General features: G+C 37.2%; 4 protein-coding genes across 4 annotated transcripts; 2 read left to right on the forward strand and 2 right to left on the reverse strand.

Moving 5' to 3' along the window:
* Window positions 1-6,924: 6,924 nt before the first annotated feature.
* On the reverse strand, window positions 6,925-8,262 carry LOC149011911 (F-box protein At5g03970-like). The gene has a single exon (XM_089162796.1). It carries the CDS (start codon window positions 8,260-8,262, stop codon window positions 6,925-6,927), a length of 1,338 nt encoding a protein of 445 aa, XP_089018922.1.
* A 6,514-nt stretch (window positions 8,263-14,776) lies between these two features.
* LOC149011912 (protein STRICTOSIDINE SYNTHASE-LIKE 4-like) lies at window positions 14,777-17,292 on the forward strand. The gene is made up of 6 exons (XM_089163233.1): window positions 14,777-14,981; window positions 15,135-15,347; window positions 15,441-15,511; window positions 15,673-15,909; window positions 16,033-16,165; window positions 16,496-17,292. The coding sequence occupies exons 1-6, from the start codon at window positions 14,829-14,831 to the stop codon at window positions 16,778-16,780; spliced, it is 1,092 nt and encodes a 363-aa protein (XP_089019359.1). The 5' UTR covers window positions 14,777-14,828; the 3' UTR covers window positions 16,781-17,292.
* Window positions 17,293-36,880: 19,588 nt separating this feature from the next.
* LOC149011913 (protein STRICTOSIDINE SYNTHASE-LIKE 4-like) lies at window positions 36,881-38,996 on the forward strand. Its single transcript, XM_089163789.1, has 6 exons — window positions 36,881-37,092; window positions 37,248-37,460; window positions 37,553-37,620; window positions 37,781-38,017; window positions 38,141-38,273; window positions 38,529-38,996. Exons 1-6 carry the CDS (start codon window positions 36,940-36,942, stop codon window positions 38,811-38,813), a joined length of 1,089 nt encoding a protein of 362 aa, XP_089019915.1. The 5' UTR covers window positions 36,881-36,939; the 3' UTR covers window positions 38,814-38,996.
* Window positions 38,997-39,011: 15 nt separating this feature from the next.
* Window positions 39,012-49,039, reverse strand: LOC149011914 (uncharacterized). The gene is made up of 8 exons (XM_089163788.1): window positions 48,926-49,039; window positions 48,248-48,623; window positions 47,586-47,783; window positions 46,931-47,203; window positions 42,543-42,645; window positions 42,202-42,320; window positions 41,275-41,418; window positions 39,012-40,126 (listed from the first exon to the last, which is right to left on the reverse strand). Exons 2-8 carry the CDS (start codon window positions 48,557-48,559, stop codon window positions 39,308-39,310), a joined length of 1,968 nt encoding a protein of 655 aa, XP_089019914.1. The 5' UTR covers window positions 48,560-48,623; window positions 48,926-49,039; the 3' UTR covers window positions 39,012-39,307.
* Window positions 49,040-72,089: the final 23,050 nt, after the last annotated feature.

Genomic DNA, 72,089 nt, shown 5'->3' on the forward strand with positions numbered 1-72,089 from the left:
ATAGATCACATTGCAGATATTCGTTAGAGGCCATTTATTGGTAGAGTTGCAAATATCTAGACTTGGGCTCATGGGCGCTCAAGACTGGTAACCAACCCGTGAGAGGACGTGAGAGCCTCCTGTCTATTGTTTGTGGATGACCAATAGGGTTAATGAGTCCGTAGTCCGAGTTGGTTGTAGCCATAGGATACGTGACTCTAGTGTGAAGGATACCGAACCAAGTTGGTTGTAGCCATAGGGGAAGTATCCAGATCTGACTTGATACGACTGAGTAGCTAGATGACTTGCATTGGGCTAGGCTTTACCGTGACATGCGCCAATACTTATACCAAATGGTGATGTGAGAGAGTGGTGACTTAAACCCCAGCCATGGATTGTCCCGAGGGATGTAGGACCCATTGCCTACCGGAGCCGAGTGACCGGACCTACCCAAGAAAGTATGGTGCTATGACTTAAAGCATGTCTACCATAGAGACTAGCATACATAGAGTTAGATTCATACATGCATTGTCTGTCTTATATCATCTTGCATCATGTTATTTATGCATTATGGAATAACTGCCTTGCTGAGTTCTTTTGAACTCATTGCTTCTGTGCAATGTTTTGTTAGACTATCTTACAGTTGTTGAAGGACTTGATGGCCCCCACTATGACGAGACCCCCGATGAATCATTCTACCCTCCGAGTGCTGGCTACTACAAAGATTACTGTGAGGATCCTGCGGGTGATTATGCTATGTTCCAGGATTAGCTCTACCTTGGCGTGGGAGAGGCCGTGCCTAGTGTCTTTTACTTGCACCTATGAGGACATTTTGTATAAAACCGAGGAAACCTTAGTTTAGATGTTTGACTATTTATGTTATCTTTTGAGACTTGGTCTGTAACCCTTATGATTCTCGAACTACTTTCCGCTGCAACTTAGGGAGTGACTTCCGCTCACTCTCTATACTCTGATTACATTATGATTTGGATATCTTTTACTTCCACACTCTAATATATTATCTCTTTTAAGCTTGTCTTGATCTTATTGATCGCATGACATTACTTTGATTATATTGTTCATGATTGTGTTATCGCGTATGTGGGAGACATGGTTGCTCGATACTTGATCTTCGGGGCTGTGGATCACATACCCGGGTATGCCAGGTAGGGTAACGGATCAGTGGATGTGACAAGTTGGATCTCTGGTAGAAGGCATGAGGTGTCTGGAGATGTCCGGAATGAAGGTAAGACCTCCCTCATGTGTTGACTAGGGTTAGGTTGTGTTTGGGTTTCAACCCCTAGAGCAAAGCACCTTTGTACATCAATGTACTAGTGGGCGGTTGCTTGAACCAAGCGACCGCCAGGTTCTGCTTGCGGGAAAATACCCTAATTTGCCCCCTATTCGTTATAAATAGCAACCCTTGCCCTATTAACGCATTATTATATTCGGGATTGCTCTTTTGGGTGATTAGGTGGCAATGGAGACGTGCTGGAAGGTGGGCGAAGTGCTGACAGTGATCTGGAACCTTTTCCTTTCTATTCTTGCTGATCTGGTTGAGGTAAGTGAATCCCCATTCACTCAATCTCTTTCTTGAGTATAGTTTTGTTCCCTTTTTGGTCGTTTGTGATCCTTCTTGTTACAGTATCCCCTTTCTAATGTTCTTGATAGGATCTTGTCCAAAAACGAATCCCTGTATTCGAATAAAGGATGGATCCAATCAAGGGAGGATTTTGGGTGACAGATCTGTGTTAATTTTAGGGTTTCGTTCTACACCTTGATTATGGACTTGTTTGGTTCAAAATTCAGATTGAGATCATCCCAAAACCGATTGAAATCGAATGATCAAAAGCCTGAGTTTCGGATTTGAACATTTTGTTTTTGGGGCGGTTGCTAGTGGCTGTCACTTGACCCAATCGACTAATTGGGTTACAGTGAGTAAGTGGCTTTTGGCTTTTATCCGATTTGACTCATTTCTCTTATATGATCATGTAATGTTGTATTTAGGAGGACTCTGTCTTTGCTGAAAGTCTTATAATTATTTTTGGTTTGCGTTCTAGAGGACTTCTACTTATTTACAGGTAAAGATATACATTCTTGTTTTAACATGCTAGATCAATGTCTTTCTTTACTATTCTTTAATTGTATATCTTGCTGTAACTGTATAAAGCATGTTGATCTTATTGTATACTTGCCGTTTGTGATGTTCTTTTATGTACTTTATCATTTATAATATTGAACAACTGGTTGTGGTATGATGATGATTGGTGTATTGTAGTTGAGATGGAAAGGGTATATTGTTATTTACGAAGATGTTCGGTTGATCCCCCCCTCCACCGTCCTAGAAACCAAGAAAATATTGCAGCTGAAGTTGTCGACCATCAGGTTGCTTCTAATGATGCTGCATTGGATCACCACAAAGTTGATGGAATTGATGTACCTCACCATGCTGATCTTGGTCAATTGGAAGATACCCAGAGTGTTGCCAACTCCGGTGATCACTTTGTTCCTCTTAGGAACCTAAAGGAGAACCATAGTTCCATTTGGAACTGGCAAAATGCTCATGAATGGGGTACAAAAGGCTAAATTCCTCGGGATAAAAGAGAAACAGCCAGAATGAGTGATGCCGGTCTCTACACTCACGCTTGGGGGTAAGAAATGAATTTGCACCTTGCTGAACTCCTTAACTCTTATCGCAGATGCTTTGGCGCTGCCTTCAATGCTTTTTCAGAAATTATTAAAAGAGAGAAGATTTTGTCTTTGGAAAATCAGGATTTTATCAACAATCTCTTGACTTCAGTGGTCTCCTCCCCCTCAAGGATGGATTGTTCTAACTCTGATGGCTCTCTCAAGAATGGGAGGAGTGTTGGCATTCTGTGTCGTGATCACACGGGTGTGGTTGTCTTCGCTATCGCAGGTGGCATAGATCATAGTGGTGTGCCCACTTGTGAGCTTAAGGGGATTCAGTGTGGTCTTGAGAAGGTAGTCTCTAGAGGGCATCAACGTGTGGTGCTTTGTTTGGAATCCAAGAATGCTATTGACATGGTAATGGGTATTACAGAGAGTCATTGGCATGTTCTAGGGCTTCCTGATGATAGTTGAATGGTCATTAAGAAGTTCCAGCACTGGTCATATTTGATCTGGGGGGACTCCCAGTGCAGCTCCAGTCCATTGTGGTGGAGGAGGCTAGCAGGAGGTTGTTCATGAGATTGTAACTTTTCTATTCTCTATATATCTTCTGGTTTTAAAAAGAAAAAAAAAAAAAAAATACAAACTTTATCTTTTCACATTCAAGTATTTAATATTTTACAAATTTACAAAATGAAATTCCTAGCTCTACCCTCTCATACGATGACGACAACCACCACAATCTTTTCACTCAGAATCATGGCGGTGCCACCGGAAGAGATGTAGCTGCCAACGTCTCAACCAAGATTGGTGGTGCAGGTGTGAAAGGCATGGGGGTTGGCACTGTTGATTTCATATTCGATAACCTAGAAGATTGGGGGGGGGGGGGAATCAATTTTTTGAGGGTATCAAATTGAGGATTTACCCTTCTTGTGAAACCAACGAGATTTCTCCAAGGAGTAGATCGAAATCCACTTTTTGGGAGATTTTTCCTAACTTCTTACTCTTTTGGGGTATTTCTCAATTGCTTGCGTACTCTCTTTGAATAACCTTTTTCCTAGAGTAAACCTATGGTCTAATGTTGCCCATGATCTTATTCTCCCAATCTAGCTAGCTATTTCTAAAATTTAATCTAAATTTAAACATCAGAATGATACCTTTAAGGGTAATTACTTTTGCCCTTATATACTATAACTTAATCACTAATCAAACCTTACTCTTTATTAAATTGCTATTACCCCCTCACTTCAATCGGAGTTAAAGAGGTTGTTGAGTGTGAATGTGTAATGTCCATTCTGCCATTTGTCAGAATTATTGATGTCTATCTATATTATAGCTTAGTTACAACACTTTGCATAGTACTTTTTGAAATTCCTAAACTTAGACTTTGCCTCAACTATTAATGCCTTTGTCTTTAAGCTCTGATAGTTAATGATGTAACATCATTGTATTTTTCAAACATCCAAAAAATAAGTTTGAGGTTTGTAATTTACATTTTATGTAATCTCATTAGGATCCAACTCTTCAAAATCCAAAACCACTAGAAATTAAGGGCAAAATTAGTATTTCATATAGTTATTCGAAATGAATGTAGTATCACCTTATGTATGTAATTCCATTTTTCAAAATCGAAACTATATATCCATTGCACGGAAGCTACCTTGTATATCTACTTGCTCAATACTCACATACGCTTCAATTGTTATTTGGGTTGTCTCATGTCTTATGATTGGTCTTATCCCTAAAATCTCTGTAGCAACTCTATAAAAATATTGATGCTATATTTTAGATTTGAAATTGGATTTATATCCTCGTCGTCATAAAATTGAGTTGTGAAGCTTCTTTTACAACTCCCCCCCCCCTCCCACACCCAAAAAAAACAAAAAAGAGTTCTGAAGCTTCTTTATACCAGAAGGGGGGGGGGGGGAAATGAGTTGTGAAGCTTCTTATTAATTAGTGCTCCCAATGCCACAAACTTAGAAATTTATAAAGGAAAAAGAAAATTATATTTACACCACATGTGATTGCAAATAATTAGGTTTAAGTTCACCATAATTTATTCTATTACGTTTAAACCCCTAATGTTTTGAATTATATAACAACAATTCCGTTACAAATTGAATAACAGGGTTATGTGATGAGTTACCATATAATATATTTTCAAAATTGTCAATATTACCCTTCTTTATTTGAAACCACTAGGAAAAAGAAAAGAAAAAGAAGAAAAAAAAATGACACAATTTTTATATTATTTTATTAAATTTAGGGATAATTATTGTTGTCTCCTTGTATCATAGCTTAATTAAGGCTTGCACCCTATTCTTTATTAAATTACGATTGCATCCTCCCTTCTAAAGAAGTTACGAGGATGGTAATTTTAGAATTATAATGTTCATTTTGCCCTTAATTAGAATTACAAATGCCACCTTGTACCTGAACTTAATTACCACCTTATCCTCTGTAATTTTTGAATTTACAATTCTAACCTCAGATTTTGTAGATGGCCCTTGCCATTAAGCTACGCTAGTTAATTGACGACATAACATCATTATACTTTTCCAAAACCCCCAAAAGTAATGCTAAGGTCTGTTATTACTTATTTATCCCTTACATTATCTCATCAAGATTCGACTCTTTGAAATCCAAAATGACTATAATACAAAGACAAAATTGTTATTCTATATGATTTTCTATGAATATAATATCATCTTTTGACTTATTAATTTTAGCAAAGGGCATAATGGACATTGCACACCTAATCATTTCAACATTTGGAAATTGTTAGAATTAGAGGCAATAGTGATTTCATGAATGACATAATTCAATCAATAATCAAGCTACTGTATAAGTGGGCACTAGTAACTCTCCCTAAATATTAATAAACGTTAGGGTTATTTTGGAGTTTTAGAAAAGTAAAAAAATGTTACATCACTAGTTAATTAAGGAGCTTAACGGCAGGGGATTGTAATTTCAAGTAAAGTCTAAGATTATATTAATTTAACAAAATATAACGAATAAAGTAGTAATTAAGCTATAGTACAAAGGAGATTTTGCGTAACTATCCCTCAGATCTTTTATCATCACACATCTACCAAAAAAAAAAAGAAGTATATATTATATATCTTTTTCAAAACAATTTCCTAAGAATTCGATTCACCCTAAAAATTGATCAGACTTTTATATATTTAATTTGTTTAAAATTCACAAGGGTAAATATACATTTTTATACTTAAAACTAACGGTGTTAGGCACAAGTAAACGTTGTAATAGAATGAATTCCAAGAGGTGTGATTGTAATTTTTTATCCACACAGGGAATATAAATGTAATTAGAACGGAAATATAATAAATATCTCTAGCTCGGTGAGGATTGGATCATGTACAAGTTGATTTGCAAATCTTGTATTTGAGGAATTGAGATCCTTTGCGCCTAGCCACTAGATACCATACCACACCACACCACAGGAATGGCATCTAGCTTCTGGATGCCAGGCGTTCCTAAGTACCACAGGTAAGGCAACCAGTGGTCGGACTCCCGGATGCTGAGAATTTGGATCCATATTTGAGATGGCTTTTTTCTTACCTTTGAAACCAATAGGAGTTGTATATTCATAAAAACTTTAGAAAGTAGTTACAACCTCAGTGTAAGATTGAGTTGGTTTGGATATTTTCCTATTATGCAGGAATGAGGATTGAAAACTGGATTCACCCTTATAAACTGTTTTGAAATTAGGAGTTGAATACTTATAAAAATTGTAAACAATATTTATAACCGGAGTATAAGATAGAGTTGGCTTGGATTTCGTCCTCTTATGTAGGAACGAGATTGCAGTTAGGAATAATTGCAAACTGAATTCAACCTTCTAAATTATGATTTGGAATTTGAATGAAGATGATCCATTACAGCAATCAATCTGAAATTAAAGAAAGAAAAATGGCAAGGGGAAGAAGCTTGATCACTGTGTTGCAAATCAAATATTTCTCATCCACGAAGCCAAAATATAACTACAAAGCAAACAAAGTATAACTACAAGGACACGGCAATTTTAACCTGAAAAATCCTTCAAATCGGACATAAATTCCACGAAGCCAAAATTTCCACTATATGATGAATAATGGGATTACAGAATATCACAACTTCCCAAGTTTTGAATCAAGCTTAAGGATATCACTAACATAAAAAAAAAAAAAAAAACCCTCTTCTAGAAAATAATTAAAAATATATATATATATATATATATATATATATATATCCAAACAAACAATGGTTCTTTCTCGCCTTTAGAATGTGCAAACACAACTTCTAACAGCTTAGGTATTATCTCTGACAGCAACAAGAGTGTGAAAAACTGCAGGAACCAACCTCAAAAAAACCACTGGACCTAAACCTAGGGCGGATCCACATAATACAGGGTCGAAGTGTGTCTATATGTAGCTCTCCAGTAGTTTCAGGCAATGGTAAAGGAGAGACGTACCAAGGTGGGAGGACAAATGGTTGTAGACAATTCAACTGCAATGGTAGTAGATGATTCATGCAGTTGAAGTTAATCTCAGGGATATGACCCACTAGCTCTATTTTTGTGGGAGTGGTAGGGTCAGTGTTGAGGTGATAAACATGGATGAAACCCCCAGATTCGACGAATAGAGCGTCTGGAATATAAGGATGGAAGCCAAAGAGAGTAGCAGAATTATTCTTGGCCGTAAGTATTTTCATGCTACTTCTCTTTGACCATTCGCAAGAGTTGGAATGAAAAACCCATATATTGATCTGCAATGAATGTTTATCCAACACTGCCATATGAAGTTGACCGTCAGAAGACTCTCCTAAGCGCCCAGAGAAGGTGGTGGCACGCATATGAGATGGAACTTTAATCATCTTGAATCCACCATTGCAGACATTATATGTGATGATGCACTCCATTGGATCTGGATTGCTATGCATCCAGTAGATAATCCCTTTTATGACGATGACCTTTATAAACGACAGCTGAAAATCTAACAATTTTCTATAGATCTCAACGCTCACGGTCACAAAGGATAAATCCCATTCTCCGGTTTCAGAAGAAAAGGTCTCAATCTCAACGATATTAAGAAGAAAACGCCCATCACTGATTGCAGGCTCCACACGAACCACTTTGTAGGTATCAGTGGTTACCAGTCCTATGCAGGGTTGCAAAGGTCTGTGTTGCTTTTGCTTCAGGAAACGTGGAAGTGGGTAATAAGACATGGAAAGAGGATTGAAGATGTAATAGGCTGTGTAAAAGTCGGTTCTCCCGGTGCGTTTGACACAGAGAAAAAGACCATTCGAAAAACAGACGAACCAATTGGGGAAGTCGTAAAAAATTTCTCTCATAGACAAAGATGGCGTACCGTTGTTGGCATCCTCCTCCTTTGGTGATGATAAAGGCATGAATCTCCAGAAACGTCCATTATTGACTGGGGTTTCAAATAAACCAAATAAATTGGTGTTAGGGTTAGGGCGCCTGCTTTTGACGAGTGCGCGAAAATGCGGGGCTGAGATAATTTTGTGCCACCTCTTTGATAAACACTTGCATCTGAAAATTGATTTCACTGGCAAGCGAATCAGAATCTCTAGAAGAATATCATCATCGCAATCTTCATATCCTAAATTTGCTGCTGAGACATCACCGTCCATGTTCATCTGTCTGGAACGAGAGGATTGAATCGAACTCGAAATCAAAGTTTATTCGTGATGGTTTGAGGTGAAAACATCTAGCAATATTACTGCATGCCGTGCAAATCTGTCTGTCTGGAACGGGAAGATTGAGATGGAAACAGAAGGAATCGAGATCGAAGGCTACCAAAATTGTGAAGAACAGTTGGGATGGAGTCTCGAAAATTGAGTACAGTGGGTCTCTTGAATGGATCAGACCGGCACGAAAACAGAAAAAATCTATTCGATGGTGTTCGGGTTAAGATAATATCTGAAGGTCTATATTAACTTGTAATTTGAACTAAACATCCCTTTAAGGAATCCTAACTTCTCTCAAATACTTATTTCGTGACAGAATGAATATCTAATATGTTTTATTAAGAGTGAGTATATATATATATATATATATATATATATATATATATATATATATATATATATATATATATATATATATATATATATATATATATATATATATATATATATATATATGGATGTATGTATGTATTTATAGTATAGAGTGTTGGATTTTTGTTTTAAAATAAAATAATAATATAATATAATATACTATTTAGATAAGTTTCAAAACATTAAAACTCTATCTCCCTAGTTTTGTTTTAGGACTCTTTTCTTTTTATTCTTACTCTATAGGATTCTTCTGGATATATATTAGGTAAAATAGATTACCATATGTGTTTAGTTCCACATCGGATGGAGCTAATGATTATATGATTTATATATACATATATAGCTTCTAAGTGGGGTGTATGCCGGTAGAGAGTTACATGTGGATCACGCGAATATACCGAGCTGGACCGAGTCGGGCGTGGTTGCGGTAGTGGTCCGTAGATCCTAGTCTAACCAGGCCATGGGGCACTATAATATTATATTAAGTGTCTATGATGGAACTTGGACTTGGAGACGTGGATCTAGAAAACCTGGTTTTGGGTTTTGTAGTAGGGAGGTGACTGATCATACAGTTCAGGCTCTCTAAAGGTGACCTTACGTACATATGTAGCTCTCAAAAGGTGTCCATACGAGCCTATAAATAGAGGTGAAGCTCTGAACAAAGGACTTACTCTGATTTTGGTGACAAAAAAAAAGAAATTCATATTCTAGAGTTTAGAAAATTTCTTGCGTTTTTGTTTTCTTCATTACTGTGCTGTGTACTACTTTCGTATCTCCTTAGCAAGTAGTATCTGTTGGAGTGCTAGCCTTCAGATCTAGGAGTTGTTGTATCTTGGAAGTGAAAACGTCAAGGTCAAACCCAGTCTGCACTGAAAGGGGCGTTCAAATACCTTAAGGAAAAGTACTGTTCGTACACCTCAACTCACCCTGTTCGAGTTCGTGCTGGTTTTCCTTTCGCTTCTTCTACTACATTTGGGTAAGTGATTCTGACATAAGGTATCCTTTATATATTCGTTTCTCCTTGATTTTGTTATTGGTCTGTCTATACTGTGCCTCTGGTCTTCTGGTTCTAACACAGAGAGATAGAAGTACAAAAATATATGCTACTGAGTCACTGGTGGGACTAAGTAGAGTCACTGGTGGGACTAAGTAGAGGACTCTCTAACAGACCCCCCCCCTCAAGTGTAACGGGACAAATACTGTAAGCTTGTCTCTCAAATCACAGAATCGAGCGAGAGAAAGACCTTGGTAAGTAGATCGGCCAACTGATCCTAAGTAGAAATATATCGAACAACAAGTTGACGAGTGGCAACCAAATCTCGAACAAAATGAAAATCAATCTCAATATGTTTTGTGCGAGCATGAAAGATCAGATTGGCAGTCATATAGGTAGCACCAATATTGTCACACCAAATTTGAGGAGCAACAGGTGGAAAAGCCCCAATTTCTCCAAGTAAGGAATGTATCCAAAGCAACTCGGTAGCAGCTACAGCAATAGCACGATACTCGCCCTTAGTAGAAGAGCAAGAAATAGTACGTTGCTTTCTAGATCCCCAAGAAATAAGATGTGAATCAAGAAAAATGGAAAACCAGTAGTCGATCGACAATCATCGGGACAACCGGCCCAATCAGCATCCAAAAAGGCAAACAAAGTCATAGTGGATGTCAAGGAGAAGAAAAGACCCATAGTTAATGTCCATGTAAGTAGCGTAAGATACGCTTGACAACACTCCAATGAACATCCGTAGAAGCATGCATAAACTGAGTAGCCCGATTAACAGCAAATCCAATATAAGGTCGAGTATTAGCAAGATATTGAAGAGAGCCAACTGTATGCCTATATTCAGTTCCATCAGATAATAATATCCCATCAGAAAGCGATAGACTAGCCCTAGAAGCAATAGGTGTTGAAACCGGTTTAGCAAAACTCATTTTTGTATGGGCCAACAAATCTGTGATATATTTCCGCTGTGACTGAAATAAACCCTCAAAAGACCGTGTTACGTCTATACCAAGAAAAAATGTAAATCTCCCAAATCTTTAATAGCAAACTTTGAAGCAAGAGCTTTTAGGAGAGAGGAAATAGTTTGCAAACTATTCCCAGTGACAAGAATATCATCAACGTAAAAGAGAAAATAAATTGTCATAGTTGAGGTTTTGTGGTAGAAATTAAAGAAATACGTCAGTCTTACTTCTACAAACGATGAGAAATAATAAAAGAAGTCAATCTTGTGTACCAAGCTCGAGGGGCTTGTTTAAGACCATAGAGAGACTTCTTTAGTTGACAAACATATGAAGGATACGCCGGATCAGCAAAACCCAAAGGTTGTTCCATAAAAACAATCTCATCCAAATTCCCATGGAGAAGCACATTAGAAACATCCAGTTGTCAAAGTGGCCACTTATTTTGAATGGCAATTGAGAGAATAATGCAAATAGTTGCATTTTCACAACTGGACTAAACGTATCCCCAAACTCATAGCCAGGCCTTTGATGATATCCCTTAGCAACAAGTCGAGCTTTATAACGCTTAATGGACTCATCCCGTTTCCTTTTAACACGAAATACCCATTTACATCCAATAACATTTTGTGAAGAAGAAGAGGGTACGAGAACTCAAATACCATTTTGAACCAAAGCATTAAATTCTTCGTGCATAGCATGCCGCCAATGAGTAGAAAGCCAGGCTTTAAAGTAACATGTAGGAACCTCTAAGTCTTCAACAGATGAGCTCAAATTCATCCTAACAGTAGATTTAAGTGCTCCCGTCCTAGATCTTGTAGTCATAGGATGAAGTGAAGATACGATTGGAGATCCATCTTGAGATGGAATTGTTTGAGCTAAAGGATTAACATCAACAATTGTTTCTGAGTTAGATAGTCTAGTGTCCATAGTTGGGGCAAAAGGGACATCGACCACTTGGATTGGATTACAGTGGGCCAGAGGACCTTGATGAGGTACAATAGGAATTACCGGATCAAGACATGGTGGGGTTGGGGCATCTTCATTAGAATAAATTGGTGGGATTGAGCCACAAATATTAATCCCATTACAACCATTATGCAGCCCATTAACAAGAGGCCCATGAACATTCAATCTATTATTACAACCATTCCTAAAATTACACCCAATTTTTCCTATCTCTTAAAGTTCTCCCAACTTTTTCTTCTTTCCTCTTTCCTTACATGTGGCTTGGGCTTATGAATTACTTGAAAAAAAAAAAAAAAAAAAAAAAAAAAAAAAAAAACTAACTTAGGCTTATGAATCCCTAAACTTTTTTCCAAATTCTTTTTCTCTTCATTTTATTTTTTATTTACGGATTAGGCTCTTGAATCCTTAAAGTTTCTCCCAATTTTTTCTTCCCTCCTCTTTCCCCACAAATAGTTATATTCATGAATCCCTAGAATTTCTCCTATTTCTTTCTTCTCTCCTCCACATGATGGGCAAGGCTCAATCCACAATTTCTTTTCTCCTCTTTCCTCACACACGCATTAGGGCAGGGGCGGACCCAGGACGCAATAGTGGCGGGGGGGGGGCAAAGAATGAAAACCAGATAACATTCCCCTTGAAGAAACACTAAGGGCCTGTTTGGTTACATGAATCCAGCGATTTCAAATCTCTGGATTCATGAATTTGAGAATTATACTTGTTTGGTTGTAAAAATTTATAAATTCATGAAATCTAGAGATTCACATTTTTACACTAAAAACGTGAATCTGTAGATTTATGGGTAAGGGGTGAAATCCAGAGATTTCAAAAAAGCTATACATTTGCATATTCACAAAAATCATGTCAATCAAATAATTTTTTAAGATGAATCTATAGATTTCATTCTACAGATTTCATTCCACAACCAAACATTTAATTTTATAAATTATAACTCCATAGATTTGAAATCTCTAGATATTTGAAATCTCCAGACTCATGTAACCAAATAGACCCTAATGTTTTTTTACCACACATATTGTGTGGGCCCTTATAAGGCCCATTTGGGGTCCCACCTTTAAACTATTTTATTAAATTAAATAATAGACCCACATATATTTTGTGGGGTCCACAAATATTTGAAAAAGAAGGTAAATTATTGATAATGATATTTTTTCCAACAAAATATAGGTAAAATTAAAGCAACAATATAAAAAATATATATATACACATGACTTCAACCCTAAAAAGTTAGATACAAACCAAAATTTGGAATTTTCTTTGATAGGAGATGTAAACCAAATTTTTTCTTAGGTAAGAAATGCAAATCAATAGTAGTTAGTTACCTACTAACTATAGACATTTTATTCACAGCAAAATCAAACAACAAAAATTGCAAAAAAAATAAAGAAACATAGAATATAAAATCAAATAAAAAGAATAACAAAAAACAGAGGAAAAAAGAAACCATAATTAAATTGAGAAAGAGAAAGAGTCCTAATTATGGAGTAGATTTTTTTCCAAATTTCTTAACCCACGCTTATAGAAAGGAAGAGAATAAATAAGAAGAGAAGAGGAGAGAGGATAGAGGAGATAGGATAGAGGAGATTGGAGAATAAATAGGAATTGAAGAGTTAGTTTCTAATTAGAAGTAACATTTTGATTTTTGAATACCTAATAAGATTTTTTTTCAAAAATTTATTTTAACCCATTTTATAGAAACAGAAAAGAATAAATAAGAAGAAAAGATGAAAGAGAAGAGAGGAGAGAATAAATAAGGATTGATGAATTAGTTTTTGATTAGGAATGACATTTATACCTATCATTTTAAGTGTAAAAATTGTTTTCAATATGGGGGACCAAATAGTGACATTTCACATGTGGGAAGAGAAAAAACTGAAAAAATTAAAGGAATTAAGGGAATATGCATCAAATTTTTAAAAATCTGGGGGGGGGCCATGGCCCCCCTCGGCCCCTTCATAGGTCAGCCACTAGGTGTAAGTGCTATTTGTCTAGCTAAGAGGGGTGGTAAGTGATATTTACCCAAAGCTTTATTTACGTCTAGATTCTCTAGAACTAATAATGGTAAGGCTTTGTCAATATGGGTATTTTACACAAACTCCATTGGATTTCGACCTTATTACGTGTGCCCCCGATTCTGTGAGGAAATGCGAACTATATGCTTCCCCCTGACATACGGTCTAAATTACAAACTCTACAATCCATTAGATATTTACATTAGTTTTTAAAAATATCTTCAGCATGACCTATTACCGTTCAAAGGGGTAATATGGCCCCTTTTTTTTTTAAAGTACACACCATTAAGTTTATTTCCAAACTTCTACATCTAGAGAGATCAAGATGATGAAGTGAGATATAAGAATAACAAAAGTGCCAATGAATTTTCCATTTTTTCCCTTTCATGGTCAATATTTGGCTATTTGTGTTTTTGGTACTTTGGACCTAATGTCAAGTGCATGTAACAAAAACCACGTCCATATTTATGTGCAATTATTTTTCTTAATATTATGAAAGGACTCTCCACCCAAGAAACTCAAGCTTTTTTAAGCATATGGAATCAAATATTATATATGGAAGCAAAGTCATTGTTCTACCTCATATGAAACTTGTGATGGACCAAAGCCAAGTTGATGGGGATGTTGTCTCAAATTAACAGTAAAGATCACATCAGAAAATTAATGCGGTTGAAGAGATTAGTTCCATGGTTTAGTCTTACGTTACGTGGATTCAACTTCAGTGTTGCACATTAAATGGGTATGTGCTGTCACCGGTAGAGATCAACGTTTCTCTCGATAGTCGGCAGCACATGTTGTGCAGCGCTCAAATCTACCCCCACTTTATGACCCAAAAATTGAGAATTGCTACTAGCCACATGCAAGAAGTCACCCAATTCATTGCATGTCTAGCTATAAAATCTGATGTGGTATAATCAGATGCCAAACTCTGCAAATTATTATTATTATTATTATTTTTGGGGTTAAAACGAACTGACTGATTGATGCTGTCGGTTAATGTTTCTGTTGTTTTCTAGTTTTTTCAACTCAATCTCCTTCTAAGAAACAAAAGACTTGATAGCTTGAAATCCTATAAAGATCCCTACGATGGCCTTCAGCCCCCACCCATTCTCTTATCTCCACATTTCGGTTTCATCTATCAAGTTGATCAAATCGCCCATCCAGGAGATAACCCTCATGACGACCTCAAGAAGCGTTTTCTTTGTGTGCTTACTGGCTTTCCTGCTAAAATTTTTTTTATTCTCCCCCATATCCATATCACCTGGGAGAATCCAGTTTCCTCCTCCACCATCCTCGCCCCTGCTCCTCTCCACGAACGATTACTTACAGGTCCGAACATTGACCACAGCTCTCAATTAAGAAACCAACACTCCATTATACATGCTCAGCAACAACACCTCTTGAAAGTTTGAGATGTTTGTGGGTATTTTTTTTCTTTTGGTTAATTAGAAGTCTCTCATAAAATGTTTTTATTGAAATCAGGGAGTGGCCAAAGTTGGAGAAGGATTACTAGAGCTTCCAGAAGATGTTTGCATAGACAAGGAAGGTATTATTTACACAGCTACGAGAGATGGTTGGATTAAAAGAGTACATAAAAATGGCTCAGTGGAAGATTGGAAGATGATAGGTGGGCAAGGTTTGCTTGGAATCTCAATGTCAGGTGATGGTAGTGTTCTTGTATGTGATGTTGAAAAGGTGAGATAGTGAATAATAGGAAGACCCAACAGTCCAGTATCCAATCCCCTTGCATTGATTTGTCTTTTTAATTTTGCTGTTGATGCCGTGCAGGGGGGATTGCTAAAGGTTGACCACGACAGTGTAAAGTTGCTCACTTCACATATGAACAATTCAAAAATAAGGTGATTACATATCTTCTCAAATTTGTAGTCCCTCGATAACCTTGATGGATAAACAATTCATAGATGGTTTTTCATTGAATGAAGGGTTTTCCTTGTTTCACCTTTATTATCATTCAGACTCCTTTCTAGCTTGTTTACTCTTATTTTTTATATTGAAACAGTCTTGTTGATGATGTTATCGAAGCATCAGATGGGAATGTGTACTTCAGCGATGCAAGTACTAAATTTGGATTCCATAATTGGTTCCTAGACATGCTGGAGGGAATACCTCATGGACGGCTTCTCAAGTATGATCCACATACCAAGGAAACAACATTAGTGCTGGATGGTCTTGCATTCGCAAATGGTGTAGCACTCTCACTAGACCAAGATTTTCTGGTTGTCTGCGAGACATGGAAGTAAGCACTGAAAAACTATCCAAATATAACTTCTAGTTTGGAATTTATACTTTGTTATCTTTGATACAGTTCAACAATAGGTATTCACTGATCATAAATTCACTTATTTTTAACCACCAAAAGATTCCGGTGTCTAAAGCATTGGCTGAAGGGAGAGAGCAAAGGGACGACAGAGGTATTCATCGAGAACCTTCCCGGTGCACCTGACAACATCAATCTGGCACCAGATGGGTCTTTTTGGGTTGCCCTCGTTGAGGTAATCAGAAATTACTGGGTACTCTCTTTTCTTCTCTGTTGCAGTCTTAGAGGGTTGTATGGCAACATTCCTGTTCTTTTTGTATATTATTTTAATACTTTTTTTTAACAGAAATAACCCAAAATTCTTTTTATTGTGTGTATTTTGAAATCTTAGAAACATTTTTCTTTTACCATATAACCATATATGATTTCAACACCCAGAAACAATAAAAGCAATGAAAATGTAGAAATAGGAATGTTGTCATACAACCCTCTCGATGACCTACTTTTCTTGGTGGAGCTATTGGAAACTAAAGAGCAAATTTGTGTTTGTTTGGGTCTTTTGCAGATAAGGACTAATACATGGTTAGACTTCGTCCACACGTCGAAGTTAGCCAAGCACCTGGTTGCAAATTTTCCAAGAATGACTGAATTATTAAAAGATGGAGCAAAGAGAAAAGCTACGGCTGTTAATGTCGATACCAACGGGGAGATCATTAGGAAGTTTGATGATTCAAATGGAAAGGTTATGTCCTTCGTTACTTCTGTTGTTGAGTATGATGGCCACCTCTACTTGGGAAGCTTGAACTCCAATTTCATCGGAAAATTACAGTTGAAGCAATTCAACCATTAGAATGAGAAGGAAAGAGCTAATCCTTTACTCATGAAGCTTGATTCACTCAACAACCTGAACAGAGTAATTTGCTTGTCCACAAAATTTGAGATAGTCTGTTGTACGGTACCAGTTTAAAAAACTAAATTTTTAGACCAATGTTTACTTGGGATCTCTCTCTCTCTCTCTCTCTCTCTCTCTCTCTCTTTCTCTCTCTCTCTCTCTCTCTCTCTCTCTCTCTCGATAAAAAATAAAAATAAAAAAACTCACCTCAGTGTATCAAACAAACTCGACTTTGAAAATCTCACTGGAAATAGTAATTTCCCCACTCTTTTTTGTTTACCCCATCTTTTTCCATCAACAAACTTCCACACCTTTAACTATTCCACCTGTTTCTCTTGTAAATGAAGAGTCTCTATTGAGGATTAAATGGAGAATGACAAAAGAACTATTCCCCAATGTTCCATACTGACTACTGACTATATACAGTTATACAACAAATGAGAACTTGAAATACATTTCCCGCAAACTAGTTCTCGCTACAAGATCTCTGATCTGATAACATCTTCCTTAGAAATTGCATCGACAACAGCTTCTTCCTCAAGGTCGCTAATCAATTTTAGCATTTGTTCCCCATAAGCAGGCATGAAGTGATCACTGATCATGGTTTGTGAGAACCTCAGCCTACTGTACAGTGATTTCTTAGTCAAGAAAATCCTAACTTTAGCTCCCTCCTGCTGGTTATTCGATGTATCTTCAGAATTTACACAAGATACACCTTCAGATTCAGGCCCATCCGAAGGAATGGTAACAATATGCATGATCTTCCCAGGAGGGAAAAAGCGGTGTGCTTCCCTCTTTTCTGCGGTAATCTCATGTGAGGCCTTACCAATCTCAGAGATGACTGCTTCCTCTTCTTTCCTAATCTCTGCAGCCACATCACCTTCTTTACCTTCTTTCCTCCTGTTAAGATCCTCCGACAATTCAACTTCAGTGAGTTCAGTCATTTGGTCTTCACGTCTGTCACTTTGTCATGATTTGTCCATTTCGTATGACTGTTCTACTGTTAAGTGTCTGATACAAGACCCAATAATGAATTTCTTGCCGAGCAGGAAAGTGGCTGGTACTGATTTCTATTTACCAAGTACCACAGCGTAGTAGTCACATCAAACGAAAGGATGGAAATCCAGCAGACGAGGGGGATGGAGCAAACTTTGCCTTGAATATGGAGCTTTTATTGCTAAAAATTGACTGACTTTTGGACCCTGCATCACATTTACTGAAAATCTATGCAATGCAGAACTAAATCAATAAACGGGATCGACAGATACAGTGAACAACTAAAGGGTGTAAAACAATTTTTAATGTTTAGGCCTTCCTTGCAGTAATCACAAACCAAAATTAGGCTTCCACAACTACAAAAAGGTATGTACACCCCAGGGTTCTACAAAATATTCACGATTTGTTTTTCCTATCATTTTACAAATGGAAAATTAACAACACAGAAATAGAAATTGCCACAGATAAAAGTTAAATGTATAGGACCTCAGAGGGCAGATCATCAACTGAAGCAGGTGAGAATGTAGGCACCAAATGAGCTCCATTAATTACTGAAGTGATAAATTCATTTCCCGACTCTGATAATTCTCAAGTCATACAATAGACTTGCTTCAGACCCTTGTGCGTATTACAAGAGGTTTGGTGTTGATGATTTCATCATTTTACTGTTGTATGTTGATGATATATTGGTGTCAGGCCTCAACAAAAATCGGATTGTAGAATTAAAGGCTCAGTTGGCTAGGGAATTTGAAATGAAGGATCTGAGACCCACAAACAAGATTCTAGGGATGCAAATTCACCGAGACAGAAATAACATGAAGATTTGGATATCTCAAAAGAGTTACTTAAGGAAAGTTTTGCGCCGCTTCAATATACAAGACTGTAAGCCAATTTTTACTCCGCTTCCTGTTAATTTCAAGTTATCCTCAAGTATGTATCCTAGCAATGAAGCAGAGAGGATGGAGATGTCTCGAGTACCATATGCATCAGTAGTGGGAAGTCTAATGTTCGCTATGATATGTACAAGATCGGACATTGCACATGCAGTGGGAGTGATTAGTCGGCATATGGCGAATCCAGGACAAGAGCATTGGATTATAGTGAGAGGATCCTAAGATACATAAAGGAACTTCGGATGCTATTCTATGTTATGGAAGATCTGAATTTACTATCAGAGGATATGTTGATTTTGATTTTGCAGGTGATCTTGATAAAAGGAAGTCCATTACTGGCTATGTGTTTACAATTGCAAGAGGAGCTGTGAGCTGGGTATCTAAACTACAGACAGTTGTAGCACTGTCTACAACCGAGGCTGAGTATATGGCAGCTACACAAGCTTGTAAAGAAGCAATCTGGATAAGAAGATTCATAGAAGAACTTGGGCACAAACAAGAAAAGATTCTCTTATATTGTGACAGTCAGAGTGCCTTGCACATTGCAAGGAATCCAGCTTTTCATTCCAAGACAAAACACATAGGAGTCCAACATCATTTTGTTCATGAAGTGGTGAAAGATGGAAGGGTGGATATATAGAAAATCCACACAAAAGAAAACCTAGCAGATACATTGAAAAAAGGCAATCAACACTGACAAGTTCATTTGGTGCAGATCCTTGTATGGTTTGACTGAGACAAAGACAGCATGGTGGTGGCAAGATAGAGAACGGTGTGGCGATTGATTGGTTCTCAATCTAATCTCAAAGTGGGAGATTGTTGAAATGTTTGAACAATTAATCCCACATCGCCTGATTTGGGACTAGAAGGAAGAGGAGGAGGCTATAAAGAAAGCCTCCCCTCCTCTTGTAAAACACACCAAAAAGGGAATATCCTATTTCAAAAAGGAATATTCCTCCTCCTTGTATTTAATTATTTAAATAGTGGAGTTCTCTTGCCCGTGGTTTTTCTCGTTAAGGGTTTTCCACGTAAATCTTTTTGTTCTCTTTATTTGCTGATTGCCCTATCTGATGGGTATTAATTACCTGACAAATTTTTGAATCAAGAATAGTCTTTGTGGTTTGTAATTTGGGTGCCATGATGCACTCTCAAAATACTTTGCTTCTCTTTTTGCTTTAGTTGTAATTTTGAAGTCTAACTTTTGAACGCTTGTTTTTTTGATCGAGCGTCCTTAACTTTTGACTCATGCTTCTTCTTTCTGACCACTTGTTGCACTTTCGTCATTTATTTTGTTAAGCTAGGTACACAACTTCCACGAGCACTTTTATTTCGATCCATACTTTTGTAGAAATTTCTTTGTTTTTGTCTTGCACATGCTTGTGTTTGTATGCCATCCTAATTCCCCCCTTAAAGAAGCTGGATAATTAGCTTGCTTATTGAGCAACTAGTCAACTCATTTGACTAACATTAATGACTACCTTGTTATAATGGAGTTTTAATGAGATGAATGATCAAAAGCCTTAGTGAAATTGCTGAGTAGGAGCTTTCGTAAAATGGTTGATCAAAAACCTTTGTAAAATGGCTGACGACGAGCCTTAATAAGATGGCTGACTAAAAGCCTTAATAAGATGGTTGACGAGAAGCCCTCATGGTTGACTAGGAGCCTTCACAAGTTGGCTGACTAGGAGCCTTCGCAAAATGGTTGACTAGGAGTCTTCGTAAGATGGTTGACTTGATTATACTTGACTTGACTTGGCCACAGAACTCAAATCCACACTTCCCAAAATGGCCATGGCAGATGTTCATTTTCATAAAGGTTTTGGATCTTCTTGATCCTCAAGCTGTGAATCTGCTTGCTCATCCTTTTCTTGTTCTGGTGGATTCTTTCTCTATAGTTGATCTTTGTTTTGTTGTTGACCATCGTTCCTATGTTGGACATGGTGATTCAAGTGACCTTGACTGATCAGACGTTCTATCTCATTCTTGAAGACTCTACATTTGTCTATGTCGTGTCCATGATCCCTGTGAGAATGACAAAATTTATTTGATTTCTATCTTCTGGCTCGGAAATCATAGGAGTTGTCCATCTCAAGAATATTTGATGCTGAATTTGCATTAATATATCTGATCTTTTGGTGTTTAATGGTGTATACTGATCATGATCATGAAGCTGATCATTCCTTCCACCTCTATTTTCATTCTTTCCAGTATTTTTGTCATTCCTCCTATCTCTCTTATCAGAATGTAGTATTCCACTTTTTTTCTTTTTATCACCTCCACCATCTGCTTCCTTCCTAGCCTGCAAGATCTCTTGCATATTTGCATACTGACTACAATGGGTCGTCAATTCTGACATACTTGCTAGTTTGTCCATAATTAGAGATTCAAGCAAGTGTTTATCTTTCAAGCCCCTGAACATAGCATTGTAAGCTAATGCTTCATTAGGTCTCTGAGTATTTGATAGGTCATTTAATTGCATTAATATTATATCAAATCCTTTATATTTTAATGAGACTAATTGGTTGTTTTATTTGGATATGAACAGATTATAGCATTCGGATATCAAATCTATAAAAAGAATGGTTAGAACCATATTGGCACATTTTTAAATCAAATCAAAGAATCACACCCAAATTAAGATGGAAGATTTGATTATGTCCAAAGCTAGAGGTTTGATCTTGCCCAAATCAGAAGGATTTTCGTAAAAAGTCTCAATTCAGCAAGCAAATATTTCGTTCTCTCTTGCGATCAGACATCTAAGGAAGAAGCTGAATTGGAAAGTGACTAAATTGGAAACCATTGCATTGGCAAATATGAAGAAAGGAAACAACTGAATTGGGAAGAATTGCATTGCCAAAGCGAACGATGGAAATAACAGATTTGGAAAGAACGCAGAATTGGCAGGAATCCTCTATAAGAAGGAACGCATTTTCAGAGATTGAGGGGAAGCTACAACAAGAGGAAGCCACAATTCTGAGGAAGAAAGCACAATGTTTTCTATTTTCGTTGCTTTGTTTTTATTTTCCATGTCTAGCTAATTCTAGCTTTCGATCAAGATTAATGGAAGTTTGATTTTCACCAATTGTGAGACTTCGGATTATCGCTTTTCTTTAATTCTCGGTATTTATGCATTTTCTATATTTATTATGTTATTATATTAATCCTTAGACAAGAGGCTCATTTGTTTTATGATTAATACAATACTCAGTCAATTCTTATATAAGTGACAAATAGCATTCTCGAATGGGTAATCAATGCCCTGGAGAGTTTGCTATGAGAATGTATATCCTAGTTTAAATAAACAAGGCTTTTTCCGGGTTTATTGACTAGGGATTGGGTCTTTTAATTTTTAATGCGATTAATAGACATAACTCAAAGGACAGATCCGAAGGTTATGTTTATTAATTAGGGAATAACTCAAAGGACAGATCCGAAGGTTATCAATAAAGTAGGGAAAGATTGGTTGTTAGAGGACTGATCCTCAATGACCATAACCAATCTACCCGAAATTAAAGTTTTTATTTTTTAAGTCAATGATCAATTGAGATAATCAATTCTGAAGTTGAATCTTGATCGAAAGTCTTTATTATTCTAATTTTCTTGTTAACTACTGCATTCGTTAATTTTTATTTAATTTGTTGATTCAAAACCCCCCAATTTTTATCAAAGAATAAATCTTCACCAATCTCTGTGGATTCGACCCTACTCATTACTAATACAAATTCAGTTGAGATAAGGATTATCTTTGGTGGATTCGACACCCATCAGTATTGGATCTCTCGATTTTGACGGATCGTTGTTAAATTGGTTGCAGTCTTGTTACTCTTTATGCTACTTTAAAATCTTGATACAAATACATTCGTCAACTCTTTAAAATTCCATATTGAGTTTGGTTTTAGACTGAAGAACCAACTTGTTGCAGGTCCTTTCAACGATGACGAGAATTATCTGCACCTCAAAGCTACCACTTCCCTTGCTAACATCATCACAGAGTCGAATTGACTGAGGTGTTCCAACAGATTTGAGCTTCCATCTACATGGTAAATACCGGAAGTTTTAAAGTTATGTGGAAGTGGAGTCTCCATAATTTCTCTTAAGAAGGGATGATGATTAATCAATTTATAAATATTTTCATCATCCTCCTTTACTAACCTCAGAATCTGGTTGCCAAGGATTCAAAATCTGCTAGTGATTTGTGATCCGCGTCAAACACTGGATTGCCTACAACTCAAATTTTCTCTGTTCTCCCTTTGGTTTCTCTTGCTTCCCAGAGTTTTAGTTTGTTTGCTCCTGCTTTGAAGAATCCTTTCATTTCTCTGAGTCAAAGCCTGATCTTCTAGATCTATAGGAGAAGAAAAAGAATGCTGATTTGGATCAAAGCTTTGTCCATGACCTTCGTGGTTTTGATCTGATTCACCATGATGTCACCTCGATTCTTGCCTCTGACGAAGTTGATTCGAGACCACTTTAGCTCGGGAAAGAGGAGTTCAAAGTTCAACTAGTAATACCTACACAACCACTCCTACAGGTGATAGCACTCTAGCTTGATAGATGTATGTTCTAATGAGATCCTAAGTCTAGAGGATCTAATGTTGTATTTTTCCATTTGGAACAAAATTTTATGTAGATCAAATGTTGCTTGCGATGTTCCTGCTGGCATCTCCAGCGGATGTCCATCTTGCTGACTTCAAAGCTCTAGAACTCAAGGTGACTATCCTTCTAGTGCTTTCTTTTTCTGGCGAGTTAGCATTGAAGGTGCTGGTGGAGGTGGTATTGCTTCCTTCATTTTCCTTTTTTTATTTCTTGCTTGAGGATCTCTCTGACTCATTTCTGGAGCCTCAAGCAACAACAAATTGTCTTGTTCTTCCGATAACTAAGCCATGACCTTCTACTCAAGTTCCCATGGATGGTGCCAAACGTTGGTGCTGATTCTGCTGTATCAGTAGGTCTAATGAGAGCATTTCATCCTAGACCTTATTTAAGGCCTCCCAAGCCTCAAATGATGATGTCGAAGAAGCCACATGAGGCATAGACGCTTTAGACATTGAGGCCATTAATCAACCTAACACGAGCTGATCTTGACGATTCTTATGAAATCCTCTAAGATCCTAACCCGAAAACCGATATTGTAGGTCCAAAAACCCAGAATGTGAGTAGAAGACAACTGTGGGACATCCAAATAAAGACCATTGGATTGGAACCTGAACCAATGGAACTGGATGATGTAGATGGTGAACTTGGAGTTTTGCTAAATTTCGGAAGAAGAGCTGACACAAGCGTTGACAGATTGGGAAAGTAGATTAAGAGTTCATTGTCAGCACTTTTGGAAATTCCCAAACATTAGGTAAGATCCTCCTAATGTGTGGGTTAAGTGTTGAAGCGGTGCCACGGGGTATCTACCTATGAAACTCACTCTTGGAGTAAATTCTAGGGGTAGGGTCTATAACAACCCCCGTATTTCTAACCCGGAATTCCATATTGCAGTTTCGATAACCCTGAAGGTCAAGTCGATTAAGTTGTGGTGTATCCGGATTGAAGTCCATGATCCATACCCTGAACCCATGGATTTGGATTCACTTGATGAAGAACCTGCCTTGTTAGGAGAGTGGAATTCCAGCTAGGGTCAAGAAGTGTTTGGAGATGTTCGGATTGAAGGTAAGACCTCCCCCATGTGTTGTTTAGGGTTAGGTTGAGGTTAGGAGTCAACCCTTGAGCAAAGCACCCTTGTACTGCAAAGTACTAAGGGGCTATTACTTAAAGCGATTGATTGGGCCAATCAACCACCTCAAGCAACCGCCATGGTCTGCTTGTGGGATTTTGCCCTAATTTGCCCCCTGTCCTCTATAAATAGCAAATCCCGTGTTTTTAACTCATTATTATATTTGGGATTGTTGTTGTGGACCGTTAGGAGGCGAAGGCACGTCTCTGGAAGGTGATGAAAGCGTGGATTGCGATCTGGATCTTTCTCCCTCGTCTATTTGCAAATCTGGTTGAGGTATTTCTCCATTCTCTTCTTTTAGCTTTAGAATGGTGTAGATCCATCTCCTTTATGTTGGGGTAACCTAGTTGTGTTTAGTTCTATTCCCTATTCAATGTTTTTGAGGAGATCCTGTCCGAAAATGAATCCCTACATTCGAATAAAGGATGGATCTAATTAAAGGAGGTGATTTGGGTGATAGATCTCTGTCAATTTTAGGTTATTGATTTGCAGTTCTGTTATAGACTTGTTAAGATTGAAATTCGGATTAAGATCATAACAAAACTGGATTGAAATTGGATGATCAAAAGTTTGAATTTTGGAGTTGGAAGACTGTCTGTAACTGGGGAGGTTGCTTGAGGCGGTCGCTTGACCCAACCAACCGATCCAACCGATTGGCCCAACCGACCGGCTGGGTCACAGTGGCTATGTGAGTTTGATTTATGCTTTGGTTTGACTCATGACTCTTGTGTGTTCTTATAACCCTATGTTTAGGTGTTCTCTGAGTCTACTGAAGGTCTTGAAATCGTGGTTTGGTTGCATTCTATTGAGCTTTTATTTAATTACAAGTAAGGACACACTATTTTGTTTATAAGCAATGACATGTATATGATGAATCAATTGTTTCCTATATTATTCATTAATCATGTACTGATAAACATGCATTTACCATTATTTATTTGATTTAATTCCCCATACTTAATTAATTGAAGAGAGCTAATTGAGTATTTTTGTGTATTTTTCAGGAATAAGGTGATTTTGGATATTAGAGATAATATGGAGTAAAGTTGCCAAATATATTAGATATTAGTGGATTTTAAATCATGGCATTCAATCTTGCTGCCCAAGAAATCATGAAAAGTGAGATCTTAGCCAAATTGGAAACAGGTGGAGGTCTAAGGAACAAAATTGGTAATAAATCTGAAAATCGGGTAAACAGACCTACCTTCAGTATTTTGGGCATATCTCTATTGTATGAGCTTGGATTGCGGTGATTCAAGATGATATAGAACGATATTGAAAATATCTACAACTTTCTAGTTTTGAGTTTTTCCAAAATCCGAACGAATAAAGGTCAAATCGACGGGTAAAAAGAGGGGATTCATTGTGTAAGAGAGACATAAAAGAGAAGCCAGCCACAGAGAAGAGAAGAAGACGGCAAATGCGGCTCTCATCTCTCATTGCTGAAGAAGAAGACCACAACTATCTCTCTCTCTCTCTCCCTATGTTTCATCTTTATTTTTCTTATGAACTTTGTGATAATGAGTAGCTAGTTCCTTTTCTTTGGGATGTAGATGAACCATGTTTATTTCATTAATTTGATTGTTCTATATCTTCTAGTTGATTGTGTTTGAGTTTGGCCAAAGATGTTCTATAGCTCAGTGAACTAAGCGTGCCAAGCTTCCACGAAGGACGATAGTGTTGCGAAGATAGGGCATATCTAGGAAGACCATCCTTAATTTTCTTTGAAGTGTAGAGTTATATCGGTTAGGGAAAAGCATTGGGGATTCGAAATCCCAAAGATCTTCACATATTCATAGTTAAAGTTTTTGCATTAATTAATAGATTTAATTTAAATTTAGTTTTGTTGAATTCAATCTTAGTAACTTAGCCTTTTAGTTCCCCATAGTTCGACCTCGTACTTTCTGCTTGCTAGATTAGTATAGGATTTTATTTTTGATTGGTTAGCGACACGATCATGTACCTTGCTGTAGTTGTATTATTCATTATACTATTGTTATATACTTGATGTTTGTGATGTCTTTATATACTTTGTCTCTTCATGATATAGAATGAATGGTTATGATATGATCCTGAATGATGTGGTGTAGTTGTGATGGAAAAGGTATTCAATTAGGTATCTTTGGCTTGAGATATCAAAGGGCTGTGGTATGGGACACATGCTCACTGATGCCTCTAGCACTATCATGACTGTTGGATGACATACCTAGGGAGTCTAGAATTGCATGGCTAGGTACCTACATGCTATCACCCTTTTGGTATGAAAATTGAAGCCGAATGACCCGTGACAAAGGTGACAGGACTCGGTGGTCCACTGTTGTCTATGCAATGGTAGGGTTGGGCTCATGGACGTCCAAGGAGCGGCCCAGGTGTCTTGAGGAGTCATGAGAGCTTTCCACCCCCAATAATATGTGGATGAACATAGGGTTAGGGAATGGAGTCCAACAGCGGTAGCCAGTCCGTGAGGGTTCTCATTCCTAGGTTGCGAAGGATACGGAACCGAGTTGGTTGGTGTCATAGGGGAAGTATCTAGACTTCATATAGTATGTTACCATATGATCTTGCATTGGATTAGAAACCCCGACATACGCCAGTACTCATGCCAATGGCCGTGGTAAGAGAGTGTTGATTTAATCCCCAGCCATGGATACCTAATGAGGACTTGACCCCTTTGCTCGGGATCCCAACAGAGGTAACCAGTCCATGAGGGATCCCAACAGAGGTAACCAGTACGAGACCATATGACTTTGCATTGGGCTTAGAATAATCCTTGACACGCGTCAGTTCTCATGCCAAACGGTGAAGTGAGAGAGTGGTGACTCATATCCCAGCCACAGATTGATGTGATTTGACCCAACAATCGCTGAGAACCCAACAAACGTGCTTTGGTGTCGTGAGGGAAGAGTGACTGAGATCACCCAGAGGAGATTGATGTATAACTTAATGCATGTCTACTTTAGAGACTACATTATAGAGTTATGAACCTCATATCATCATCATGCATCTGTTTGTTTACATTATTAATTACATGATTTTCTTATGAATTATAACATGAAAATTGGATGTATGTATTGATGTGAATGTTAGTTAGCTCACTGAGTTCTATGAATTCATTCCTTTATTTTGTTTGTTCTTTAGACTGCTCTACAGGTTATGAGGACCCCTCCTATGTTGAGGATCCTTTGATGAATGGCTACCAGGAGGGCGTAGTCGTGGAAGAAGTGGAAGCACATGACGCTTCATGTTCATGCCAGAACTACTATTATGGAGTTTCTTTTCCTTAGAGCTTCCTTAAATGATTTTCCGCTGCAACTTTAAATATTCATTTTCTTCTAGGACTCTGATGTTTAGTTTTGATTTGAAGTAATGGATGATTGTAACCATTATTTCAAATTTGATAATTTATTACTTGAACTTGGTTTATTCTTGTCCATTTAATTATGCTATATCATGTTTTGTATGGATTTGTCACTGAACCTAGATCTTGCAGTGTATCACTCCCACGGGCATTCGGGTATGATCGGATCCGGCTGGTTGGGGTGTGATAGGTAAGACCGTGGATCCTATGATGGATCGCACCCATGGGTTGTCAGGCGGATAATTGTGACCGGCGGGTGGGGTGTGACAAAGGTCGATTGGGTAGGGGTCTCCCTAGGCAACCACACCTAGTGCCCGTGAAAAGGGGTATTTTTGGAATTTTGTGTTTCGGATCCCTATTCAATGATATACTCGATCTGAAACATATTAGTATACTTCTTAGCTGTTAGAGAGTGTCAGACCATGTTAGGGTGATCTTTGTGAAGAAGGACAACGTTGCAAAGATTGTTTGGAGAATGATTCGTGATTCTAACCGGAAATCCTAAGGTTGGTTAGTTCCTCCTTTAGTATAGCTTATCTCTTTTTGATCTTTTATCGAAGGAAGAACCTTGTGGAGAGATCTGTAATTATGGAGAATGTAAACCCTATTTTTATCTTGCTTCTGGAGTGATTCGACAATCACTCTGTTATGTCGATTTCTTCACAGATAGATTTTGGAGAGACCTAATGATTCGATAGATTATTTTTTATTTTGAGTTTTGAAGGCTTGCTATAGTTAGATCTTCTTCTTAGGAGTTTTTAAAAAGTCCCTTTCGTTTTGGGAGTTGTTGTTTGGAACCTAAATTCGTAGCCTTAGGGAAGTCGTATCTATTGTTATTTGCGGACCGACAGGGGTCGCCTGACATAGGTCTCCCCAGGTGACCCTACCTAGACCTGTCTAGGCCACCCTACCCTAGGGTTGATTGGCAGGGGTCTTGTCACACCCCACTTGCCGGAATCGGTCCCACCCGACAACCCATGGGTGCAATCCGTCACAAGATCCACATTTTATCATCAATAACAATAAATGCAAATAATAATAATCAAGAGCAAGAGTAAGTTCAATTAATTAAATAAACGGATTACAGGAGTCCAAATACTCCAAAGGAATGAATCAAAGAAAAAGAATTAAAGAAATCAAGTTCCAAAATTTATCGAGTTTAGCGGAAGCAAAAATTAAACTAAAACAATTTTATTCTGTTAGCTCGCTCTTGAGCTAAAGCCTTCTCAAAATGTCGAGCAATCTGTCTCCTTCTGCCGTCAATGGGTGTTATAAGCGCACTCCATGCATCCACAAGAGGCTTCATGATATATATCTTTGTCACCCACTAACACCGCCACATCCTCTTCACAGGAGTTGCTCCAATCATGCAGAACTTCTCCTGGTTCGGTAAACCCATCTGTAGAATATAATTTAACACATAAAAGGATTCTGATGAACTCAATAAGGAAAACACATCTCACATACATATCGACAGTCTATCAAGGTAAGCTCATATATAAAGAATGATATGCAAAGATATGGATGCATCTATGAATCTAACTATGCAAGTCTCTATATGGTGGACATGCTCTAAGATATAACACCAGCCCTCCTCTGGGTAGGTCTAGTCACTTTGATCCTTCACAGACTGGTTACCTTTGTTGGGATCTTGGGTAAAGGGGTTCAGTCCTTGTCAATTAACCATGGTTGGGGTTTAGGTCAATACTCTCTTACCAAGACCATTGGCATGAGTACTGGCGCATGGCGAGGTTTCTAATCCAACACAAGGTCATACAGTGACATACTACATGTAGTTCAAATACCTCCCCTACGGCACCAACCAACTCGGTTCAGTATCCTTCCTTACCTAGGAATGAGAACCCTCACGGACTGGCTACCGCTGTTAGACTCCACTCCCTAACCCTATGGTCATCCACATATTGTTGGGGCGAATGCTCTCATGACCCCTCACGACTCTCGGCTGCTCCTTGGATGTCCATGAGCCCAAACCCTAACATATGCAATCCTACCAATGCATGATCAATAGTGGACTACTGAATCTTCGCACGGACTGGTTACCGTTGTACGATGAAACAGAGCCGCGTCACTATTATCACGGGTCATTTGGCTTCAATTCCCTTACCGAAAGGGCAGTAGCATGTATGGGTACCCAACCATGTAATCTAGACTCCTTAGGTATGTCATTCAGCAATCATGATAATGCTGGGGGAATCGGTAAGCAGTGTCCCATACCACAACCCCTGATATCCTAAGCAATGGATACCCTTCCATCACAATTACATCACATCACCAACCATTATAATATAATCATTCATTCTATATCACAAAGTAATTAATATACATGTAAACATAAACCATAGTATATACTTGACTACTAAACATTGAATTATACACAATAGTAAGTTATAAAAGCAATGATATATATAAGAAATCAAACATTTGTCATAGAGCATATCATCACATATATATAAGAGTTTGTCCTTACATGTAAATATGTAAAAAGTTTACTAAAAATGCAAGTAGACCTCACCACAACAATTCCAAAGAACCTCAGAGATCACCTAAATATAAAGTTGCAAAAATACATTGAAAACATGAGTCAAATCAGAGCAATAACCAACTTCACAGAGCTACTGTGACCCAGCCGGTCACTTGGGGCGGTTGGTTGGCCAAGCGACCAGCATAAGCGACCGCCCCAGTTCCAGACTACTTCAAATTCGAAATTCTGACTTTTGATCTCCCAATTTTAATCCGATTTTGGGATGATCTAAATCCAAATTTCGTCCTAAAGGAGTCCATAACACAAGCACGAAACAGAACCCTATAATTCTAATAATTCAATATTCAAATCATCTCTTTCAATCAAATCTATCATTTATTCGGATGCAAGGATCCGTTTTTAGACATGATCTAATCAAGATCACTAATGGGGAATAGAACCAACAATTAACTCTCCATCTCATCAAGGAGGATGGATCCACACCATTCAAAGAGATGAGGAAAAAATATAGAGAGTGAGATCAACCTACCTCCGATTGATGCGCTAAACAGACAAAGGATTGGATCTTCTTCACCAATCACGCTTCTCTCACCTTCCCGCACGTGTTCTCTGCCTCTTAACCGTCCATAGCAACATTATCGAATAGAATAATTAGTAAAAAGGTCGAGGTTTGCTATATTATGAAACTGTGGGCAACTTAGGGTTAAAATCCTGCAAGCAGACTTGGGCAGTCGCTTGGGGCAGTTGATTGGTCAATCATCCGCCTTAAACAACCGCTCCCTAGTACTTTTCAGCGCTTGGGTGCTTTGCTCAAGGGATTAATCCCCAACTCAAACCTTACCCTATACAACATGTGGGGTAATCTTACCTTGATTTCAGGCATCTTCAAACACACCTTGACTCTGACTGGTGATCCATTTTCCCAGTCCGCCAGGGTTTCTATGGGTTCTTCTTTGGATTCCCAATAAGGCAGGTTCTTCACCAGCAGAATCTAGATTCATGGATTCAGGGTATGGATCATGGACTTCAATGCGGATATTCCACAACTTATTCCGGCTGAACCTTTGGGTTATCAGACCTGCAATATGGATCCCGGGTTAGAATTATAAGGGTTGTTACAGGTCTCCTCGGGCCACCCTTCCAGGCAAGGCTACCCTTGTTGTTTTGGATTTTGATTATATTTTCAATATTTTACTTCCAGGGTTAATTCTAACTTGAACCAGAATTTAAATAGCATTATTTGGGATGTGTTAAGTCATCTTTTTATTTCGCTTTGAAAAGGATATAGTCTACTTGAAAGGTGAGGAAATTCAACTATATATGTTTATCTTTGAAATCTAATTTTATATTAAACATGCATAATGACTTGTATGTTGTTGTTATATGATTTTAACATTCATGTAATTCTAAAATCATGCTCTTTTAATGCTTTGATGAATTACAAAAGTGACATGGTTGAGTTGAAATAACAATAGACTTGACTTGGGGTTGTGGCACAACCATTGCCCTAGGAACCCTAATATGGACGTGTAGTTTAGGGTGTACTTCTAAGGTGTCTAGATGAACATGGTTAGGTAACACCCATCATGTCATTACCCTATCGGCGAGGGTATTGAGGCCAAGTGACCTATGGCAGCAATGTGAGATGGTGGTGCCCAAGACTAATAACCAACCCGTGAGGGGACAGAACCACACTGTGGGGCCCATTCATTGGTAGGGTTGGGCTCATAGGAGCTCAAGAGTGATAACCAAACCGTGAGAGGACATGAGAGCTTCCCCCTCCCATATCATGTGTGGATGACCAATAGGGTTAAGAGGAGGCGTAGTCGGAATTAGTTGGAGCCATAGGATACATTGACTCCAGATAGGGAAGGATAATAAACTAAACGCTTGGTGTCAGGGGGAAGATACTTGAACCTAGAATGATGTGATTAAGTAGATGACTTGCATTGAGTTAGGTATTACCTTGACATACGCTAGTACTCATGCCAATAGTCATGGTGAGAGAGTGTGACCCTAATCTCCAGTCATGGTTGATGAGATGATTGTTATCCTTATACCTCGGTCATGACACCCAGTTTGGTTGGAACTGTTGGGGTCTGTGTGAGATTACCCAAAGGAGGCTGGTGTTGCATCTTAATGTGTGTCTACCTAGATAGAGACTTTCATTGGTTAGAGTATAAGAACATTACCTCATTGCATCACATATCATATCATGTTATTATATATTTTCTCATGCTTTGAATGGTGGATATATATATATATATATATATATATATATATATATATATATATATAGAACTCATCCCTCTTGGAAAAGTTGTTTTAGATTTTCTTGCAGATCAAGATGCCTTGACGTATCAAGATTACGAGACGTTGGCGACCGATGCGTACAATGTACTAGATTACTGAAGTGACGACGTGCACGGTGACTCGTGTGCACACAAAGATTAGTCCTCCACTTAGGAAGATGGAGACTATTTGAGAAATCGAGGCTTTTAAATTTCATGTTTACCATTTAATTAAGGAAACTTACAAAATGTAAACCGTAGGAGATTTGACCCCTTTTCTCTTCGGGTTTAACTTTGCTTTTTGAAAATATGTTTCTACTAGTTTTAACTTTGCTTTTGCATTGTTTGAGATCTATCTGAGATCCTTTGATTATTCTTGATATTTATTATTACTTTAAACATTGGATTCTTTTAGGGCCTGTTTGGTTACATGAATCCAGAGATTTCAAATCTCTGGATTCATGAATCTGAGAATTATACCCGTTTGGTTGTAAAAATCTCTAGATTCACCTTTTTACACTAAAAACGTGAATCTGTAGATTTATGGGTAATGGGTGAAATCCAGAGATTTCAAAAAAGCTATACATTTGCACATTCACAAAAATCATTGTCGATCAAATAGTTTTTTAGGATGAATCCACTGATTTCATTCCACAACCAAACATCTAATTTTATAAATTATAACTCCATAAATTTGAAATCTATAGATTTGAAATCTCTAGATATTTGAAATCTTCAGACTCATGTAACCAAACAGGCCCTTAATGATTCTTGCTCATGATTATAGTATGTGATTTAACATGAAATTAATTTTGTGACTGTGGATCATTCCTTCAGGTATTCGAGTGGATTGAATATAGGTTGGGTGAATGTGACAATTCTAGGGGAAACAACTTCTAGAGAAGCCGAATCAAAGGCAAGAAGTGTTAGACAAGGGAAAGACCCATCAACATAACCCATCAGATTGTACTCCTTGTGAAAAGGGAGAAACTGCGCTCATCTCCAAAGAGGAAAATTAGTCGCACTTAGCTTAATTGAAAGCAATGACGCTAGACTCAAGAGAGCTACCAAAGGTGAAGTCTCTGGAATCATAGAAGCCAAAAGCGAAGAAGAAGACAGAGCCGTTATGGCCAAGGACGAAAACAAGAAAAAGGGCAGAGGCCCTAACTGCGAACCTGATACCATGTCATGAGAATGATTTCATATATTCTGAGATAGAAACAGTAATATTTATCGTTACAGTAAAGCTAATTACAAATACTAGATTGAGTAAATCACTGAGGTATGGACAAGTCTGAGTCAACTGCTGAGCCACTGACTGAGTCTCTCTAACAGTCGCCGGTTCCATCTCAGTTTTTATCACATCATTTCTGTCCAAAAACGTAATGGAACCAAAATATTGCTACATTAATCATGAATGTATAATTAATTAATAGTCATATATCACTTTTCATATTTAAATTCAATAAAATGCCCTGTCACTTGTTGGCATGTATCTTCATTCTTGTGTGTAGCTATCCATGCTTACAAACACATTGGAAGGACTCAAAAGGTCACCCTTGATTTTTTTTTTTTTCTTGTTACACTTTATGTAAAAATACATTTTAAGGAATCTATTAACAGAGCCTAGCAAATATAAGGAGCAGGTGTATCTAATGAAAAGAGATTTTTGAGTTGCTGTTCCTTGGCAAGCCAGATCAAAACAAAATATATATAGCAATAATAACAAACAGATTAACATGACTCACACATTAATATGATGTATAATATTTCTAGATGAAGATAGAGAAGGTTCATGCCATAACACAAGAAGTCGAGCGGAGATTTTTAATATGGAGAAGTGTTAAGTCTTGATTTTGATCATTCTTTAGCGGAGATTTTTAATATGGAGAAGTGTTAAAGTCTTGATTTTGATCATTCTTTCTCATGCAAGAACACGTTAAGACAAAAAAGACATGAGTTGTATCCCACCAAGCTCTCTACCAACCACATACTTGAATGAAAATCTCTTTTCCGTGGCCATAGAAAAATGTGGGAGCAATCGAATCTTGTAAGCATGTATGTATAATAATTCAAGACACTCATAATTAACATTTTGTTTCCATACTAAGTGAATTCTATTTGGACTTTGAACTTCATATTTGAATATCTGAACAAGAGACATTCCGTATAAAAATTGAAAAATGCAAGGTAATTGATAGTGGCATTACAGAGAGTTCTTAGAAAACAATTGCCCAAAAATTGTGTCACTTTCTACCATACTTTTCATGGGGAAGGAAAGAAAACTTCCACGAAGCTTTTCAACTTCAAAAATGTCGACATGCATTTAAAAATTTTTTACATACACCCCCCTTAAAAAATAGGCCCTTCACATGCAGTCTTCAATAAAAGCTTTATTTACGTCCATGGTTCATTGTGTCGGCGACATATCGCCGACACAAGGCGATATGTCGCCATGTCGCTGGGGGGCGACATGACACCCCCCAGCGACACCGAAAAAACTTTAAGTCGGCGACATATCGCCCTGTGTCGGCGATATGTCGCCGACAAGTCGATATATCGCCGAAAAGTCGGCGATATATCGCTAAATTTGCCATATATAACAGCCTTTCGTTTATTTTTCACCGATTTTTCGTTCATTTTTTGCCAAAGTGACATAGGGCCTCTAAAAGCTCCGGGGGCGCTACCCCCACACCCCCGCCGGGGCGACCTCCCCGGACCCCCGTGTTCGTTGGTAACAATATGTGAAGCATGAGCCATACATCTCTTTTCTCAACATAATTGTATAATGAATTGTAAACTTTAGTACATCTCTTTACTAATTGTGTATTTGTGTTTTCTTTGCATATTTACATTAGTTTATATGAATTTTTCAAACTTCCAGTTTTGCCCGCATACAGCTGGACATGTGTCAATTATAAACTTTAGATTAGGTGATGTTTTAGGTCAAAATAACACTCCCAATGTGTTTATTGACCTCAAATTAGGTTACACGTCAAATTTAGGTCAAAATGACCTGAAATACCCTTCGAAACAGGGGTTCGATTTTTCATCGAACCCTTGCCAAAAGTCGGGCGACTTTTGGCGACATGTCGCTCATGTCGCCGTGTCGCTAGGGTCCGACACGGCGACATGAGTCGACATATCGAACCTTGTTTACGTCTAGGTTTTCTAGAATTAATGATGGTAAGGCTTTGTCAATGTGGGTATTTTACACAAACTTCATCGGATTTCAACCTTATTACGTGTGCCCCTGATTCTGTGAGGAAATACAAACCAGTGCTTCCCCTTGACATACGGTCTAAGTTACGAACTCTACAATTTTAGGTATTAATCATTAGTTTTAAAAATATCTTCAGAATGACCAATTACCATTCAAAGGGGGTAGTATGGCCTTTTTTTTTTTTTTTTTTTAAGTACACACCATTAAGTTTATTTCCAAACTTCTACATTTAGAGAGATCAAGATGAAGAAGTGAGATTTGAGAATAACAAAAGTGACAATGAATTTTTCATTTCTTCCCTTTCATGGTCAATATTTGGTAATTTGTATTTTTGGTAATTTACACCTAAGGCCATGTGCATGTAACAAAAACCACTTCCATATTTATGTGCAATTTTTTTATTAATATTAAGAAAGAACTCTCCACCCAATAAGCTCAAGCTTTTTTAAGCATATGGAATCAAATATTATATATGGAAGCAAAGTCATTGTCCTACCTCATATGAAACTTGTGATGGACCAAAGCCAAGTTGATGGAGATGTTGTCTCAAATTAACGGTAAAATCACATCTGAAAATTAGTGTGGTTGAAGAAATTAGTTTCATGATTTAGTCTTACGTTACGTGGGTTCAATTTCAGTGTTGCACATTAAATGGGTATGTGCTGCCACCGGTAGAGATCGAAATCTCATTTGAGATTTCTCTCGATAGTCGACAGCACACCCTGTGCGGCGCTCAAATCTACCCCCACTTTATGACCCAAGAATTGAAAATTGCTGTCCAGCTACATGTAAGAAGTCACCCAATTCATTGCATGCCAAGCTATAAAATCTGATATGCTATAATGAGATAGCAAATTAACTGTACAATTTTGTTTTTTGGGGGGTAAAACAAACTGTACAAATTTGATTCTTCTGAAAAATGCAATTAATGTAGTGACTGTCGTTTAATGTTTCTGTTGTTTTCTAGTTTTTCAACTCAAATCTCCTTCTAACTAAGAAACAAAAGACTTGATATCTACAAATCCTATAAGATCCCTACGTATATGGCCTTCAGCCCCCCACCCATTCTCTTATCTCCACTTTACGGTTTCATCTATCAAGTTGATCAAATCGCCCATCCAGGAGATAACCCTCATGACGACCTCAAGAAGCGTTTTCTTTGTGTGCTTACTGGCTTTCCTGCTAAAAATCTTTTTATTCTCCCCCATATCCATATCACCTGGGAGAATCCAGTTTCCTCCTCCACCATCCTCGCCCCTGCTCCTCTCCACAAACGATTACTTACAGGTCCGAACACTGACCACAGCTCTCAATAAAGAAACCAACACTCCATGATATATGCTCAGCAACAACACCTCTTGAAAGTTTGAGATGTTTGTGGGTATTCTTTTCTTTTGGTTAATCATTAGAAGTCTCCCATAAAATGTTTTTATTGAAATCAGGGAGTGGCCAAAGTTGGAGAAGGATTACTAGAGCTCCCAGAAGATGTTTGCATAGACAAGGAAGGTATTATTTACACGGCTACAAGAGATGGTTGGATTAAAAGAGTGCATAAAAATGGCTCGGTGGAAGATTGGAAGATGATAGGTGGGCAAGGTTTGCTTGGAATCTCCATGGCAGGTGATGGTAGTGTTCTTGTATGTGATGCTGAAAAGGTGAGACAGTGAATGATAGGAAGACCCAACAGTCCAGTATCCAATCCTCTTGCATTGATTTGTCTTTTTAATTTTGCTGTTGATGAATGCAGGGATTGCTAAAGGTTGACCACGACAGTGTAAAGTTGCTCGCTTCACATATGAACAATTCAAAAATAAGGTGATTACATATCTTCTCAAATTTGAAATCCCTCCATAACTTCAATGGATAAACAATTCATAGATGGTTTTTCATTGAATGAAGGGTTTTCCTTGTTTCACCTTTATTATCATCAGAATCCTTTCTAGCTTGTTTACTCTTATTTTTTATATTGAAACAGTTTTGTTGATGATGTTATCGAAGCATCAGATGGGAATGTGTACTTCAGTGATGCAAGTACTAAATTTGGATTCCATAATTGGTTCCTTGACATGCTGGAGGGAATACCTCATGGACAGCTTCTCAAGTATGATCCACATACCAAGGAAACAACATTAGTGCTGGATGGTCTTGCATTTGCAAATGGTGTAGCACTCTCACTAGACCAAGATTTTCTGGTTGTCTGCGAGTCATGGAAGTAAGCACTGAAAAACTATCCAAATATAACTTCTAGTTTGGAATTTATACTTTGTTATCTTTGATACAGTTCAACAATAGGTATTCACTGATCATAAATTCACTTATTTTTAACCACCAAAAGATTCCGGTGTCTAAAGCATTGGCTGAAGGGAGAGAGCAAAGGGACGACAGAGGTATTCATTGAGAACCTTCCCGGTGCACCTGACAACATCAATCTGGCACCAGATGGGTCTTTTTGGGTTGCCCTCTTTGAGGTAATCAGAAGTCACTGGGTACTCTCTTTTCTTCTCTGTTGCAGTCTTAGAGGGTTGTATGGCAACATTCCTGTTCTTTCAACACCCAGAAACAATAAAAGCAATGAAAATGTATGGAGAGAAAAAACTGTTTCTTACCTAAAATTAGGAAACCATATAGAAATGTTGTCATACAACCCTCTCGATGAACTACTTTTCTTGGTGGAGCTATTGGAAACTAAAGAGCAAATTTGTGTTTGTTCGGGTCTTCTGCAGATAAGGACTAATACATGGTTAGACTTCGTCCACACGTCGAAGTTAGCCAAGCACCTGCTTGCAAATTTTTCAAGAATGACTGAACTATTCAAAGATGCAACAAAGAGAAAAGCCACGGCTGTAAATGTTGATTCCAACGGGGAGATCATTAGGAAGTTTGATGATTCAAATGGAAAGGTTATGTCCTTCGTTACTTCTGTTGTTGAGTATGATGGTCACCTCTACTTGGGAAGCTTGAACTCCAATTTCATCGGGAAATTACAGTTGAAGCAATTCAACCATTAGAATGAGAAGGAAAGAGCTAATCCTTTACTCATGAAGCTTGATTCACTCAACAACCTGAACAGAGTAATTTGCTTGTCCACAAAATTTGAGATAGTCTGTTGTACGGTACCAGTTTAAAAAACTAAATTTTTAGACCAATGTTTACTTGGGATCTCTCTCTCTCTCTCTCTCTCTCTCTCTCTCTCTCTCTCTCTCTCGATAAAAAATAAAAATAAAAAAACTCACCTCAGTGTATCAAACAAACTCGACTTTGAAAATCTCACTGGAAATAGTAATTTCCCCACTCTTTTTTGTTTACCCCATCTTTTTCCATCAACAAACTTCCACACCTTTAAGTATTCCACCTGTTTCTCTTGTAAATGAAGAGTCTCTATTGAGGATTAAATGGAGGATGACAAAAGAACTATTCCCCAATGTTCCATACTGACTACTGACTATATACAGTTATACAACAAATGAGAACTTGAAATACATTTCCTGCAAACTAGTTCTCGCTACAAGATCTCTGATCTGATAACATCTTCCTTAGAAATTGCATGGACAGCAGCTTCTTCCTCAAGGTCGCGAATCAATATTAACATTTGTTCCGCAAAAGCAGGCATGAAGTGATCACTGATCATGGTTTCTGAGAGCCTCAGCCTACTGTACAGTGATCTCTTAGTCAAGAAAATCCTAACTTTAGCTCCCTCCTGCTGGTTATTCGATGTATCTTCAGAATTTACACAAGATACACCTTCAGATTCAGGCTCATCCGAGGGAATGGTAACAATATGCATGATCTTCCCAGGAGGGAAAAAGCGGTTTGCTTCCCTCTTTTCTGCGGTAATCTCATGTGAGGCCTCACCAATCTCAGAGATGACTGCTTCCTCTTCTTTCCTAATCTCTGCAGCCACATCACCTTCTTTACCTTCTTTCCTTCTGTTAAGATCCGGCTTAAGTTCCTCCCGCAATTCAACTACATTCGTTTGATCTTCACGTCTGTCACTTTCCGTGAGGTACTTACTGTCATTCATGTCAGTGCGTTGAAAAGCCTCATCTAATCGGGAGCATTCAATCTCCGTTGTCCATTCTGTAGCTCCAGATGCAGATGCTGGTAGTTCTTTCGTTTCAACTGTAGTAGTGACCTCAGAGGAAGAAAGAAAAGGTTCAGCAGTCGCTGCTCTTGTTGAAGATTCTATAGACCTCCCATCTTGTGGGTTTGAATCTGTGTAAGTTGCCTGATCATGAGCCCCTGTGGATAACCAGGAGGATAAGCTGAGACCGGGGTATGACCATACAGCCTTAGCCATGCTTTGTGCTCTCCTCATGACCTCCTGCAAACAAGCAAACTAAGAAGAATAAAGATTGATAGAGTCAAAACAGACAAATTTCATTAGATTTACTTCCCAATTGCAGTACACAATAATTTTTAACCCATGATGCAACGAAGAATGCCTGAGAAAGGTTTTATGAGGTATAGTTTTGAGTCTTATGACCACATAAAGGTTGCAAAGCAGTTATCATATCTTTAGAAGAAAGTCTCGACATGTTCAGCAAACCTGAACCTCAGTCCAGTATAATGCATATCATACACAGCATGGGCATTTGCATTATAATTTTAATGTCTTGCCTTGCTACCGGGTTTCTACAATTATTTAATTCTGACAATGTTCTCATTTCATTAGGGTATAAAATTTACAATTTTTGAACTCTATTTTATGCCCTTTTTTTAAAGTTTCTTCCTGAGTTTATATCGTAAACTGTAGCAAATCTCATCTTTCACAATTTCTTTTTTTTCCTCTCATAACATTCCTTTCTGATCCACAACAAAGATTTTACCAATACAAGGAATGGCACAAAGACAAGCAGAAAAATGAAAGCCCAGATTTAAGCAAATGGATTGGATAGGATATGGCCCCCACAAACAGAAGAGGTATGCCTCCCAAGACTTAGCTTGATTCATCATCATAGTTGAATTCAGCCAAGGTAAACCAAGGCAGGTCAAAGGGGGATAAAAAATTAAAGCAACACCAACAAGGCACAAAAAGAACAAAAGAAAAGTGGGTAGAGCACCTATGCATCACCTTGAAAACTATGCTCACCAGCCATTTTATTTACTCTCAATCTTAAACAATGTACATATCCTGAGTTTTGGCCAACACGTTTGTTAAGCACTAGAATCCAGACCTGTTAACCCCAGAATAATAGAGTCCGGATTATCTCCCAGACGGCTGTTGACCACGAATTATAGGGGGGGCCACAGGGTTAGCGTGATGGAGTTTTTTTTTTTTTTTAATGTTAAATTATTTTTTACTTGTGGTTATGATCCACACTCAGAATAACATCCCTTCCACTTCACTTAAAAGCTAAAGTCTGAATAAAATACAGATACATTAAAGGGAGAAACCCACCCATAGTTATCCTGAATTTTGAGAACCTGTCTCTCTCTCTTTATGAGTGATGCCTAGTAAGAAAGGCTTACCCCTGCACCAGCAACTGCATCTTTAACAGTAGCAATGATAGGAAGTTGATAACCCAAGGCAGAAGCAGAACGATATACCGTTCTCAGAAGTCTTGTTTGGTCTATCTGATTCCTCAGGTCATTTAGCCATTCAGAAGCTGTTACCTGTACATGAAAAACTATAAGAAAAAACAAGTCATGAATCAACACATATAGTAGCCGCTAAGCTGCTAAGGGCTTTTGGAGCATCCAACGTCCCATGCAAGTTGGTTGCAGCTACCCAACTTATACCAGTTACTTCTTCCAGAGAACTGACACCCAAATAAATAACTACTTTCATATTCAAGTGGTATTGATTATAAAGCATGCAATGTTGTTCCATTGCCAAGCAGCTACTGTCAAAGAAGTGACAACCAGATTTAATTTAATTTCCTACTCAAGTGTCATGTTTTGCCCATTTCGTATGACTGTTCTACTGTTAAGTGTCTGATACAAGACCCAATAATGAATTTCTTGCCAGGCAGGAAAGTGGCTGGTATTGATTTCCATTTACCAAGTACAACAGCATAGTAGACTAGTAGTCACATCAAACGAAAGGATGGAAATCCAGCAGACAAGGGGGATGGAGCAAACTTTGCCTAGAATATGGAGCTTTTATTGCTAAAAATTGACTAACTTTTGGACCATGCATCACTTTACTGAAAATCTATGCAATACAGAACTGAATCAATAAACAGGATCAAGTGAACAACTGAAAGGTCTAAAACAATTTTAATGCTTAGGCCTTCCTTGCAGTAATCACAAACCGAAATTAGGCTTCCACAACTACAAAAAGGTATGTACACCCCCAGGGTTCTACAAAATATTCACGATTTGTTTTCCATGTAAAATGAAAAATTAACAACACAAAAATAGAAATTGCCACAAATAAGAGTTAATGTATAGGACCTCAGAGCGTAGATCATCAACTGAAGCAAGTGAGAATGCAGGCACCAAATCAGCTCCATTAATTACTGAAGTGATAAATTCGTTTCCTGACTCTGCTAATTCCCAAGTCATACAAGCAGCTGCAAAATCAATATCTAGTAAGAAGTGGAATAGAAGCTGAGGAAGCACAACATAAATAGAAGCAGCAAATAGATGACCAGCATATCAAACATGCCTACTTGTACCACAAAGGACGTGGTTCTGAGCAGAGATCATAGTTAAAATAAGTATTAAGGTAAAACATTACATAGCGTTCAGAAAAAGTTCAGAGGAAGCTTCTCAGGTACAGAATGAGCACAAACCTGGTGCAAATGTAACACAAGTGGTCGTTGAGAAATCCTGTTGCTCGCGTAGTGCATAAGTTAAAAGTGCTGCAGTTCCTCCACCCAAGGAGTGTCCAACAATCTACATGAGTCCAGTAGAAAAAATAATTACTATAATTTTCAGAACAGCAAATATAGCAGAAAATCCTGAAATAATAAATCTCCAGCAACTGTAACACAATAAAGAGTAAAAGCTACATCTGCTTTTGAGCAGAGGACATGTACCATAAAAGCACCTCATTCTGGGACACACAGACAGTCCGGTTCTTAGGTCAAGCAGAACCATGGTCCTGCCAATAATGTTGAACCAACTAGTGCCTGACCATGTATGCCAACAGATTCAGTGGACACATCTATTACCATTACAACCACAATTACCTCTACTACTCTACAATTACTACTACCACTCCACACACACATACAAAATGACTACCACGCCCCTTTGTAAAGACCAAATAATTTATCACCTCTAATGATATTCATAGTGTTACTTGTAAAATCATTTTAATAATTTGAACAATCAGTATATTAATATGCATGTTAATTATAGAAGCTTTTCTCAACCCTCCCCAGGCTTCTCTTACTGGATCAGCAGTTCAGGTAACTTTGTTACAGAGAGACCTTGCTTCAGTCCTGCACATTTAATGCTCAGGGCTGTCATGCAAAAAACACTTCAGTCCATGGGATTGAAATCTCGATCGAGATTTCGGTGATTTCGGATCCAATGGACCAAAATCTCACTTGACCATCATGCACATGACTAAAGCAATTTCGGTTACAGAGCCACACTAAAACCCAACCCTGTACCCACTGTACCTTCTCCAAACATGTAATAGGTATTCAACAATTGTAGGATATTTCATATAATAGAAAATAATACTCTTAAACTAAATTCAATATTTGAAAAATGAAAGTTAACCTAGAGGAGGGTGAATAGGTTGAAACTAGTGAAACATGCTTGTAATTAATCAATCATTAAGAAAAATAAAGTAGGGAAAGTAAAGCAAGTAGACAAGACATAAGATTTATAGTGGTTCAAATCAACTGAATCTATATCCACTCCCTTCTAGCACCTCTCGAAGGTATTCACTAATATGCTCACTTTCAGTATAGTGGGTGGGGACATAGCTCCTCTCACAAAATGTTTGACTCTGGTCAAGAGCACCCAACAAATCCTCACTTCTGCGCAAGCGTACCCAACAGATCTTTGCTTCTGGGCAAGAGTAACCACTTACAATGGATTTAAAGTAAACAAAAATTCAAACACCTACAAAACCATAAAGGGGTGGACTTCCCTTGAGATGAACACATGCAATTGGATTAGATAGCCAGTACCGAACCAACTCGACCTTAAGATCAACACCCTACCTTCTCTCACAAGAGGGATTGGATCTTCCAAAGGAAATTGGATACAAGGGAGGCAAAAAGACTGTGATTGAAGCACAATAACATTTGCTATTGATTGCCTTGGGCTTTCATGCCAGAAAGTGTCAAAAGGACATCTATTTATAGCCAAGAGGTTGGTCCAAATATGGTTCCAACAGATAGAGAAACAGTCATATTTTTAACTACCGGTCAACCGTAGGCTTCATCTGGTCGACCTAATCAATATAGCCACTCAGAACTAGCCATTATGATACAGTTGTTAGAGACAATCTATTGCTGGTTGACCAGATCTATCGACCTGATAGGCTCGAAAATTCCATCGGTTGACCTCATGCTGATGTACCATGAGCATTCTGTGATGCAACCGGTTGCACAGGCTTAATGGCCAGCCAGTTGACTGATCCTTAGACTGAATGGAATTTTTAAGGTTTCCAAGGCCGTTTGGGAAATTTGGTCTATATCCCTAAGGACTGAACTAATATACCCTTTTGCCCATGTGGTCGGTTCCCTAAAATGCCTAACTTCATTTTTCCATGTATAAATAAATACATGGAATTTAAAATAAGTTAGTTCAGCAGTCTTGAGTCTTCAACATGTGCTTGCATCTGGGGAGGGTCCTCATAGATCTTCACTTTGTTGCTATGAAACAACTTCCGTGCAGTGTACATTCTCTACTTGGGTATGTGTGTGTGTTATAACTATGCTTATCTTAATCATACAAGCAGATGGTTAGCACATAGATTTATGTGTCTGTTATCATCAAAACACCGTAAGGGTAGATGGGTCAATCCCCAGATCAATACCCTAGGGGTAGTTAGGTCAATCCCCCAAAAGAAAACATAAGTAATTCAGAAAAAATTGTGAATAGCTTGCTCTCTTCCTTACATTACAGTATACATTTTAGTATTTAACATGTGACCACATATGCAGTATAACCTGTATAACCCTCGAATTCTTGAATCTTTTTTGGAGCTTTGACAAGGTCACATGTTTTTTTTAACTAGTTCTAACCCTTACACCCACATAACATAGTATATATGCAGTTGGGGCTTTCTGACTTGTACCCTAATACTTCTAAAAGAAACAACAGCAACATGCTAACCATAATGCAACTTATTGAGGTTGGCTTCATAGATTCCATTAGAGATGAGTGGGGGGAAAAAATACAGAAACAATAGAGTGGAGGAGCATACAACACCCCCACAAACTCCAGGGTGTCGACACTTTCTTGGCTATTTACAGCTTATCTTCTGAACATTCTGCTCTGGTCTCAAAGAGAAGTGTAATACAAAATGTAGCACCACTTTAATAAGGGCCAACTAAATGAGGTCAATCACATGGATCTTTTATCTCAATCAGCTCTATTCGAGGTCATATTAAGACAGAGGCCTAAGCTAAGCATGTCTTTCTACACCAACTTCAAGATAAATTTAGGCCTGTCCCTGGCTCTTTAAGTTCCCTCAATCAGGATTATGTCACTCCTTCAGACTGGTGTCCTTGAAGACTTCCATTGAACATGACCATACCACCTCCAGCGACTAGCTCTTGAGTTTTTCATGAACCAGAGCTATTCCCTACCCATCTCTAATATGATCACTCCTTATTATATCCTTCCTAGTATTCCCACACATCCATCTCAACATCCTCATCTCCACAAGACCAAGTTTATTTATATGGCACTCCTTCATAGCCCAGTATTCCACCCCTTGCATCATAGCTGATCTAATAACATTCTTGAAAATTATTCTTCAACATTTAAAGAGACACAATGATCATACAGTAGCATAGGACTTTCACCAGGAGAATACTGCTTCCCTTTCCATCTTATCCAGTATATATTAACCCTTTGAACTATGTTATCATCTATGTCGTCCTTCCTTGTTTACAAATTGATGTCTGCATCTCCCCAATGTTCACCACTTCATCTAGAGCTTCTAGAGTTAGACATCATTAAAGTCTTCACTTGACCCTGACACTTATCACTCCTAAAAATTGGGGGGGGGGGGGAGGAATTGTTCAATTGATAATTACTGGAAAACAATTAGGAACTAACTAGTAACTCCATCACATATGGGATAAATTATAATCTCCAATTTTCTTATAACTATGCAGATTCTTGGGTATCATTTAATCACCCTTGTTAGAAATCCCATTCTCCTTATTAAGTACTAATTTCTACATTCATCAATTAAATGCATGGTACTACTAGACTAGATAATGGTTTTCTTCATTTTGACACACACACGTATATTTACCAGTTGATGCTCTAATTTTGTGAGCACATTGTCCACATACCACTAATGTGTTTGGTATAATTCAACTCAAACATACCCCTAACATGCAATCACATAAGCTTTGGGAAAGGATTGAACAAGTTAACTCTCAACAACACAGTTTAGGGCGGTCAAAGGAAAAACAAAAAGAAAGTAGACACATGCAGACTCACTGATCAACATAGTTTTAGTAGCCCACTGGGAAGACCCTAACAACCTCACAGTCAAATTAGACAAATAAGTGTCTATATCTCTTCTTTCTTCAACTTTTATTCAATCAACAGGAAGGTGCTGTTTCGTCAAAGATTCCCTTGCTATCCTACATCAGTTGTAGTGTATTGTTAGATCAAAACTGATTAAATTTCCACTCCTTCCATCCTTTTTCACTCCAAATTCCACACCCCTCCCCTTCCCTTTTCCTTTAACAGGAAAATTGAATGAACTTGAGTTCTTTCTCCCTCTAAAGTATCTTTTCCACTGCATTCTTTCTATAACTGCAAGTGACAAGCAGATTTCCATCCAGCAGCTTTTCTTTTTCATTCTCTCATTATCAACAACCTAAAAGTAGTATCAACTGTAAACTCAAACCAGAATAGGAATTTAATAACTAGAGTATGTTTGATTACAGTTACAAACTGGTACTTGTTTAACAGCCAGCAAGCATAGATAAGAATAGAACCATCAAAGGGTACCACGACAAGATTTTACCTTGATCTTATAATCTGGATGTTTCTCTAGTGCTTTACGAAAACAAGGAGTTGCAAGTTTTGCAATCCATCTTGCAGCTGCAAGCATTCCACAATGTGCATAGCCCAAAATTAAATCTCTGACTCTTCCTTCATGTACAATAATGTGATGAAATGGTACAACTGCTCCAGTTACAGCAGTCAAAGTGTCCATGATGCTATGAGTTCCCCGAATCAATAAAAGCAAACATTTGGTGTCATTATCAACTAGAATTGTAAATGATGGCTTCAAAATCTGCACAATATAATAAATATATTAACAAAAAAGCATATGATGGATGCCATGTTAAAATTTAGATTTAAAATATCAGCAAGCTATGAATGAACTTCTTGATAATAATTGGAAAGAGAGGAAAATACTACTGTACTATTCAGAACAGAATAATGGATGCCCACTCTAAGGCACATGCTTATTAACTCACACTATAAACTGACAATTTTCTCCAACAATCACTGAAGGATGTTCCAGATCCATAACCACTACCAAAACATTCTCTGATTCAAACAAAGGTGACCTGTATCACCATTTAATATTATAGTAGTGCACATGCCCTTTGATCCCCACCTTGCCTGAAGAAGAGGAAGAAATATTTGAACTGAAATCTAAACGTACTCACTTCTGCTATTGGTTCCAGAAGTAGAACATCTTCTTGAGAGTAGCCTGTCTCCTCCAAAAATACTGGGAAGGATTTCTTTGAGAAATACCAACAACGGGTCAACAGTTTTAGAAAGCTTTTGAGATCAGTAGTTATTTCAGGTCCTCGAAGCTCCAGACTATCTTTACCACCAAATACGCTTGCAACATTTAATTTTCCCTGCACAACGAAATGACAGCGTCAGCTATCTAAATCCATCTGATTAGAGCCTTGTGGCCAAGTTATGATGAGAAGTTGCACATAGATAATGTAACCAATTCTAATATATTGAAAACGTTTTTCTAAACTTTTGTAGCTAGATTCTACCAAGAAACTAACATCAAGTAAAATTACTTAATAATTTGGCAACCACAAGGACAGTCCCATTAATTGCTTGAGCAAATGGACAGGGGTTCATTGGATTTTGCCTACCCACACAAAATAATGGGCTATTGACCTTTCTTTTTTTTCTTTTTATTTTTTATTTTTTATCGTTTTCATCATCTTATAGAATAACGTTTGCCTTGTTTTCATCGTTAAATTTTTCAGTAGGATATCGAAAGCACCAAATCTTCCTTGGTTAAAAGAAGCAGATAGCTTTAATTGAGAAAGGGAAGGGAAAAGCCATTTGCAAGAGCACCAACCTGCTTCTTCAAATGATAATTGATTCCAAAGGCCAACTCCCCGATGGGCCACTTTCCTAGAGTTTCAGAGTAAGTGAATATAAGAGTCTCCGACAATGTTGAAAGGGTCTCAAACCATGTTGCAGGGGCTTCGATAAGGCGCATGTATCTATCCGATATTAGTTCAGCATTCGGTGAATCATGAACCTCCACTTCTTTAACGGTGTCTTGATCATCATCATCATTGGATGAATTAGGTTTTAACTTACGGGCTAATGTATAGTAAAAAAGAGCAGCTGCACCAACCCCAGTGGCGATGGTTGCCGTTGCCATTAATTTTGCTCACAAAACAACAAGATCCAAAGCAGAAGTCCTCTTCTTTTGATTTCTTGAAATCCTGCATTAATTGGAAGTAAAGATGTCAGCTCCAGTATTGCAGGGAACTACTTCTTGCCCAAATTTCGAATCAAGAATCAAGAATGAATGGAATAGAATACAGTTTAAAGAAGAAAAAAAAGAAAAAGAAAAAGAGAAAGATAGAACAAACCAATTCAAGCCCTAAAAAAGTTTGAAATTTTCATTTGGTTTGTTTAAACACTTCCAATCTAACTTGAGCAACATGGGAACGAAGGACATCTAGAGTAGAGGTAACAAAGAAAACTCATAACAGAAGTTCAAACTGAAAATAAATCAAGAAACCTGAAAAGCTCAAACTTGGGAACACTTATAGGTATTCCAGCTTGTACTTCTGCTGCTAAGATCCAATCAATGAAGAAATTTTCCTAAAAAAGGAAAGAGATTATAAGTAAACGGGATTTCCCTCGCCGAAAAGTTTTTGAAGATCTTGCTTCCCCGTGTTCTAACATTTTTTATTTCAAATAAAATGCCACGAGTGAGTACTGAGTAGGTAGGTAGGTGTCAGTCACGATAGTTGACCGGGATTCGGTGGTTTACATCTAATCCGACATTGTGATTTTATTCCGGTTCGAGGTTTTATAGGTTTACTCACAAATCAAACCGTTTTTTATTTTGTTTTTTTTTTTTTAAGAAAAAAAAATTCATTTATCATGTTTTAGTGGTGTGTCTAAGGCAAGGTTTAAAGCGTCCCATGATACTAGTCGATACGTATCCATATTTGACCTTACCGATACAATACATCTTGATACGTCTCTCCATTGAATTACACTAAAATACATTAGCTAGAGTGATACAATACTCGATACAGAACGATACGTCTCTTAAAATCACCTGACCGATACGATACTTTATACTGATACTTTAAACCTTGGTCTAAAGTGACCACCTTTCATGTCTACTGTTGGATGCACACCATATAAATTTCACTAAATCCCAGCCACTCAAAACTCATGTGCAAATTTAATTTACTTAAGTGAAACAAAACTTCTTCTTTTTTCTTCAAATAAACTGAACCATGTTTTGAACGGTTGAAATTGAATAGAATTTACATGGTGTGCATCCAACAGTGAGTACCACAAGTACCACCATCTTAGACGCACCACAAGTAAGATCCATTTGGTTAAAACGACAAATCTGGTGGAGGTTTTATATGCTCCCTTTGCAAGCCATGCTCTCGTATTTCCAGAAGGGATTAGATTAAGCCCAGGTCTGTGAGATCTTATGTAATGAGCAAGGAGCTCTTGATCTCTTCTGAAGGCCTCGAGTTAGGGTTTAGCCATTTCAACAAACTTAGTTATTGTTGACTTCTTGATAGGATCCAAAATATATCCTTAAGTTGCTTTAGGAATGATTTTTCTTGTTAAAATGGTTTACAAACCTCATGCCTATTGTTGATACGAAATCCTGCTCGTCTTTCCCTGTCAAGTTCTTGCAAAACATGTATTCGACCTTGGGAAGATTGAGGTACATCTCCGATGAGCAAGTCAGTACCAAGGAGATATGAACTCAATTACTTACGTTTCTCTGTTTGCTTGTAGAGTTTATATAAGAATTTGTAGAATTTGTAGAATATGACCGGGAGTTAGTCTTTGATCAGTATAAGGAGTCTTCTTGAGATAGAGTCCGTATATATCTCTGATATGTTTATTAGCTCAAACCTTTAATTGGATGGTCAAACCGGTCTCAAAGTTAATCCGATGGTCGGGCCAATTAATCTTATCCCAATTCAATGTGGTCCACCCAATCTAAGCAAAGTTAGATAAAACAGACAACAGAAATATGGTAATAAATTTAATAATATATAAACGTACTAAGAGACAAAGTTCCAAGAACATCATTTTATAATGAGTCAACCGCATAGGTCCTAGCCATCGACTTTTGATTTAAAAGTTCTATTCTAATGTTTTGTGTTGATTATTCTCAGTCTTATCGAGTCAACGTATTATTCAAACCCAATAAAGAAATATGATCACCTTAAAGCTCAAACGGTCAAACAGTGGCATTTTTAACACACACACAAAAAAAACCATGGCATTTTAGGCTCAAATTGAAATTTAATTAGATAAAATAAAGGGATAATTACTGTTGCCCCTTTACTTTGATCTTATTACTATTTTATCCCCTCTACTTTTTAAAATTGCTAATCCAATCTTTAACTTTGTCTAAAATTACTAATGCCCCCTTCTATTAAGCTCAGTTAGTTTACTGATGATGACGCATCTATATATTTTTTCAAAAATTCAAAAGTAACCCTACAATTATCTCTTTACTTATTTACTCTTTTACAAGTTATAATACTATCCTAAACTAACTATGGAGAAATATTAACTTTAAATTAATTTTCTTTTCTAAAAAGAAACTACCGAATAAAGAAAATACTTGATTTTTCTTCTCTAAAAAGAATTTGCCGAATAAAGGAAATATGTGATTAAATAAAACTTAAAATAGAAATTAAAATATTAAGAAATATCAAATGTAATTCAAAGTTGAAAATTGAAAATCTCCTAATATATGCTAACCATTGTACAAAGTGTGTGGTCCCACCAAAGCCAAAATTAATTGTAAAATATAAGATTTTAATGATATAATTGACATTCAATATAGTTTTTAAAAATGAGGATACTGTCATATTTTTTAACTTCTTAATTTTAATGAAGGGCAAAATAGACATTACATATTTGATGTTAACAACCACTTAACACCGTTAGAAGTGAGGGGGGCAACATTAATTTCAGAAAGAAAGAGGTTTGATTAGTAATAAAACCAAAGTACAAGGGGGCAATAGTAATTATTCCTAAAATAAACTATACTAACAGAAGGTTGTAGCAGAACAAACGTGTAAAAAGATTAGATGAACGGTTCTACTGTTAGATTTGTTAAATAAATCTGGGTCGTTCATTAAAATTTTTATTTTCCTCTCTATTATTTATATGTTAATTAAATTAACCTTCTATTGCCGGTTAAAATTTCAAAGAAGAAAGGAACGAACCACACTCAAATCTCGCTCGCGGGTTCACAGTTAGGTTAACAGCTATTTTTTCTTTCCTCTTTCCTCTGTTCTTTCTCTATTTTTTCCTCTTCTTTCTCAATCGGCTTCAGCTTCACTTTCCTCTGTTGTTTCTCTATTTTTTCCCTCTTCCTTCTCTATCGGCTTCACTGAAAACTTGCGTTCATCAACTTTTCGAACTTTGATTGCAATGGTTCTTTTCCTATAGTGTTGAAGAAGTGACTAGGAAATTTCGTTTCACAACACCGTTTTAAAGTACACACGACATTCCTATGTTTTTTTCCCATCCAAACTAATTTTAGATATTATATTTTTTGTGCTAACTTTAACGATGAAGTTTGATTGTTGTTTATTGCACTTCTGAAATCTGTAAATGGTTTATATTCATTCTTCTGCGTCATTATCCATCTTTTCTGAAATCCCTCTCTTGCTATAATTTTTCAATTAAGATTTTTGAAACCTAGTTTGGATATCTTTTATGGTCTCTAGTTAATCTTTATCTAAAAGTTTTTATTTGCTCGAATTAAACCCCAAAGGCATGTCCTACTGGCTTTTGAATCATTCCAATAATTCACTTGACGATTACATCACCAGAAACCATTGAACAAAAATTTTAAATATAATTTAAATGCAGAGTCAAAACAAGAAAATATGGAATTGTGTTGAATTTGTTACACAAGTATCAAACAATATGAAGGGTCAAGTGAAAGTGAGTTAGGCCAAATTGATCACCTTTTGTCTACGGATCATTAAGTCCATTAGCTTGTTAAAGTTGTGTTTAAAATTTAATTCTCAAGATTGTCTGGGCCTGTTTGGTTACATGAATCCAGAGATTTCAAATCTCTGGATTCATAAATCTGAGAATTATACCTGTTTGGTTGTAAAAATTCTTGGATTCATGAAATCTAGAGATTCACCTTTTTACACTAAAAACGTGAATCTGTAGATTTATGGGTAGGAGTGAAATCTTTCACCTAGAGATTTCACCCTTACTATAAAAGCATAAAACATTTGAACCATGATCCCATAAATATTTTTTCATGATGAATCTACAGATTTCATTCCAAAGATTTAGGCTAACCAAACAATTAATTTTATGAATCATAACTCCATAGATTTGAAATTTATAGATTTGAAATCTGTAGATTTTTAGAAAGTCCAGCCTCAAGTAACCAAAAAGGCCCTAAGGCTCCCCAGAAAACACGAGTATCCTGGCAAGGTAGAAACAATTATTTGACAGATGGACTAGGAAGAAGGTCATATCCAGTAAAATATTCTAATGCCACTTCAAGCAGAATTACAATTTAAAAGGGAAATCTTCTTGGTATGGGGGCTTCCCCTAAGGTCAAAGTCAATGCAGATCCACCAAAATAAACTTGTTTTACTAGTAATGAGTCTAGGGTTGAATCCTATACATGTGGGCCTTTGATTCCATGAGTTCTCTTTGTTTTGAGTCTATTTCAGTTTCTTAGTTAGTTCTGGTTATCCAATATGTTAATGATTGAGTTAGGCATTTTCTTTTAGTGTAGGAGTCTACATTTTTGAGTTTTTATATAATGGTCAAAAGATGTCAAGTATGGAACACAAGTTTGATCAATTAAAAAGAATTGCTGCTCTTCTCTTCTTCTCCATTATAAACTTTTGTCTAGTGGTTGATCAAAGTAGTTGGGATCAGTGTTCGATCCAATTGACACCTTACAATGGGAAGCCCTAGTGGTTCTAATCAAAGCTCTCTTTCATGCAAGGTAGCAGTCCAATGGATTGAAAACAAGTGATGGATAGTTATATTTTACATTGGTCCTTTATTTTCTTGGATTTCATTGTAACAAGCCTAATCTACAAAGCCATAAAGTAGCATATATGTAAAGCTAGTACCCAAGGTTGTATTCAGTGGTTGATTTAGGTAAGACAATTAATAGGTTTTAAGAGTTCTGTTTTGAGCCTATTCCTTGAAGTCAGAGCAACAAAGTGACTATGAGTTAATTTAAAAGTCAATTTGAAAACTTTTGAAGGTCATTAAAGATGTACCTAAACCCATCAATTAGAGATGATAAATGATGAGCACATTTGTGTGAAATCTTAGGGCATAAATCATGCATTTTTAACACTTTGAGTGGAGCTACCTTGGGTTTTATGTTGTTTTTGCAGATTTTATGAATTTCTAGGACTTTAGCGAATATCTGGAGTTTTTTGTATTAAACATGCGGTTTTACACATCAAGATGTCTGTTCAAATTCTCAAGTGCGAAAGTGGGCCTGATTTGGAGCATGATGGGCTAGAAATGTAATTATGGGCCAACTCCAGAATATCTTGTAAAATTATATTAGGATTTTTATTTTATTTTTGTTTATTGTAATTGAGAATTGTATGGGGCCCATAAGTAGTCAAAGACTAGGATTTTCTATTTTTTTAGAATATTTTATTTTGTTAGATTTTATTTATTTCTCTAATTAGTTTTTTCTCTTTCTTCTCACTTTCTATTTTATTTACTTTCTTATTTCCTTAATAACCAACACACCTATATTTTTGTTAACAAAATATATATATTTTTTGTTTTATTTTATTTTCTTTCTCTTTCCTTCTTCCACTTTTCTTTCTTTCTTCCACCTTGTCTCCACGTGAACTTCAAAAGCTAGTTTTTATTTTATTTTATTTTATTTCTCCACTTATTCTCTCTCTCTTTCTTTCTCTCTTTCTTTCTAACGAATTTTTTATGCTCCTTCTTTATTTGTTTTTTTTCTTTTTCTATTTTACTCTTATTATTATTATTATCATTATTTTTCCTTGTTTGTAAATTATTCTCATTCTTCTATAAATATTACCTCCCTCTTAGGTCTAACACACTAGATTTTCTCTTTAGTTTACTTTAGTTTTACACTTTACTTTCTCTTTAGTTTTACTTTAGTCTTGCACTTTCTATTCTCTTTAGTTTGCTCTAGTTTTCTCTAGTTCTTTAATTAATTTGTGGGCTCTAGTTCTAGTTTTTAGATTGAATGTTTAGAAAGATTGAAGTCGTGTAATTTTTCTTTTATGCAAGTGTAATTCCTTTAGTTTTATCAATGCAATTTCAAGTTCAAGTTCAAATTCAAGTTTCAAGAGGATTCGCTTTCTCTCTGGGTCTAGCAATTGCAGATCTAGTTTATTCTAGATCTGGTTGTTAGGGTTGGTTGAGATTCGAATCGTTTATTCAAGTTTTGTTTGGAAGATGCAAGTAAGTAAGATTCTTCAATAGTCTTCTCTCCCCCCTCTATTCCTGCTTCTATCTACCCCTCCATATTCTTAATTTAGGATTTAAATTTCAGCATTTACTTACTGTTCTCCCTTCCCCTGGATCCTTGATCAGAGATGCCTACAGTCGTGCCTCTCTTTGGTTAAGGCTTCCTTTTCCTTTTTTGCTTTATTTACTGCTTTGTTATTTACTTTCTGCCAATTCATTCATCATCTCGGACCACATAACCGGAGCAAGCCTACAGTCGTGCCTTTACTTCTGGTGACGGGTGGTGTTGCATCTGCATTTTTTTTTCCGTCTTTTTATTTATGCATTAGTTATGTTTGCTTTATTTTCTTCGTTTCAATTCGATTGCATTAGATGTATGGATTAGGATCGTTGGTTTAGTTTAAGTAATTAGTTAACAAAAATTGAATCATTCCACTCTCGCATTACTATTAAGAAGTTAAATTCTAGGTGGCATATCTCCCTGAGATCGACCCGTTAGCTACACGATACTGTGCGCTTGCGGTTATTTTATTTTGCAAACAATAAACTAACGACTCAAACAACAAATCCATAAATGAACAGAAATGGGAAGAAATGTAGACACACAAAAAACATGGCAAATAACGATATCTATATTTCTATAATAAAATGTACAGACTGCACATCAAAGTTGCTTCGAAGCAGACAAATCGATTGAGGATTGAAAATAAAGAAGAAAACTAATATTTTACAATCGGCTCACCTGATCAACTTGAAATCTCCACAATTGTAGAATCCTGCATTTTGTTGCATAAAAAGCAGACTTTAAGTTTTGATTGGTTTATAAATGTGAAAACAGAAATGCTTTAGCATAGAAACTATGTATAGCTATTACCATGTTTGTGGAAGAACAAGAAACATACAGCAACGAGTGAAGTTCTGCCGCTAAGACGTTGAGTGATTATGAAAGCTTTCCCTTGACTGAACCCAAAAGTCCCAACTAGGAGGCTGAAAACAATTAAAGGGTTTAAAGCCTAGTAAGATAAACACACATGTATCCTATGTATATATCATCAGAGAGTGGATCTTGTTTCTCAGAACGTACCTCATACCAACCACCACGTGAAAGTCGTCATCCACAGCTCTTTTTAAGACCTTTTGGAAATCAAAATTATTTCCTTCTAGAATGTGAGCCTAAGAAGAAGAACAAGAAAGAAATTTGATAAAACAGATCACCAAGTCTGAAAACTTTTGATGCGACAAGCCTACGATTGCTCATTGCATTACCTTAATAAACCCATGACGAAGGGTTAAATAATTAGTTTGGGAGACTGACCCATTAAACTATCTAAGAAAACAAGCCTGCCAAGCATAATGCAAATGTAGTATGAGCTTCTATTTATTAATTAACATTTGAAATACGAATACATGAAAGAGTTAGTTAGAACAATATAGGCCAATGAAGTTGTTAAGCAATATCACCTATATAGCAGCGGAATTGAGACAAGAAAGAAAGAAACAAAAGAAAAGATGCAAGACACCAATGTTTTACTTGGTTTGGTCAATTGACCTACATCCAAGGATGAGTTGAGAACTCATCAAACATGCAATAATCCAATAGCTAGAGACGGAGGTTACAACACTATAAGATCTACCCAACAAGAACCCCAAGCATGAACTAAACAAGAAGAAGATAGACTAATCATAACGTATGCACCTGATTACACAGCAACAACCATATCTTCCCTTCAAGGTAATCGAGTACACCAACAGCAAGGAGACACTCACACCTTCAGAAGCAAGCAAGCCTCTTAACATCCATGCTTCACCAGCTCTTGAACCAGCAGCAACAACAAGCACCGAAACCTTAAACCCTAAGAACTTCTATCGCAGACAAGAGGAAACCGAGAGCAGAGAACAGAGAGAAGAGAATGAACAGAATGAATTGTATTCACTAAACCCCCAAAAAGGATAAACTATATACATGAAGCTGAAAAGACAAAATTGCCCTAAAAACTTATACATAAGACACCCAGTCCTATTCTAAGCCAAAAGACATATATGCCCCCTGTTACATACAACATTCTCCACCTTAACTCTGCTATTTTGACATTACATGTACCTAAGAGTCCACATCAACCCATCAAATAAATATAAAAAGAAATGTAAAGCAAACTATAGAGATAATAATTCTAACAAGTTTAAAGCAGACTTAAACTTATCAACAGGTATTACTTTGGTCATAATATCTGCAGGATTAATAGAAGTATCTATCTTACATATATCAATTAAACCCTTAGCAATTACATCTCTAATGAAATGCAACTTTACATCAACATGCTTTGTTCTTTCATGAAACACACTGTTCCTAGCAAGACACAAAGCACTCTGGGAATCACAATAAACAAGAGAATGCAAGTCATGATAACCAAGCTCCCCTAGAAGCCCCTTAAGCCACATGCATTCCTTAACAGCCTCAGACAAGGCAATATACTCAGCCTCAGTGGTTGAAAGTGCCACCACATGTTGGAGTGTGGACTTCCAACTCACTAAATTCCCACCAATAGTAAACAAGTACCCAGTTATGGATCTTCTTTTATCCAAATTAGAGGCAAAATCAAAGTCACAATATCCAACAATGCCTAACTTATCAGCACAAGAATTATCATGAACAATCTTATAAGATGTAGAATTTTTCAGATATCTCAACAACCACATAACTGCATCCCAATGTAAATCACATGGCCTACTCTTGTATCTACAAACAAGACCAACAGAGTATGCTATATCAGGTCTACAACAAACCATAGAATACATGAGACTACCAACACATTCTTGATATGGTCTATCAGTTACAACAGCATTAGAATCCATTCTAAGCTTGAAATGAGCACTAAGAGGAGTATTAACAGTTCTAATATTATCATGTCCAAACTTATTAACAAGTTTATGAATATAACCAACCTGAGACAAGGTAAAAACACCACTAGGCCTACCCTAATGAATATCAATGCCAAGAATCCTTTTACCAGCCCCTAAATCTTTCATTTCAAATTTAGATTTCAACATAGACTTAAGTTTACAAATTTGAGATTTATCCTTTGATGCAATAAGTATGTCATCAACATAAAGTAAGAGATAAATGAAAGAATTAGAACTAAACTCACAATAATAAACACAATTATCATAAGAACTTCTCTTGTAACTATTCTTGAGCATGAATTCATCAAATCTTTTATACCATTGCCTAGGTGATTGTTTTAAGCCATACAAAGACCTTAACAACAAACAGACCTTAGTCTCACTCCCCTTCACAACAAAGCCCTCAGGCTGTACCATATATATATGCTCATCTAACTTACCATTCAAGAATGCAGTTTTAACATCCAATTGTTCAAATTCAAGATCAAAGAGAGCAGCAAGGGCAAAAAGAACTCTAATAGAAGTATGTTTTACAACAGGTGAAAACACTTCATTATAATCTATTCCCTCAACTTGAGAATAACCCTTAGCCACTATTCTTGCCTTATACCTTGGTTGTTCTACACCAGGAATACCAGCCTTAAATTTATAAACCCACTTACAACCAATTAGCTTCTTTCCTTTGGGTCTATCAACAAGAGTCCAAGTCTGATTTTTCATCAAAGATTCCATTTCATCTTCCATGGCAACAAGCCAAAGCTTGCTGTCCCCACATTCAAGAGACTTTTTATAGGTCCTAGGCTCACATCCCTCAAGCTGGTCAGCCACATTAATAGCATAAGAAATCAGATTTGGACCAGAACTAGATTCACACATATTAGCATATCTAGAAGGCCTCTTAATCTCTCTTTTAGACCTATCTCTAGCCAATAAATAATTATCTAATGGATCATCATCTTTAAGCTCTTCTTTAACCTCTAAAGAACCACTATCAGCTTCTAGATCATCATCCTCAACCTTAGGATCAGATTCATCAATCTCAATTTTAGATTTATCCCTAACTCCACCTCAAATATGGTCTTATCTAGATCATGGGAGTTAGATCTAACACTAGATGAATCAACTTTTAGAAATTCAAGTTCATTGAATTTAACATCTCTACTAATTACAATCTTCTTTTCTTGTAAACACCAAAGCCTATATCCTTTAACACCTAAAGGATACCCTAGGAAGACACACTTCCTACCCCTAGGCTCAAGCTTACCATTTTTTGATGAACAAAACAAACACAACCAAAGGGTTTTAACACATTGTAATCAGTATGTACTTTACTCCATCTAAAATCAGGTGTTTCAAAGTCAATTAAGGAACAAGGAGATTTGTTAATGACATAACAAGTTGTACTAGCAGCTTCAGCCCAAAATTTCTTACTTAGGCCAGATTCAATCAACATGCATCTAACTCTATCCATGATTGTCCTATTCATCCTCTCAACCACTCCATTCTGCTGAGGAGTATAAGTGCATGTTCTATGTCTAGTAATATCATGTTCCTTACAAAAAATCATAAACTTTTCATTCACAAATTCAAGACCATTATCAGTTCTAAGTTTCTTGATTTTCTTCTCAGTTTGATTTTCAACCAAGACTTTCCACTCTAGAAATTTATCAAAGACAGCTGATTTATCTCTAAGAAAATACAGCCAAGTCTTTCTAGAGTAATCATCAATAATAGACAAGAAATATTGGGCACCTGAAAGAGACAAGGGTACATTTGGACTTCCCCACAAATCAGAATGTATATATTCAAGCACATGATATGTCTTATATGAAAAATGAGGAAATTTAGTCTTATGGAGCTTACCCATGGCACACACATCACAAAAAGTCAAAGGGCTAAATTTCTTAAGGCTTATCTGGCCACTTTTATACAAGTGTCCAAGCCCCTTACTACTTATATGACCCAATCTTCTATGCCAAAGCTCCACCTCACTAAGAACCCCACTAGAGACTGATGCAGCTCCTAAAACTACACTTCCATTTAAGAAGTATAAACCATTTTTCAAATCAGCAATTAGTATAACACTACTACCCCTCATAACCCTAAGAGAACCATCCCTAGAGGTGTAATGAAAACCCTAGTATCAAGCTAACTCAAGGACAACAGTTTTCTCCTAAGTCTAGGTACATGTCTCACCTTTTCTAGATCTCTAACAGTCCCATCATTCAATCTTAGTCTAATAGATCCAATCCCCACAACATCACATGCATGATCATTACCCATTAATACTTTACCACCTCTAATGGACTCAAAAGTGATAAATTACTCCCTTCTAAGAGTCATATGAAAGGTATAGCCTGAATCTAAGATCCAAGCATCATGATCACTACAAGGGGAAACCACTAGTGCATCACTAGTCACATCAGCCACATGTGTAGCTTCCATTCTCTCATTTTCATTCTCATTTTGTATCTTTTGAAACCTCTCTCTACAATACTTTCTAATATGTTATTATTTCTTACAATAATAACATATTCTCTTATTGTTATTAAACTTCTCATTAAAATTCTGATTTGTACTTGCATTACCATTCTTTGCAACAAACTTCTTCTTTTTCTTATTATTATTGAACTTCTTCTTAGTTTCATACACACTTCTATTTTCAGAATTAACATACAAACTCTCACTTACATGCTTTACCTTCCTCTCAGTTTTCAACTCTATATCCCTAACTTTCAATGCTTCCATCACATCATCAAGGGCTATAGACTTTCTACCATACTTAAGAGCATTATTAACACCAACATGAGAATCAGACAAATATTTCAATAATAGGACATCAAGGGTATTATCAGATAATTCCTCATCTAAATCAGCCAAATCACATGACAATTTATAAAATTCCTCTACATTATCAGTTAGAGTCTTAAAAGCATCCATTTTGAAACTAAACAATTGTTCTTTTAATAAAGTAACATTAGGAATAGATGCAGCCATATAAAGTTGTTCAAATTTAAGCCAAATCTGAGCTGCAGTCTTACATCTCTTAACCTTCTCATAACAGTGTTACTCAAGTGCAAAATTATAGTGCTATAGCACATATCTTACATATCTTCCCTCTCTTCTTCAGTCATGGACAAAGAGACCTCTCTATCAGTCTTTAAAGCCTTATGGCATCTATTCTGAACTAGAATTGCATGCATCCTATTCTTCCATACCAAAAAGTCTCCCTTACCATCAAATTTCTCCAACTCATACCGGGTTGGGGCCATGACAAAAGAATAAAGTATATTAAGTCATATTGTATCTAACTAATTAAATCAATAACACACTAGATATTATCTACTTAACAAATTTTAGAATTTAAACAAACAATTTCTGAAATAAATAGTATGATAATATCATAATTGAATCAAGAGAACAAGTAACAAATTACTAATGTTTCACAGATTACAAATCTCCAATAATAATAACCAAGAGCTGTTAACAGTAAGCAAAAATAAAAATCAGATTTCAAAACTATATGCAACTTATAATCTGAAAACTAAAACATGATAAATTTCAGATAATAAACATAACTAAAACATCTATTTCAAGCCCCAAATTATTTTCAAAAACCCTAACAAGTCGAACCACTATTCAAGTCAATCAGCTAAATTGGATTCCAATTTCAAGCAATAAACATGGGAAATAATATGCAAACAATTCCAATTAGACATACACAGCAAAGCCCTAAACCAATTTCAATAAAACCCCAAGTTAGGGTTTCGGTCAGATTTAGGGTTTAGCAGAAAAAATCAAATATGATTCAAGATGTTTAGAAAAGATAATAGAACAGCATATAGGAACCAATGACTAAATTATAATCACCAAACAGAGTATACAAGGTTAATCAAGAATTAACAAGTTCAGCCAAGAACTGAAACGTAGCTTTGATACCAAAACTGTTAAGCAATATCACCTATATAGCAGCGGAATTGAGACAAGGAAGAAAGAAACAAAAGAAAAGATGCAAGACACCAATGTTTTACTTGGTTTGGTCAATTGACCTACGTCCAAGGATGAGTTGAGAACTCATCAAACATTTAATAATCCAATAGCTAGAGAAGGAGGTTACAACACTATAAGATCTACGCAACAAGAACCCCAAGCATGAACTAAACAAGAAGAAGATAGACTAATCATAACGTATGCACCTGATTACACAGCAGCAGCCATATCTTCCCTTCAAGGTAATCGAGTACATCAACAGCAAGGAGACACTCACACCTTCAGAAGCAAGCAAGCCTCTTAACATCCATGCTTCACCAGCTCTTGAACCAACAGCAACAACAAGCACCGAAACCTCAAACCCTAAGAACTTCTATCGTAGACAAGAGGAAACCGAGAGCAGAGAACAGAGAGAAGAGAATGAACAGAAATAATCGTATTCACTAAACCCCCAAAAGGATAAACCATTGGCCAACCGTGTAGTCATTTTGTTCATATAAATGAAGGGAATGTTTTAAGGGAATAACCACTGAAATATTGTTTTGTGTTCTTGTTAATTTGTCAGATCATCAACATAGCTGAAGAGGTATCAAGTTTGTTTTGAGTGCTCAGAGTCTTGTTGAGAGGGAAAAGAAAGAGCCTTCACTTGGAGTAAGTTGGAGAAGTGATGATATGGAGTTGATATTATCTATGGTGAAGAAGCTCACTGGAGGGCAAGTATAAAAATGAAAATTGTAAAGTAGACCATTCCTGTTAAATAGTGTACTTCATTTGTAAAATTGAATTTTGGATTGATGGAATTGGATATTCATTTGTAAATTGAATTTAGATTGATGGAATTGAATTTGGCTTTTTGGAACTTTTTTTTTTTTATTAAAAAAACCTATCCCAACGTTTGTAAAACGTCGGCACAAGTATTATATACCGACGTTTATCAAAAAACGCCGCCATTAAAATAACTATTAACGGCGTTTCTAGGAAACGCCGCAAAATAACTTTTCATGGCGTTTTTAGAAACGCCGCAACAAACATATTTAACGGCGTTTTACAAAAACGCCGCAACAAGTACTTTTGACGGCGTTTTATAGAAATGCCGTTAAAAGTGCCGTCGTAAGTGCCCATCACCGGCGCTTCACTTTAACGCCGCTATAACAATACGGTGGTGCTTTTTCCGGCGTTTGTTGCGACGTTTTCGAACTGCCGTAAGTCCGTTTTCTTGTAGTGTATACATGAAACTGAAAAGACAAAACTGCCCTCAAAACTTATACATAAGACACTCAGTCCTATTCTAAGCCAAAAGACATATATGCCCCTTGTTACATACAACGAAGTAAACAAGTGGTGGCTCCAGAACTTCAGATGTCGTCTCCCAAAAGATATTTGATGGGTGAGTCTGAACCTCCTTGGATCTACATGTGCAAGTAGCACTTTCAAAATCTTAGTAAATAAGAACAATTTATGTGGTAGTGTAAAATACAGAAGTGTATGTTAAGGCATAGTAGGAAAACAAAAACCTAGTACATATTGGATATCACAAACAAACAATCACACTGATGCATATAAGGATTTACGTGGTTCAACAAGATTGTCAAACATGAAAAAAATGACATCTTCTTCATTACAATGGTGAGTAAGGTTGTAGTTACTCATGCACTAGATCCTTATTTGGGTTTCTCCACTTGAAGATTAGGAGATGAATGCCATTGTCACACCTCTCTTTGGGGATCCCTATAGCCTATTTTAGGACTTGATAAAGTGGGAGGAAGGATCTGCCCTTAAATTTATTTTTCTTGGGGGAAGTTCAAATATTTAAGGAAATAAAAAGAAGAGGTGAGAGAAAAGGGGGATTGGGTGTAGGCTGCTTGATGCCTAGGTGGAGAAGCATTGGAGGGTTGAGGGAGTATTCAATAAAATAAATTTTGCCAATGCCTTAAACTACAAACTAAGTTATTACTGATTTTTCTCCCTCAGAGGAAACCATTGATTTTAGTATTAGTAAACAAGTTGAAGAGTAAAAATACCTTAGTATGGTTGGGATTTCTTACAAGACTGTTAGACAGAACTCTTTATCTAATGTGTTAACTAGTGCTATGGTGTGCTTAACTATGAAGCCTTCAGTGTGTTGTCAAGATGTTAGACATGGCATAGGCAGACATGCACTACCTTTTATGTTTTGTTTTCTACCATCATATTAATTTTTTATGGGTGGGGTGGGTGGTTTATTTTAGTATAGATAACAAGAGAAGTAAAATGAATGAAAAAGAGGGAAAAACAGGCAGTAGCCTACTTGAGTTCCTCAATATCTGATCTCCCACTGTTTTTATTATATATATAACTAACAGGAGATGCCTAGCAAGAAAAATAAGATAAACTAAATGAACTAGAAAGGAAAAAAGAAAACTGCCCAAACTACAGATATTCCAGCATAAAATAAGGAAGAATTTATAAGTAAAAGGAACAACTATGCACCTCATTGTTTCCTTATGTGAAGGATTCTTCAACAGAGTTTCAAACCAGATTCGCTAAATTCAAAAGCTGCAAGAAAAATAACAAATGGCAGTTTTCCCCCACGATTATCCAGTCAAACAAGGAGACTGCAGGTGCTAATAAAAACTACCAGCCGATAGAAGTTTGTACATTGCATAATCTTTCGTTCAGGATAAAACATAATAGGGGAGCAGGAGACACTAGTTAGATCCATGACAACAAGATGATTATCATTGCACCAAAAGTTTGAATGTAAACGCAGCTCAATGAGTATTAGTTAGTTGTACACTAAATAAGACTTGGTCTCTTATACCTTTTCCCCCCAAACAAGAAACCCATAGGTTGTAAATGGATTTACAAAATCAAATGGCATTCAGATTGATCAATTGAGTGTTATAAAGTGCATTTGGTGGCAAAGGGTTATTACTCAATTGAGAGGGTTGATTTCCATGAGACATTTACCCCAGTTGCTAAGTTGGCTTGCCATTGTTACCTTCAAAGGATGGTCTGTGCATCAATTGGACGTCAATAAAGCCTTTCTCTATGGCGATCTAATCTTGATGAAGAGGTATATATGACTATTCCGTCTGGTTATAATCGAAAGGGGGAGAAAATGGTTTGTCGCTTGCACAAATCATTGTATGGCTTTAAGCAGGCACCCCGTAATTGGTTTTCCAAGTTTTCTGGTGCCCTTATTGATCTTGGATATACACAATCTAAGGCAGATTACTCTCTATTTTCTCTACTTACAGAATCTTCATTTACCTTTGTGCTTATTTATGTTGATGACATTTTAATTGTTGGGTTTGACACAACTGTGATTTTCAACTTAAAATCACTTCTTCAGCAACATTTATGGATTAAAGATCTTGGTTGGCTTAAATACTTCCTTGGTCTTGAGGTGGCACATTCCAAGAAGGTATTTTCATCAACCAACGAAAATACACATTAGACATTTTAATTGATGTTGGTTTCACAGGTGCTAATTCGACTCAGTTTTCAATGGAACAACACCTCAAGTTGACTATTCTTGATGATGAACCCTTACCTGATCCAACACTATACCATCAATTATTAGCCTGACTTATTTATCTCACAATTACTCGCCTAGATGCTGTGTTCTTAGTCAATTCATGCATGAGCCTCATAAACCTCATATGGATGCTGCTAATCATTTATTACGCTACCTCCATGGCACTCCAAGGCAAGGGATTCTTCTATCTGTTGGCAGTGAGTTATCTCTTCATGTTTATTGTGACTCAAATTGGGCAAGTTGCTCTATGACTCGGCGATCTACCACTCTATATTGTGTATTCCTTGGTTTCAGATCTTTATCTTGAAATCTAAAAAACAAGCCATTGCGTCCCATTTATCTACTGAGGTTGAATATTGTGTTATGGGCACACCACTTGTGAACTCATGTGGTTAGTTACATTGCTCAAATATCTTGGTGTCATGGTCCCTCGACCAATACCTTTATTTGTGACAATCAAGCTGCTTTACATATTGTTGCAAACACAGTCTTCCACGAGCGCACCAAGTACATCGAGATTGGTTGTAATGTGGTTTGCGATTAGGTTCGACATGGTCTCATTAAACCCACCTCCACCACTAGTGCTATTCAAATTGCTGACATTTTCACCAAGGCCCTTGGAAAATATTTGTTTCTCAGTCATAGAGGCAAGTTGGGAGTTCTTGACATTCACTCTACAACTTGAGGGGGAGTATCAAGCATGATAAGGATGATTTTTTAATCATTTCCTAATTGTTTCTAATTTGAATTATTTCCATATTATTTTTCTCCTCTCATTTGAATTATTTCCATTCATCCTTCATCCCAATCCATCTCATCCTTCCATTTCATCAATATCCTAATTTGGTTTAATTGGTTTCTCCATTGAAACATTTCCATACATTATATTTTCATGCAAACATTTCCATATGTTGTATTTCCATGTTTTCTTATCTTTCTTTTATTGTTCATAGTTACCTATTAGCATGGGATGTATGCTACCAATATATTTGAGGTTCTCTTATATGAAATTATTCAATCATTTTTCTTAATGAGGTTCGTCTTAATACTTTTAGGCATTTTGTCTAACACTAGTAAGACTGCAAAACATTGACGGAGAAGTCTCTGCCAACACTGGTCCATGTTCCAAGTTCGGCGATTAGAGCCAAAAAATACAGATATAGACAACGACGCTGACATTGACGCATAAAAGCAAGCAGAAGAGGAAGAGATTTATCAATCCATTGCCCACTGAACAGATTGGTATTACGGTCATTTTACCCCTTTCTTCTTCTTGAGCTTCAGATCAAGAGGTGGAATTAGCACCCAAGCTGAAGGAAGAGAGATATTGATCAGAGGTAGAAGATGGGTGAAAGAAGAATACCTTCACCCACCCAAGGATTGGTTATGAGAGGGTTTAAATGAGAGTAATTATGTCATTTGACTTTAATGATGGTAATATGGTCATTTTACTCATGACTTAACATAATCTTAGATGAAAAGTTAAGAGTGTGCAGTGTGCACCTTGTAATTTTGAGAGTTTGTAATCTGTAATTTATGGCACTAAAGCGTACAATCCAAAGTTTAAGGGCACTAACGCGTACAATCCGTAATTTACTCTCTTTTCTTTCATACATTTACTAGTGTCACACGAATTAATGACGTTTCTAGAGGTCAACAGAAGAACGTCTTTACCAGTTCACCACCAAAAAAATATTTAAGAAAATATTAGGTTTTCAAAAAATCTCTTCTTTTTTTCCCCTAGTATGAAAATATTCAAGAGAGTATACCAGTAAACAATACAGGCTAATACAGTGGGCAAGGTGGGATATTGACCAACATAAAGATATGAACCAAAATGATAAAACTAACTAGTGTCATTCTACTGCATTCTCATCCTTTTCCCTGCATTCTTTTGTGCCTTGGAAGGTGATGATTCCTTCTTCACTGCTGATGAATGATCTGATCGGCTTTCTTTGGCTTTTCTGTTGACAAACTCTGAGAATGATGGTATTGGAGGTAATTTTGATACCTGTAAAGGACTAGCCATCTGTGAGGTGTTGAAAGTAGCTTTGGATTCAACATCAACACTGGCTCCAATATAATTCTGCAATCCTTGACCCTGCTCTGTTGGGGCTTCTCCTACGGTACAGACAGAAGCTTCAGATTCAACATTACCCGCTTCTTGTGGTACTTGGCCTTGATCGTTGGTATCTCCCACAGAAAAAGAAGACACTGTTGGGTGTGAATCCAATGTAGAGGTGTCACTCTCCTGTGTAACAAAGGTGCCAAGCCGATCCAATAACTGCTCATAGCTTGATGTTGACACCCACCTGAACGTACTTGCCATTTGTGAATTATAGAATGACTTCCCCAATTTCCCGTACTTCTTGAAACACTCATTTTCAAGGTAAGTGGCTGATGCTTCCAAATTGATCCTGCACAATGGAGAGCAAGAAAGGACTTCAATAGAAGATGATAGTTTCCACCTTACAGGTTAATTGTGCATACAGCAAAAGTGTGTTCAGACGCGGGGTTGGACAAGCACCCAGCTACAAAATCTTCTCGGTCAAAAATAGGTTGTTAAGTTGTCACCCAACAATAAATTCATGATTCTGATTGTTATAAAAGGTTTCACAAGTGTTTATCTCACAAGTGGTGCCATCAAAGGATTTTCCCAACTCTCCAATGCAAATGGAGGTTATAAGCAGAGAAAATGGAACTACCCATTTTTCAAGAATTGACCAGTTCCTATAACCTCCTTGTAATATCAAGCCATTAATCAAATAAAGGAACATCTTACTGGAAAGGCACGCTTCAGAAAGATTATAAGGCAAACTAACTGCTTACTTCAAGTTTCGATGCTGAGCTTGTCTTAGCCCATTCAACAATCTTTCTCTACTTGCTTTCCTCTGAGCTTCAGATATGACCTTATTGTTAGTAAGGCTACCATTCTGTTCACATCACACAATCATGGTCATTAACATCAGAAACGTATTATCATAACACGCTATCTACTATTTAAACAAGTTGATGCAATCCGGAATATATGGTTGTAGTCCAAAAAGGGGTTCCTTGGTTTCTAAAGGCAGTCAGATGTTGCACTGTTACCAAATCTAACACAACTATCCTGGCTGTGTATAATGAAGCCAACTGATTTGATTGTTCTGAATCTGAAATTTGATAAGGACCGAGGACTGCATAATAATCAGGCAGATAGTACTCCGTGTGCCTGTGACAGACATGAAAAAGAGAGTAATATAGGCGAAAGCCTAATTTTGCAGAGGCTTTGGACTAAGGTAAAGGTGAAACTCAAGCAAGTTTCAGTATGCTAAATGAATATTGGGTGTTTGACTCAGTATAGCCACAAGAATGGTTTCAGTTATACAGAGAACAGAACGGTTGGTAGCTAACATGGACGCAGACATGGATGTCCGGCACAACAGAACTTCGATAAATAGAGTATAATAGGATGGCCAGTAGTTTCTTGGCCATGAGCACCTAGAACTAAAAGGTTTTGGTAGAAGATTATTTTTTTCACCCCAAAAGGGAAAAGAACGTTGATCACTAGGTTGCATAAAATCTTGAATATCAATGTGTTAGTGTTGAATTGTCATGTTAAAGAGGAGAGAGAAGAAAAGAGGGGCAATTCAATTGGTTCAACCTAGAAGATGGAAAGATCACAGAATTAAAATACTACTTAAGGAAAGGTCCAGTACTCTTTATTTCAACCCCCTGTGCTTTCTTGTCCATAAGCCCTCCTTAATGGAAACTATACTGTTGTAAGCTGAGGGATTTGACTCTCAGAAATTCATGCTTTAGTCGCAGCCCCTAATAGGGTATTTATAGTTTACAATCAGTAGGTAAGACAACTCTCAGAATGAAACGGAATGACAAGTCTTGAGTAAGGAAAATAAAACCTTAAACTAGGAAACCTTGAGAAGAAAGGAAGGGGAAATCCCCCTCCCGAGAGCCAGCCTAGTTCCAGCTAGCACCAATCCAAAGAGGGGAAGTTTCTCCCCAAAAATGCTCATAACAACACTCCCCATCAAGTTGGGGCATAGATATCACGCATGCCCAACTTGGTCAAAATAGGAAGGAATATATGTCCAGGTAACCCTTTGGTGAAGACACATGCAATTTGATCTTCAGACTTCATAAATGACACACAGATTATGCCGGTTTTCAACTTTTTCTAATAACATGTCCGTCGATCTCCACATGTTTTGTTCTGTCATGTTCTATTGGACTACGGGTAATGTTTATAATTGCCTTGTTGTCATAATAGAGCATCATAGAAAGAGACACTGGCACACCAAGATCCTTAAGGAGACCACATGGCCATAATAGTTCATAAATCCCTTGAGCCATAACCCAAAATTCTACTTCAAGATGTTGCAACAATATTATACTCAAGATAGGGGCCATGGTCGTGGTTTAGGCGGAGCTATAACCCAAAATTCTACTTCAAGATTATTATCGCTCTAATATATTTTAGTGTAACTCAATGAAGAGACGTATCGAGATGTATCATATCGGTTGGGTCAAATACGGATACGTATCGGCTAGTATTGTATGGTATCGTGGGATACTTTAAACCTCGGTCTTGGGCCCAAGGCCTCTCCCTTTCCTACATTGGAACAATCCTATGCATTTGTTCAATGTGAGGAGAGTTGTTGTCTGAGATTGTTACATCACCCGATAGTGGAAGAATTTGCTCTTCAAAGTGTGAGTATGGTGTCCTGAACAGAATCAGTCAAAGATATGGTTAAGTGTAAGCATTACCATAAGCCTTATCATACCAAAGCCACATGCTAGAAATTATATGGGAAACCTGCAGATTTTGAACAAAAAAGGGCTCAAAAGAAGGGTAAACCCAAGGCTCATTATTCAAAAACTGTTTCAACCGCACCTACTTCAGATATCGATTTTTCCCAAGAAGAGTAGCATGCTCTAAGGTGCATTCTACAGTCGTCTACTGCTGCCACTGCCATTGCCTCTTCCAATACCTTGTCAACTGCACATTCGAATTCCTACCTTGCTACTTCAGGTATCGTATTAAACGGCTTCCATGCTTCTTTAGTTTCTGCTCCATGGATTATTGATACTGGAGCGACAGACCATATTGACAAGTTCTGTTTCTCTTTTCTTGAATTATTTACCTGCCTCAGCGAAAGATAAGGTCCGTATAGCTGATGGTTCTTACAATTCCATTGCTGGAAAGAGAACCATACAACATTCACCATCCCTTTCTTTGTCTTCCGTTTTACATGTTCCATCTTTTTCTACTAACCTTCTTTCCATTAGTGGTCTTACTAATGACTTGAATTGTACGGTAACATTTTTTCCCTCCTACTATCTTTCAGGATCTGGTAACAGGAAGGAGATTGGACGTGGTAAACTAGACAACGGCCTCTACTTGTTGGAATCAAATGGAGCCTCTTCTTTTGCTATGCTTGCTACTCCTCATCTGGTCTTTGTCAACTCTCCACCAGTGGCATCGTAGGCTAGGCCATCCCCCTATAGGAACTCTAAGAAAACTTTTCCCTGATTTAGTCTCATCTTGTCATAGGGAATTTTTTCGTGAAGCTTGTGTTTTTGCAAAACAAATTCGTTCAAGTTATTTGCCTTCTCACAATAATATAAGTTCTATTACTTTTATGTTAATTCATAATGATGTGTGGGGGCCTTGTCGCCGTATATCTATTACTGGCCATCATTTTTTTGTTACTTTATTGACTGTCATTCTCGCTCCACATGGATTTATCTTTTAAAACAAAAAAAATGAAGTTTTTCGATGTTTTCAAGATTTTCATAATATGGTTAAAACTCAATTCAATGCCACTGTGGAGGTCCTTCGCAGTGACAATGGAACCGAGTATAGTGAACAAGAATTTCAGAGATACCTCTATGATTCTAACAGAATACATCAGACTAGTTGTGTTGCTACTGCGGCCCAAAATGGAGTGGCCGAACAGAAGAATAGGCATCTTTTAGAGATTGCTCGTTCTCTTCTCATTGCCATGAATGTCCCCGGCCAATATTGGAGTGACGCAGTTCTCACTGCATCATACCTCATGAATATGATGCCTAGTAGAATCCTTGACTTCAAATGCCCTAGTGAGGTCTTTCAAGGGACATCTTCCTTTATTGTTTCTCCAATGATATTTGGTTGTGTGTGTTATGCTAGAACTTCGACCCACAAGAGTAAGTTGGAACCTCGTGGCCTCCGCTGCATTTTTCTGGGGTATTCTGCTACTTAAAAGGGTTACAAATGTTACCATCCTCCTTCGAGGAAGACAATTGTATCCATGGATGTCATCTTTAATGAGTTTACTCCTTATTATACACCTCTCCAGGGGGAGCCTCCAAGAGCAAAGGTGTTTTTACCACTTTGAATGTTCCTGTCAGATATAGAGACCTACCAAACCTAATTCTGCCTCAATCAGAGGTTCAAGAAGAGATTCTTGAACAAGGGGAGCATTCAGCTAGCATACAATGTAGACACCCAGTCTTCTCTTTCCCCATCTAAACATTGTGAGGATCCTATCCAGGGGGAGACCACTCCTGTAAGACACACTATTGAGGTCTTTCAAAGGCAAATTGACCAAAGCAAGGACGTGCAAACCTATCAGAGGAAGAAAACCAGTCGGCAATAGCAGGTAGAGAAGGTTGACATGTTATCACTTCAATCTCCTAATCCAGATTCAGGTACTGTAAGTATCCCTGAGGTATCTTCTTCGAACCTCCCTATTGTTGTTAGAAAATGAATTAGATCGTGTACTCAGCATCCTATAGCTAAATATGTTTCCTATGATTCTTTGTCTGACTC

The sequence above is a fragment of the Hakea prostrata genome, chromosome 7, assembly GCF_041222555.1.
Source record: "Hakea prostrata isolate BN-2017 chromosome 7, UWA_Hpros_2, whole genome shotgun sequence".
NCBI classification, from domain to species: Eukaryota; Viridiplantae; Streptophyta; class Magnoliopsida; order Proteales; family Proteaceae; genus Hakea; species Hakea prostrata.

Excerpts from the sequence above, each read along its gene's own strand:
- LOC149011911 (XM_089162796.1), bottom strand. The coding sequence starts at position 8,262 with ATGGACGGTGATGTCTCAGCAGCAAATTTAGGATATGAAGATTGCGAT.
- LOC149011913 (XM_089163789.1), top strand. The coding sequence starts at position 36,940 with ATGACGACCTCAAGAAGCGTTTTCTTTGTGTGCTTACTGGCTTTCCTG. Across the intron at positions 37,093-37,247 it reads CCACAAACGATTACTTACAG|GGAGTGGCCAAAGTTGGAGA; the intron begins GTCCGAACACTG and ends TATTGAAATCAG. Across the intron at positions 38,274-38,528 it reads TTTGGGTTGCCCTCTTTGAG|ATAAGGACTAATACATGGTT; the intron begins GTAATCAGAAGT and ends GGTCTTCTGCAG.
- LOC149011912 (XM_089163233.1), top strand. The coding sequence starts at position 14,829 with ATGACGACCTCAAGAAGCGTTTTCTTTGTGTGCTTACTGGCTTTCCTG. Across the intron at positions 15,910-16,032 it reads GTTGTCTGCGAGACATGGAA|ATTCCGGTGTCTAAAGCATT; the intron begins GTAAGCACTGAA and ends AACCACCAAAAG. Across the intron at positions 16,166-16,495 it reads TTTGGGTTGCCCTCGTTGAG|ATAAGGACTAATACATGGTT; the intron begins GTAATCAGAAAT and ends GGTCTTTTGCAG.
- LOC149011914 (XM_089163788.1), bottom strand. The coding sequence starts at position 48,559 with ATGGCAACGGCAACCATCGCCACTGGGGTTGGTGCAGCTGCTCTTTTT. Across the intron at positions 42,321-42,542 it reads TTGTGTTACATTTGCACCAG|CTGCTTGTATGACTTGGGAA; the intron begins GTTTGTGCTCAT and ends TTGATTTTGCAG. Across the intron at positions 41,419-42,201 it reads TTGATGATCTACGCTCTGAG|GTAACAGCTTCTGAATGGCT; the intron begins GTCCTATACATT and ends TTTCATGTACAG.